Here is a 72,089-nt window from a genome sequence, read left to right as displayed (position 1 = left end):
CTTAAGAGACCTTTGGTCCCTTAAACAATCTCTTTGTATAAGAAGGAAGAAGATGAATTCTCTCTTGAAGAGAAGGATATTACAATTCAAGTCCATGGATGAACTCTTAATGGATTTGCAAGTGTTTGCCCAAGAGTTTCTTTTGAGAGAGCATTTGGCAATGAAGTTCTCTTGGAATATCTCTTTCATTGCTTTTCAAAGTCAGACACACACATATATATAAGCCCTTCGTGCCTTTTCAAAATGGTTTGAAGAAATGTGTCTTTTCAAAAAGCTTTTTCGGAATTTCTTCACTGGTAATCGATTACACAGTTATATTTTGAAGGGTCATGACTTTTGAATTTGAATTTCTAGAGTTTCGTTGCTGGTAATCGATTACAAACATCTGGTAATCGATTACAGGTTCAAAAATCAAATTCAAAACCCTTTTCAACAGCTATTTTTCAAACTTCCCTTCTGGTAATCAATTACCAGAGCCTAGCATGACTTTGAAACCCTTTGTTTTGAGGCAAGGCTCTATCTTGAAGAAATCTTGAAGTAAGGCTTTGTTTGTTAAAGCAATCTTGCATTAATCTCGAAGCAATGCTTATCCTTTGAAGTAGCCTTGTTTGATTCTTCTTTGGCATCATCAAAATCATGTATACATACATTCACATTCTCCTCCTTTTTGATGATGACACTCATTACCAAGCAAATTCTTTTTTACATCATCAAAACCTGCATGATTTACATTCTCCCCCTTTTTTATGATCACAACCACCTGTAGGTTAGGAGCAACAACAACAAAAAATTATCTATTTGTATATAGTTTACTACTCATTGGTTTTGCAATGATTGCTTATATGAGACAGTTGAAGATTTCATAGATTTCATATATAAAAAGTTGTCTCATAAAGAATAGATAATTTCCCTTACTCTCTTATCTTTTATTTATCTCTCCTCCTTTGTCAACATCAAAAACAAATCATGAGCAAAGAGGAGAAAACCACTTGTTGCAATGTATGAGAGTCAAGTGATACCAAAAGACATTAAAACAAACTATTTTGCACCCATAAAAATACATATCCACTATAAAACAATCAAAATATATAATAATAAAAAAATCATCAAAAGTAATCAATAATCAACATAACCTTCAAACACAAACAAATACAATCAATCATCAAACATTTCAAATCAAATTAATTAAATTAACAATCAACTAACTATGCACTATAATTTCTATTTTCAAATTTCAAATTCCAAATTCCAACTTCCAACTTCCAACTTCAACTTCCATTAACTTCCACTTCTAACTTCCAACTTCAATTTTCAACTTTCAACTGCCAATAACTTCCACTTCCAACTTCCAACTTTCACTTCCAATAACTTCCACTTCCAACTTCCATTTTCAACTTTCAACTTCCAATTCCAACTTCCAAATTTTAATTTCAATTTTCAAATTTCAATTTTCAATTTTCAATTTTCAAATTTAACTTTTCAAATTTGAAATTTCAAATTCAAATTTCAAATTTCAATTTCAAATTCAAATTTCAAATTTCAATTTCAAAATTTCCTTTTCTAAATTTGAAATAGTTTTCTTAAAATATGAAACTAATTTGAAAATTTTAATAGATTCTTTATGCAAGTCATTGAATGCATCTTGAAGTTCATCAAAAGAAATAGATAAGTCATCTCATAGTTAGAAGACATTACCTCTTCAAAGACAATCAAAAACTCAAGCAGAAATAATCATAAAAAACAATCATCAAAGACAATCAAAACTCAATCAAGAACAATCATCAAAAACTCAATCATTAAAGACAATCAAAACTCAATCAAGAACAATCATAAAAAAACAATCATTCAATATTAATCAAGCAAAAACAAGCACAATAACACATCAATCAAAAACACAATCAAACACACAATCAAAAGCAATCAACAAAACACAATCAAAAACAATTATCAAAGACAATCAACATAACTATCAATCATAATCATCAAGGACAATCAAAAACTTAAGCAGAAAACAAGCATCAAAACTCAATCAAAAGTTAACAATCATAGACAAAAATCATCAAAAGTAATCAATCAAAGACAAGTGACTTGTTGGTATCATTTGATATCACTTGTTGGGCTTGTTGATCAAGTGGCCTTTGTTTGTTGTCTTCATAAATCACATATTCACTATTTTGGGGAGAAATACGAATAAACTCTGATGCATCTCCCGCCATGTGTTTGGAGAAATTGCTATCAATGTATCAATTTTTCTCTTCTCCGTTTTCATAGTCTTTCAACATGAGACCCAAACTTATGATTTCATTCTCTGAATCACTTGAAGAATTTATGACATTATCTTCCCAAGTGATGTATGTTTTTTTTTCTTTCTTCTCTTTGAAATTCTTCTTGTCGGATTTTTCCATTCTTCTTTTAAAGATAGGACGACAATCGAATCTCATGTGCCCAAGTTGATCGCATTCAGCATTTTGGGGATAAGGAGGAATCTTCTTCTTTCTTCTTTCATCATCATTCCATTCTTTTTTAGTTTTTTTTACATATATAGTTGCATTTCTCTCTACCATTGTAGGAATAAAGGAATCAAATTCAATGGCTTCCCATATCTTTAAATATATGGCTTATATAAAGATCTGCATTCGGGTTTTCCAATAATGATAACCCTCACCATTGAACATAAGAGGCCTATTAATAGAATTTCCCGCAGGAAATGGAAAGTTAGATGAGGCCATATCTATTCTTGAAGTTTTTAAACTTTGTACAAGAATCCTGCTCTGATACCACTTGTCGGACAAATGTGGCCTCAATTATCTTAAGAATGGGTGAATTAATTTCCCACTAACAAACTTTTAACCCTCCTTCTAAGTGATAGGCTCAGAATGTAGAAGAAGAAGCAACAATCAATTTAATAATATTCTTTAAACATGTAAGACAAAATTGATTGCAACAAAATAAATGAGATAAGGAAATAGAGAAACGCAAACTCATATTATACAGGTTCGGCCACTTCCCGTGCCTACGTCCAGTACTCAAGCAACCCACTTGAGATTTTCCACTATCTTTGTAAAACTCCTTTTACAAAGTCTGAACCACACAGGGACAACCCTTCCCTTGTGTTCAAAATTCCTTACAACTTAAGAGACCCTCGATCCCTTAAACAATCTCTTTGTATAAGAAGAAAGAAGAGGAATTCTCTCTTGAAGAGAAGGATATTACAATTGAAGTCCATGGATGAACTCTTAATGGATTTGCAAGTGTTTGCCCAAGAGTTTCTTTTGCGAGAGCATTTGGCAATGAAGTTCTCTTGGAATATCTCTCTCATTTCTTTTTGAAGTCAGACACACACACATATATATAGGCCCTTCGTGCCTTTTCAAAATGATTTGAAGAGATGTGTCTTTTCAAAAAGTTTTTCTGAATTTCTTCACTGGTAATCGATTACAAGTTTCTGGTAATTGATTACACAGTTATATTTTGAAAGATCATGACTTTTGAATTTTGAATTTCCAGAGTTTCATTGCTGGTAATCGATTACAAACATCTGGTAATCGATTACAGGTTCAAAAATCAAATTCAAAACCCTTTTCAATAGCTATTTTTCAAACTTCCCTTCTGGTAATCGATTACAGGTTCAAAAATCAAATTCAAAACCCTTTTTAACAGTTATTTTTCAAACCCTTTTCAACAGCTATTTTTCAAACTTCCCACCATCTTCTTATAGTAGAACACTGGTAATGTGTCTAGTATCATTGTTATCATCTCGCTATCCATCATTGGGGGCGCTACTTGAGCTGCCAGATCCTTCCACCTTTGGACGTATTCTTTGAAAGATTCATGCTCCCTCTTACACATGTTCTGTAGTTGCATTCTTGCCGGAGCCATATCAGAATTGTACGGATACTGCCTAATGAAGGCAACCATTAGGTCCTTCCAAGAATGGACTCGGGAAGGTTCCAAATTAGTATACCAGGAGACGGCTGCCCTAGTAAGACTTTCTTAGGAGAAATGCATCAACAATTTTTCATTTTTCGAGTATGCCCCCATTTTCCTGTTGTACATCTTCAAGTAATTGTTGGGGCAAGTAGTCCCCTTGTACTTATCGAAATCCGACACCTTGAACTTCAGAGGGATAACAACGTCTGGCACTAGGCATAGTTCTGCCATGTCATCAAATGCATAGTTTTGCCTTCAGCCTTTCTTCTATATGATCAAAGTTTTTCCTTTCCACCATGGCAGGAGGTAACCTTTCCTCTGCAATATGTAAGGGTTGTGGATGTGGGCAATACTGAGGGCCCCCCAAAGTGTTTGGCGGGGGTACGCCACTAAATGCTTGCCTCTCAGTGGCACATCCAAGGTGAGGCTCGAAGTCGGCTAGAGTGTGGTCTCAGGGTACTTCATGTGTCTCCCCCATGGGTTGAAGGACCTATGCATGACCAGTTTGGGGTTGTTGGCTCTCAATGGGTATGGGAGCGGAGTTGTCGACATTCTCATCAAGAGCATGTGCAACATTGAGTGTTGTATACTTGGGAGGCAAGCCATATGGGGGGAAGGAATGCTTTTTTTGAACTTGCTCAAAATGAGGGCCACCAATACTTCCTAACGCTTTGCCTCCCTGCCCTACCATATCCGAGATTGGAGGACTTACTTGATTGAGGCCAAATGGGTGAGTCGGGTCCACCTCAATGGCAGTACTTGTGGCAACGACTGTAGCCGTGTTGACCTCCATCATTTTTCTCATACTCATCATGGCTTCCATCATTGTGCTCATCTGCTCTTTCATGGCCTCCATATCGGCCTTCATCTGCTCTTGCACCTCATCTATTTCACTCATCACTCTAGCTCTGGCACGCGTTTGGTAAGGGCGTCGTAAAATGCATTATTTCCTTTTGATTACAATGATTACAATTCTGATTTGAAGGAAAGAATACAATGAACAATGAAACCAATGTGAAAAAGAAAAATAGGCATGGATTCTTGTGAATGATACATTGCTAAAGTATTGCAATTTTTACATAGGACATTCAGTAGAACATAGGGTCAAATCAATTTAGACAACATTGTTCATTACATCTTGTCAGAGTCAAAGTGCAACTGGAAATAAAACATGGACATCAATAGTCTAAAATTTTTGTAATTTATTTAGCTCAATCATGTGTTGGCAGTAGCCAAAGAAGCTATGTAAAACTCGATCCATCTTTTGCCCTAACTTTTGCAAACTAGTTACGTCCATACTTGACCTTAACTTGATGAAAACCTTTTCTTAAAAGCATGTGCTTGGTTCGACCCCATAATCCAAGGAATAGAAATTTTGATTGTCAATACTTCGACAACATATCATAGAGATGAACGACTAGGGCATACTTATGTTATGCATGACAAATGTAATTATGAGATCGACATGAGACGCTCGAAGAACCATCATTTCCTGGTTAACAATGCATTAGGTACCATGTTCACATGATTTTCAATCATTTTTTAAAAGAAATGAGTGCAATCCCAACATGGTTTGTTTATAGCTATCATCATGGTACCCAACACATGTAACTAAGAATGTGGTGTAAACTGTAGAAGCAAGCTTCATGATGAATCAAGATTGATTCAAAGAAGTTTTGATGATGACAAAGGTGATGACAAAAAGCTCAAAGATCAAGAACAATTCATGATAACAAAGATGATGATCTCAAGAATCAAAGAATAAGTTCAAGATTGAATCAAGAACACTTCAAGGTTCACAAGGAAATTTGATTTCAAGAATCAAGAATCAAGTTCCAAGAATCAAAATCAAGATTCAAGACTCAAGATTCAAGAATCAAGAGAAGGTTCAATTAAGATAAGTATTAAAAAGTTTTTTCAAAAACTGAGTAGCACATGAATTTTTCTCAAAACCTTGTACCAAAGAGTTTTTACTCTCTGGTAATCGATTACCAGATTATTGTAATCGATTACCAGTAGCAAAATGGTTTTCAAAAAGCTTTCAACTGAATTTACAACGTTCCAATTGATTTCAAAATGTTGTAATCGATTACAATGATTTGATAATCGATTACCAGTGTGTTTGAACGTTGGAATTCAAATTAAATTGTGAAGAGTCACATCCTTTCACAAAAAAGCTTTGTGTAATCGATTACACTAATTTGGTAATCGATTACCAGTGATAATTTCTGAACAAATCAAAAGATGTAACTCTTCAAATAGTTTTTGACTTTTTCAAATTGGTTTTAAAGTTTTTCTAAAGGTTATAACTCTTCTAATGGTTCTCTTGACCAGACATGAAGAGTCTATAAAAGCAAGGCTTTGTTTTGCATTTCAAGATCTATCTTTTCCAATTCATTCTTTATACAAGCAATTTTTCCACATTGATTTATGAGTCTCTTTGAACTTCTTCTTCTTCTTTCTTTGTCAAAAGCTTTCTAAAGTTTTCTGGTTTTCTAAACCTTGAAAACTTGTGCTATTCATTCTTGTCATCTCTTCTCCCTTTGCCAAAAAAGAATTCGCCAAGGACTAACCGCCTGAATTCTTTTTGTGTCTCTCTTCTCCCTTTTCCAAAAGAACAAAGGACTAACCGCCTGAATTCTTTTGTGTCTCCCTTCTCCCTTGTCAATGAATTCAAAATGACACAGTCTGAGAATTCTTTTGATTCTTCCCTTTCCCATAAACAAAAGATTTCAAAGAACTAATCGCCTGAGAATTCTTTTGTTTCTCCCTTCATAAAGTTTCAAAGGACTAACCGCCTGAGAACTTTGTCTTAACACATTGGAGGGTACATCCTTTGTGGTACAAGTAGAGGGTACATCTACTTGAGTTGTTGACTGAGAACAAGAGAGGGTACATCTCTTGTGGATCAGTTCTAGTGGAGGGTACATCCACTAGGTTGTTCAAAGAGAACAAGGGATGGTACATCCCTTGTGGACCTTTGCTTGTAAAAGGATTTTTAACAGGTTAAAAAGAAATCTCAAGGACCGCAGGTCGCTTGGGGACTGGATGTAGGCACGGGTTGTTGTTGAACCAGTATAAAAACTCTTGTGTGTTTGTCTCCTTTTTCCCTACTCTTTTAATTTTCGTTGTGTACTTTAATTTCCTCTTTTACTTTTGGTTAAGTTTCTTTTCTATTCTTCATTTACATAACAATATAGTAAAAGCCTTAGAAGAGTAATTTTTTAATTAGTAAAGGTTTAGGAATATTTAATTCAACCCTCCCTTCTTAATTATTCTGAGGCCACTTGATCCAACATAAACTTCATTCTTCATTGTGACTTTCCTTTTTGTTCGTTCTTTTGTTTCTGTTTGTTTTTTTTTTTGTTTTTTTTTTGTACAGGAAAATGCAAGGATCATGCATGAGTGAACATAACATGCGAACGAAATAGAATGTATGCAGTTGGCAGAACAAAAGGATGATAAATGAAGATGTATGATAATGCAATGACTCATGCAAATGCAATGCATGAATATGATAAATGATAAATGCAGGAATGATATGTCCATTACAATGCCTTGAAGAGATGCATGATGCGATCAAGGAACAAGCCAGAGTGAGTTTGCTATGTGCCCCCCTAATTTAGGAACCTAATGTAAAAGATCCAAAAGTCCCCTTCTAGTGACAACTCCTAAGGGTGGTTTCATGTAACTTTACTAGCTTCTAAAGATATCATCCTCTTAGGTAATCCATTGTGGCGATAGGGACTATCAGCGACAATGCATCACTAAAATAGAAAAACTCTAGAAGAGGCTTCACTGTTATCAAGTGAGTTGGAGACCCAACATGACCACAGATCGACCTCCACTCTTTATGTCTCACACAAACCCGAGTATAAGGTCTAACATCTCAATGTGTGTGCAAAGGTGTAGGTGCCATGTGTGCATAGAACAAAAATATTTCTAACTATGAATATAATAGATAGACAGACACACACCAAACACAATAACAGCAAAATTTATACACAAATATGGACAAAACAAAAGATAAAAGAGAAGAGGGAAAATAAAGAAGAAGTCACGATAAAACATTGCACATTGATCGAATGGCTTAACTCTCTAACATTCCTAAGTGAAGTCATCATCTGTCGTAACCTACCCCACGACGGGAGTGCGGGCGAAAAGCCAAAGGAGCGTCTTCCAAAAAGGAAAACGCGTGGGAGTCGCCACCAAAGTTTATTCGAGGAAAACGTCAGAAAAACCAAAAGGAGGTTTGCGAATTTTGAAAATAAGGGTTCGGGAGTTGTTTACACATAGGGAAGGTATTAGCACCCCACACGCTCATCACAAGGGACGACAGCCTTTAATCGAGTGTGCATAACGTGACTTCAAAATTATTTATCTTTCCCTTTTTATATTTTTTTATTTTGGGGGGGGGGGGGGGTGGGGGTCGACAAGGGGGTTGCCCTTGCTTCTACGTATCCTCAGGTGCAATAAGGAATTCAGACCTATGTAGTTCTTTAAGTCTGAATGTTTGTGTGTTAAATTGATTTTATGTTTTTGAAAGATTTATTTTAATTGCGAACAAAAATTCATTTAAGGCGTTGGACCTTGAAACAATGTTTTAAAATTTGAAAAACAGAGAGAATCGTTAAGGCATTGGACCTTGAAACGATCTTTTAAATTTTGAAAAGCGGAGAGAATCGTTAAGGCGTTAGACCTTGAAACGATCTCAAGTGATAATTGATAAAAAGAAGTTATTTGTGAGTTGGTTTTATCTTGGTTTTGTTTATTAACTTTCAATCTCTTTAAAGACAACTTTACAACACTAGTGATCAGTTAAGATTGAACTTTACAATGAAAAATGAGATCGCCAATGATAGATGGAGAAGATGGATGTGCACATAATAACAATGGGGACCCCTAAGGGTACATAGATCACATTCAATCCTAAAAAATAAAACTAACCAACGGTTGCACGAAGAACGCAAAACAAGAAACGAAGTAAGGAATGATAGCGGTCACGATTTGGTAGTGCCTCAGCCTCGTTTCCTCTTCTTTCTCTCTTCTCTCAATTCCCTCGCCTTCTAACCCTTGGAACCCTTCCTCATCCTCCCTAGCACGCCTATTTATAGGAAAATGAGCACTTGGGGCAAAGGCAGCTCGCCCAAGCGAGCTGAAGCAATGAGCATGCCCAAGCGAGTTGGTTTCTTCACCATGAAGTTATTTGGTGGCCCAAGCAAGCTAAAGGCTAGCTTCGGTGAGCTAAGGTCCAAGAAAACCAAGGAAAAGACCCTTTTGCCCCCCTTTTTTGGTATTTTTCACATTCTTGATCAAAACATTGAATGATCATCTATTTTACACTATAACTGGCATTCAACACCGTAAGTCGACTAGCAAGGATCGAAAGATCAACGAACGATGGTCCCTAGATGAAATTAGGGTATGACACAGACTTCACCATCAGAGGGATGGCGTAACATGCCTAAAGATCTTCTATTCTCATAGTGCCATGTCATTTGGCTTGCGGTTTGCATTGATGCAAATATTCTCTATAGCCTTGGTATAACAGGCAAATAAAACATTGCCTTCACAGGAACTGGTTTTCTGTTGCTTGTTTCAGGGGTCTTTGCACGATATCTAGGCTTGTTACAAAATTTTCATTTAGTTAACGATCCATCATTGTTATTATATAACATGCAGCCATCCACACAGCAGTCAATCCTCTTAGTCTCCAATCCTAACTTTGATACTAACTTCTTTGCATCATAATTTTTTTTTGGCAAGGTTATCTTTTACAGGCGTTGCATCTAAAAGCATTTTTTGAAATAAACTCTAACCATTGGTCTAGAACATTCCAATTGGACTTGCAAGCTAAAAGCCTCGTGGATATTGATAATTTTGAGTCTGATGCCCCTTCGTACAATGGTTCATTCGCCTCTACCAATAAATTATAAAATCTTTGAGTATCTTCATTTAGAGGTTCTTCTATATTATTTGAGTTTGGAGCTTCAAATGTCAGAGGTTGTCTGAGACCATCACACACCATGTCTTGCATTAACATAAATTGTTCATGTTGAGTCACATATTCTACACTAGTTGAAGCAACCATGTAATGATTGCCCTCATTTAAATCAACATGCGACATGTCTTCACCATGATCAGTCCAAATCCAATAATTAGGCTTGAACCCATTTTTGTATAGGTGGACCTTCACAACTCTATCCTCCAAAATCCTAGTACAATCGCATTTAACACAAGGACATCTGATCCCCCCCATCATTGTTATAACAATCTTGCTGACTAGCTTTGCTTATGAGTTGTTCTACCCCTTCGACAAAAGACTCTTTCAAACCGCTTCTACCACTATAACATCTATCGTACTTCCAACGAAGATTCCAAAGAATATTGTTCATATTCTGTATATTTAAGAAAAAATAAGAACATTCATGCTTAGTCATACATAATCTTAGTGTGATCTCTATTATTATACTCAAGAATTCTAGTAATAAATAATAGAATGTACATGCGAGTAATGAAGTAATCACCCGACACAATCTCAACTACGAAAAGGAAATAAGAAGAAAAAACAAAATAACTTTTTCATAATTAAAATTAATTCTCTATTAGTTAATTTATAAAAAAATATTCATATAATTTCTCTTAAAAAAATGACGCGACATCTATAAATTAACTAATAAAAGACTAATTTCAGCCTATGAAGAAGTTGGTTTTATTTTTTTTCTTAGCCACTTCTAAAGAAACTTATCAAACAAGGTTTTATATCCACGAATCGTTTTAATTTCTTGGTGGTATTTTGTTCCCTACTTCGTTAATAGTCTTTTCATCATATATTTTGGGAAATTTTAATTTCCCAAGGATTTCTATTATGTCGATATAATCCATCGAAAATGTCAACTTAGAAGACGGAATAATTGGTCGTGGGTAAAATCCATTCATTTTTCAATAATTTCCAACGAAAAATTTTCCTTCAGTAAATTCTGTGGGAAAATTCAAAATTTTCGATAGAATATTTTCCGTCGGAAATAAACATTTTTCTTGTAGTGAAATCCTTTAATCAATTTTAGGAATTTATATCCATCTATTTAATTGCTTCTTCTGTTAGATCAAGTGGCCTCAAAATAATTAAGAAAAGGGGGGTTGAATTAATTATTATTGAACCTTTATTAATTAAAAATCTACCCTTCTTAGGCTTTTACTATGTTGTTAAGAAAGTAAACAATAGAAATAAAAACTTAACCAAAAGTAAACGCGATAATTAAAGTGCACAGCGGAAAATAAAGAGTGTAGGGAAGAAGAATACAAACACAAGAGTTTTATACTGGTTCAGCAACAACCCATGCCTACATCTAGTCCCCAAGCGACCTGCGGTCCTTGAGATTTCTTTTCAACCTTGTAAAAGCCTTTACAAGTAAAGATCCACAAGGGATGTACCCTCCCTTGTTCTCTTTGAACAACCTAGTGGATGTACCATCCACTAGAACTGATCCACAAGAGATGTGCCCTCTCTTATTCTCAGTCACAACAACCCAAGTAGATGTACCCTCTACTTGTACCACAAAGAATGTACCCTCCAATGTGTTAAGACAAAGTTCTCAGGCGGTTAGTCCTTCGAAACTTTGTGAAGGGGAAATAAAAGAATTCTCAGGCGGTTAATCCTTTGAAATCTTTTGTTTTAGGGAAAGGGAAGAATCAAAAGAATTCTCAGACTGTGTCGTTTTGAATTCTTTGACAAGGGAGAAGGGAGACTCAAAAGAATTCAGGCGGTTAGTCCTTCGTTCTTTTGGAAAAGGGAGAAGAGAGACACAAAAATAATTCAGGCGGTTAGTCCTTGGCGAATTCTTTTTGGCAAAGGGAGAAGAGAATGAAAAAGATGAATAGCACAAGTTTTTGAACAAAGAACTTTTCTTGAAAGAGAAAGTTTTGAACAAAAACTTTTAGAAAGATGAAGAGAAAATGAAACAAAAAAAAATCTGTTGAAAGAGATGAAAGAAAATATTGAAAGATTGATTGAAAGAGATCAGTAAGATCAATGAATGAATGTTTCATGCCAAGGTCACATATTTATAATTTCTTGATGACTTAAGTCAAAACCTGTAACTCTTGGCAATTCCTTTAAAACTAATTACTTAAAAAGTTATGACTTTTGAAAGAATCTTCAGAAACAAGTCACTTGAATAATTGTGACTTTTGAAAATGAATTTTTCGAAAACAGTCACTGGTAATCGATTACCATCAAGGTGTAATCGATTACGCATCAACAGATGTGACTCTTCATTTTGAATTTTGAAAATCTTAGTGTTTTAAAAACACTGGTAATCGATTACATGATTATGGTAATCGATTACAGCTTTGTAAATCAATTTAAAAAACAATGTTGGCTACTGGTAATCGATTACTACCTTCTGGTAATCAATTACCAGAGAGTAAAACTCTTTGGTAAAAGATTTTGTGAAAACTTCATGTGCTACTCAATGTTTTGAAAAACTTTTTTTTAATACTTATCTTGATTGATTCTTCTCTTGATTCTTGAATCTTGATCTTGATTATTCTTGAATCTCGATTCTTGAAACTTGATTCTTGAAAACTTCATTCTTGAATCTTTGGAATTTGCTTGACTCTTGATTCTTTGGCATCATCAAAATAACCTTGGAAGGCATTGCTTCCACATCTTCTTGTGCTGGTCTAGGTTCCTAAGCCCATTTTCTATAGTTCCTTATGTAACATTTATTGGACTCAATCTTTATCATCTTGGATTGCCAATGGTAAAAAGTTCTACATTAGTCTCTTAATTTTTCAGTCAAATAGGTTGAATGCTTCAATCTTAATTATCAAGTAGTTTTATGCAATTTAGTTAACTATAAGTCTAGGACTTGATAGGTTGGGATTATATTACTGAGTTTTCCTCTATTTTGTAGTTGGCAAGATGTGTTGAAGTAGGGTTTCTAGCACTGATTTTTCTGGTTTTTATCTCACATGCAAGTGGTTAATCTTGCTTGTGTCCTCTAGAATATGTGATAATAATATATATTATGAAGGAACTTAGAATAATGTTGGTTAAGATCAATATTTATGTTATAGTAATATAAAGAAATTATGAAAGGTGCAATAGTTATAATATGATACGGCTAGATTTTAAATTTATGATAAATTCATATATTAAAATATAAAGTATGTAACTTTTTGTTCTATTTCTTTGGAAAAATAATAAAAACAAAATCACGTGTTTTTTTTTTCTTATATTAGTAGTATTTTTTATTTTTTATTTTATTTTCAAGGTTCCACTACATGGACATTTCAACGCAGCAAACAAAGATTTTTAATTTGTATTAGTTTATTTTAATTACTATTTACTACTATATTATTTCTCGTCTTGGTTTTTAGTTCAATTAGAAGAAAATTCAATTATAGCCAATGGTGTAAAAATCACTATTCAGGTATTTCATAGCACGCATTATTGAGGGGTGGATCTGATAATGCAATTTGGGCCTAATGAGTCGTGGAAGAAAGTCTACGGGCCCATATTTATATTAGGAGCAATTCCTCATAGAAAGATAGAACTCGTGACTCTTTTTCATGGTACATTTTTAGTTGTTGTGCATCATGTATATGTCAGTAGAAATCCCAAATTCTAGCAGTGACATAACCGTTCAATTTATCCTTTATTCTTGGAATGTAAAGATTTCAAGATCGGGGAATGATGACACCAAAAGTGAACTACATCAAGATAGGAATGGACAAGCAAATTCTGAATAGTTGGTAGAGCTAGCAGTCCTCATTCACTGCTAGAAACAAATTACCAACATAGAATGATATCTTTTTTTCAATTTGACTAAAGCTTTGTTAGAACTTAGAATTCAATGTGTTTTTTTCTTGTCCTTTTTACCTATTAATCTTTACATCCTTTCAATGCTTGAAACACCAAACTTTGTCAAAATACAGTTCTGTTGAAACTTTCTAGATCAATCTAAGCAGAATCTCCTATAAATTCATATGAGGCTATAACTTCAGATGGGTTCAACACAATCATGATAAGTGCATGCCTCTAGTTCATGCATCACAAGTCACAAATCACAACCTAAGGCAATGCATTCCAAAAGATTTACATGGGATTGTATTAGAAATTGCTTTTATCTTTAATCATTTATTTTTAACCAAACAAATGAACAACTCAATCGTAAAAAAGAAAACTGTACAAATTTCTGGTCTATATAGTCAGCCAATTAAAATCATAGTCCTTTAATATTAAAAAAACATGCAACAAAGGTTGCACACGTACTTGTTATATTTGTAGCCAAATGAGTGAATGAACCAAATTGTTATAAGTTTAAACATTTTTTTGAATCATTGGCCTCAATGTTTTATTTAACTACAACACTTTTTTCAGTGATCAAGATTCAAGGATAGGTTATCGTCCCCCAATAACAAAAAAATAATAATAGGTTGTAAATGCATGCCAGATGTGAAGATGCAATGATGATCCTAAATACCTGTAAAAACTATCTATACACAGTAGATCAAGATCAAATCAAAAAAGAAAAAGCAACTTTTGTTGTCCAACATGATTAACTCTTATAGAAACTTTTATTTATAAAACAAATCAATTAAAAACATAACAGTCTTATTTGATTTCTACTGACATACATGATGCACAACACGCTCAACTTTTTCCTTTTACTTGGATGGAATGTTTCTCTTGAGCAAATTTAGAATCTATATGCAATAGTAACACTCTTGTTCTAAATCAAATGCTTCTTTAAACACAACAGGTAAATAATTGTGCATTTCCTTTTATGGTTTAGTCTTTGTAAATATTTATCTTAGCTTTCTTTATTTGAAGTGTTTTCCTTACATTGGTGCAGGTTAATCGATGAGTATAATGTCTAAGAGGAAAATGCATAAACCGACAGAGGCACTAGACTTTGCTCTCAGGGAGACTTCACCCAACATAGGTGCAGGTGCTGTAATGAGGGACAAGCTTTCTTGTACCTATGACCTGGTTGAAAAAAAGCACTACCTCTATGTTAGAGTGGTGAGAGCCAAGGATTTTCCAGGGAAAGATGTTACTGGTGGTGTGGATCCCTATGTTGAAGAGAAGCTTGGAAACTACATGGGCCTTACCAAGCACTTTGAGAAAAAGTCCAATCCTCACTGGAATCAGGTTTTTGCCTTCTCTAAAGAAAGGATTCAAGCTTTTGTTCTGGAGGTAGTGATCAAAGACAAGGATATTGTTGTGGAAGACTTTGCAAGGAGAGTGATGTTTGATATTAATGAAATCCCAAAACTATATTTCCCTTTTCTTATCTAGTTTTCATTAACAAATTCTTCTATATCTTACTAATCTTAGAGAAGAAAATATGTAGGAAGAGCAAAATTAACCCCTACATATGTAGCAGTATCACATGGAGGAAGCAATTAACTACATTTACTAAACATGAGCTCTTCACAGAACTCATTGTATTGCACTTCAATATTCATATCAACATAACCAAGCTTGCAAAAAAACATAGTGACTCAAATGGCTATGGTTCGCATCATATGTTTTGGGAAATTTAACTTTTCGACAGATACACATTTCGTTCGTATAATCCGTCGGAATTGTCAACTTTCCAACAGAATAATTGACCGTCAAAAACATTCATCGATTTTTTGCTAATTTCCCATGGAAATTATTCCTTCGGTAAATTCCATGCGAAAATTCAGCATTTCCGATGAAATATTTTCCGTGGGAAAAATTTCGTCGGAAATAAACATTTTTCTTGTAGTGGGTCAATTTATCATTATTTCTATGTAAGGTTTAGGCAATGTTAGCAAATAAAACTTCAAAAATTGAGTATGTATTCAACACTCAAAATTTAAATACTCAAACCCATTGTGCCTCATTCCTTGCTTATTTTAAATTTTCTAGCTTTTGTTTTGCTTAGGTTCTGTTCAGCAAAGAGAAGGAGAGAGAGAAAGTTTCAGAATTTAGAGAGAGAATTTTATTTTGTTTTTCCGGTTATCTTTATTAGTTTCTCTTACATCGTTTTTGTAAGTGTTGAGGAAGAAGCTTTGGCAGCATAACTTTGTTGGAGAGCATAACTTTGGCAGCATAACCATGTATGTCAAGCCTTACATGGTTGTAGTTCAGAGTAACAATGTGTCTGCTGACCAAATAGGCCTTGCATAAAAGGTTAGCTGCATTTATTCTTCATGTTGGCTATTTTTCAGTTCAATTATAGGAAACCAGTGGATTATTATTATCTGGAATGTAGATTGAAAAGCATGAGCTTCTTAAGATAAGACGTGTTACTACTTATATTTACAAGAAGGCAGGTAGATGGAAACAGTCCATTGCCTTGTCAAAGAAGGATAACCTTTACAAAGATGCCATGGAGACAGCCTCACAATCTGGTGACCGTGAACTTGCTGAGGAGTTGCTTGTTTATTTCATTGATCAGGTACCAAATTCAATTTCAATGGCATATAATTCATTTTTTAGCAACATTGCCCAACATATATGATTTAGGTTGACTCATTCTCATTTAACATGTTTTATTTGAAGACTAAGATGCTAAGCTATCACGGTTTGTTTGTTGAATATTGTCACTTGTAGTACTCATCATGGCATATGCAGTTCTAAGTTAGAAATTATTGGCAAATAGCATTTTACTGTTTTATTTTTTGAGTTTATATTGACTATTTATTTTGCTAGTTTCATGTTTACTTTTTATTGCCAACACTCACTTGCTAAAGGGTTGTATTTTAATTTTCTTATCTTACAGTCCCATGTATTTAAATTTTCTTATTTGTTAATGTGCATACTATTGAGCAAGGTCAAATATATTCTAATATTTCTTTCCACATGCTTATGTAGGGAAAGAAAGAATGATTTTCCTTGTGTTTATTTGTTTGCTATGATTTGATCCAGGCAGACATTGCTCTTGAGTTGGCCTGGATGAACAATATGATTGGCTTTGCCTTCCCATATCTCCTATAGGTTTGTATTCCTTCTGTGTTGCTGACGTTTATTGCTTAAACATACATCGACTTGTATGTCTTTTTCATCATGTTATCTGGTGCTTTCTTTCACTATCTTCTGTTTTCGTAGTTGTAGTTTATCCATGAGTACACTAGCAAGGTTCTTTCTTTCTTTATATCTTCTGGTCATCTTTAAGTATGCAAGGACTTGTTTGAGGAAATGCATCTTCTATTTTTCACAGACTTTTATTGAACTATCTTTTATGCAAGTTGTCTGGGGATGAAATAAAACTATTACATTTCAAACATAAGTGCTTTGTAACACCTGTGGTATGCTCATGACTTAACCATCATTGATATGCCGAATTGTTAGCTGTCTCTACTATATGTAGCTTAGTTTGTAAGGCCTATGCACCTGGAAGGTCATAAATTCTTTCTCTTTCTTGACTTAGTGAACACTATTTTTAATGAGGAAATTGGGATAAATGTTCAAACAAATTGTTATTTTTATGAGTGGAGAAATCATTAACCAACATTGTATGTTATAATCTACAGGTTGATAATATTGGAACAAATGAAGCAAAAGAAAATGGCAGCAGTAATGAACAAGCTATATGGCTGGTAGCAGCAAGGTAGGCTACATTTTTTGAGACCCTATATTGTAGCCTTGCTGAATTCTTTTTTATGTTGGGAATTATTTAATTTTTTACTTCCCAGTTTCTTGTTTTGATTTGAAAGGAAATTGAATATGATATTTATAGATAAATTGAATATGAAATTGAATATAGTCATGACACTGTTGTGAATCCATTTACATATTTGAACAAGTTTTAAAATGTAAACGCATATTGGCAAAACTCTAAGATATTATTTTCATTATTTTAATTTTAAAAAAAAACACATTCTAAGATGGTTCTTATATAAGAACCGTCTTAGAACTTAAGACGGTCTTATATAAGAACCGTCTTAGAATGGTATCTTCCTAAGATGGTTTTTCAAAGAACCGTCTTAGAAGGGTATCATCATAAGATGATTCTTATATAAGAATCGTCTTAGAAAGGTACTTTTTTCTAAGACAGCTTTTGCTGGAATGGTCGTTGAAAGTCTTAACTTTCAACGATGTTAGCTACAAAAACAGTTCAAAACTGTCTTTGAATGTCTTATACAATCTTTGTTGTATGTGCCTTTTGTAGTAGTGAATGAAGCTTTTTGGAATGTATGCAGTTATCTCATGAACCGTGATGGGTAAACTCTGAACTTTTTTCTTTTGCTTGAGGACAAACAAAGATTTAAATTTGGGGGAGTTTGATATATGCTAATTATTTTATTTTGGGGTTAAATTATATAGGAATTTGTAATTTTTCTCTTCTAATTTTTCTTTTTTGAGCAAATAATTTTTAAATTAACATCATTTAAGTTTTTGTGCAAATAATATTAAAAGTGGTGGATTTATGAAACTTAGTGAGTAAAATAAAGCCCAAAAATGCAGGAATAATTAAGGAAAATAATCTAATTGAGGAAAGAGGAGCTAATTAAGGAAAGAAGACTGATTGAGGAAAGAATGACTAATTAAGGAAAATATGGCTAATTAAGGAAAGAGGAATAATTAAGGAAAACAACATAATTAAGGAAATGAAACTAATTAAAAAAAGAATGACTAATTAAAAAAATCAGACTAATTCAGAAGTTCGTTAATCTGCACCTATAAAAGAAGAAGAAATAAGAAGGAGAAACACATAGAAATTCCAACAGAATACAGTTCATTATAGAAGACAAATGTTAGGAGAAGGAGAAACAAGCAATGAGAGTCATTCCTTCCCTCCATTTCCTTTCTTATATTTTCCCCCCTTTACTAAATATTTTCCTCTTGCAATTGTAAAGCCTCCATGACAATTAGAGGTTAAATCTTTTTTGTTGGGAACTTGACAACCAACTACTCTAGATGTAATTTCTCTTTTTATCTATTTATAATATTACATTTGCATTATCCTTTATTGTGTTTAATATTATTGTTGGTGGCTTGATCACCCATTTGCATAGTAAGTTTTATGGGCAGCATTGGGAAACGTTATTTTCCAATAGAATTGAGAAATGCTATCTAAATAAAGTCATCACTTAAGATAGGTTGATATTTGTTTAGCCTGTTATACATCTCTATTTTTAATTAATGTAATTTACTATTTTAACTCTGCAAAGGGATTTAGAAGAGAAAATAGATAAATTAGACTCTTTCGTGCAGGGGACCAAAGTTAGAGTATCTTAGTAGATGCAGGTGTAAATTGAAATAATTATAAATAGAGAAAAATTATTAATATTACATCAAATAGTAACCCTAGTAGGCTAAGTTCCCAACATTCTCATATTCTGAATTTCCTTTTACAATATTATTGGATTTTCTTATATTTTTTGTCTTTAATTAATTAATTTAAATTCATGTTTAATTCTTTTTCTTGTTTGATTTAATTTTCAACAATTTAATTTACTGTTTTCTACAATCTTTCTAAATTTTCTTCTTAATTAAATATTCATCTACCTAAGATTCGATACTCGGACTTCCATTTTAACTTTACTACTAGGGACGAATTAGTGCACTTGTCAATCTATCAACAAAACCCATGAAGCCTAGGTGCAATGTTAAGATTCATATAAAAAAACTGCAATGTTCACTTGTTCCAAAGAAGGCAGATTACTAAGCATGGTGTTTTCTTATGGGGTAATGAGGCTAGGAGTCACCTCCTCCACCATATCACTATGTTGGATATTGTTATCTGTTGCAAAAAGATTGGTACAAAACTCCAAGACATGGTGCACAATCTAAGTAAGATCTTGAATAATCAAATCATCTTTTTTTCAGCAAGGATATAACATTCTTAGATTTCTAATACGAACCATTCTATGAAAGAAGGTTGTATTTCGGTCAGCATTGAGAGTTTGCTAAAGTTGGTGTTAGGTTTGGGCATTAGCAGCAATGAGGTCCTTTGTAGGTCCTTGAGTAGAAATCTACTGCTGAACAGAAACTACCCAATCTAAGGCTTGATTTGCATTATAGTCAACATTACCTAAGCAGGACTTGTTCCATTACTTCATAGCTTTTTTTAGCAATCTAAGTTTTTGAGCCAAAATAAACATAGCACACCCTGAGACTGATATGTTGCAAACCTTTTTTACCACCCCGAGATAATTATGATCACCAGACTGCATTTTAAGGAACTTAAAAGGAGACACAGGCTTGTTGTCAACTCGCTGCAACACCAAGAGAAGAGGGTGGTGATCGGATTTGCTTTTGGGCAGGGAGCAAACAAATAAAAAAGGCCAACATTGGAAGCATGGATCGTTGCACATAACTCTCTCTAATCTAAGATCGATATGGGCATTGGCCTTTCTGTTGTTGGACCAAGTGAAATCAGCACCCCTAGTGTCAAGATGGGTGAGAAGATTGACATCAGTCCAAGCTTTGAACTTTTCACAAGCAAGATGAAAAGGAATTATTCCCCTCTTATGTTCACGAACCCCATTGATGGAATTGAAATCTCATATGAAACTCCAAGGACCATGGTGTTGCTGTTGCAAAAGGGTTAACTCCCCCCCCCCCCCTAGTTCCTTACATTTAATACAAGCGGTAGAAGCATAAACTGCAGAAAAAAATAAGCTAGTTAATTATCAAAAGATAAAGAGAATGTGACCTGTTGTTCCGAGGAGGATAAGAGAACATGATTTAGGTGAGGAGCACAAAGACACCCAATGTTTGGGGGTTTGTGCAAAGGAATTAGGGAATGAGGATAAATCCACCATGGGTTTAAAAATCATAAGAAGATCTAGCTTATTATCAACACAAAGTTTTTGGAGAGCCTTGAATCAAGGTTTGAAATACCTCTTATATTACAATAGAGGCACTTCATGATGACTGCTTGTTTTTAACAATCACAAAACGAGTTTACATTATTTTCCCTTTGGCAATGGCACTAGATTTTGCCTTATCTTTCTTTTTCTGCGATCTTGAAAGAACTTTAGTGAATTGTTCATCCCTCCAACAAAGGGTCTTGAGGTAGTTCCCTTATGTCTGCTTCAACTCATTAACTCAACTTTTTTAGCGTTTTAAAATCCTGTTGCACCTTTTCATTCCAATTCTTTCATTCTGAACCAGGACTAGTATTTTGCCTTTTAGCGAGGCGAGCTTCTAGAGATACTCCAACTACACTTTATAAATTGGAGTTTGTGGTATCTAAAGATGAGGCCTCTTGAGCAGATGGTTGCTGACCAATTCACACAAATAAATCGTTTTGGCCTTCTTCTACGAGGTTAGAATTCCCAATTTCAGGCCTTAGGGAAGTTGGGCAAGCATGGTCAGGGATCTTCGAGGGAATAATCAGTAAGAGCAACAAACTTCCCTTTTTAGAGGGTGCTAGGCTTTGGTGCTGGTCCTGGTTGTTCCGCAATTGCTTTTCTCTTACAAAGGAAGAGATCATGACCCACAGGCCTGCAAAAATCACAAAACAGGGGTAATTTTTTGCATTCAATCCTCACGAAAAAAAGCGAAGGATTCTCGTTCAACTAAAAATTCAGAAAGAAGTTTCCCTGTCAAGTCCAAATCCACTAAAACACGAGCAAAATGCCCAAAGGATCTGCTCTTCGTAGCCTCATCTAGCACAATCGGAGAATCAATCCCCTTGATGATCTCAAACAAAAGTTTGGGGCTCCAATGTTCTTGTCGTAGGTCGAGAATTCTGACCAACATTGGGTATGGGCCTATTGAATATTATTTAGAGTGAAATCAGGGATCAATTGGAGTAATCTCAACAAGCCTGATTGTAGGTTCCATGTTTCCACGACCTAAACGTTGAGTAGATCCTCCAAGGATGGAAAGGAAAACTAGAAGAAAACCTTTGCAACCAGAATCAATTCCAATTACGGATTGGGCTCTAGAACTTGGCTACTTTTCTTCGAGTTCCAAGGTTTTGATGGGAGAAGCTCCTTTCGGTATGATGATCCTGCCATGTAGATTGTTCTTGTAATCTTTTAGATTCTTTTAATATTTTTCCTCTGATATCTTAATGGACAACGTATCTCCTTTGAGGCAAGGCTTGGGGAGTTGGCTTAAAGGGATAGCACATGTATTTTGGAGTGCATAACCAAAGGATTTTTGCTATGATTGGGGGGTCGAATCCAAGGTCGGGTTTGTGTGTAGAGATGGCGATAACAATACCGGACCTGGCTTCTCTGTTGTCCCTTCTGAAGTTGTCCCATGCTGTCCCTTCAAAATTATTTCATTTTGAGAGTTGTGTTATGTGGAAGTAATGCCTTCCAAGGTTATTTTGATGATGCCAAAGAATCAAGAGTTAAGCAAAGTTTCAAGTAAAGATTCAAGAATCAAGTTTCAAGATTCAAGAATCAAGTTTCAAGAATCAAGAATCAAGAATAATCAAGATCAAGATTCAAGACTCAAGATTCAAGAATCAAGAATCAAGAGAAGACTCAATCAAGATAAGTATTAAAAAGTTTTTCAAAACATTGAGTAGCACATGAAGTTTTCACAAAATCATTACCAAAGAGTTTTACTCTCTGGTAATCGATTACCAGATTATAGTAATCGATTACCAGTGGTTTTAAAACGTTAAGATTTTCAAATTTCAAAATGAAGAATCACATCTGTTGATGTGTAATCAATTACACCTTTATGGTAATCGATTACCAGTGACTATTTTCGAAAAATTCATTTCCAAAAGTCACATTTCTTCAAGTGACTTATTTCTGAAGATTCTTTCAAAAGTCATATCTTTTTAAGTGATTAGTTTTAAAGGAATTGCCAAGAGTTACAAGTTTTGACTTGAGTCATCAAGAAACTATAAATATGTGACCTTGGCATGAAACAATTTAATTCATCTCAATCATTTCTTTCAATCATCTTTCAATATTTTCTTTCATCTCTTTCAACAGTTTTTTGTTTCATCTTCTCTTCATCTTTCTAAAAGTTTTTGTTCAAAACTTTCTCTTCCAAGAAAATTTCTTTGTTCAAAAACTTATGTTATTCATCTTTTTCATTCCCTTCTCCCTTTGCCCAAAAGAATTCGTCAAAGACTAACCGCCTGAATTCTTTTATGTCTCCTTTCTCCCTTTTCAAAGAATTCAAAACGACACAGTCTAAGAATTCTTTTGATTCTTCCCTTTCCCATAAACAAAAGATTTCAAAGGACTAACCGCCTGAGAATTCTTTTGTTTCCCCATTCACAAAGTTTCGAAGGACTAACCGCCTAAGAACTTTGTCTTAACACATTGGAGGGTACACCCTTTGTGGTATAAGTAGAGGGTACATCTACTTGGGTTGTTGACTGAGAACAAGAGAGGGTACATCTCTTGTGGATCAGTTCTAGTGGAGGGTACATCCACTAGAAAGAGAACAAGGGAGGGTACATCCCTTGTGGATCTTTGCTTGTAAAAGGATTTTTACAAGGTTGAAAAGAAATCTCAAGAACCGCAAGTCGCTTGGGGACTGGATGTAGGCACGGGTTGTTGCCGAACTAGTATAAAAACTCTTGTGTGTTTGTCTCCTTCTTCCCTACTCTTTTAATTTCCGCTTTTACTTTTGGTTAAGTTTCTTTTATATTCTTCATTTACTTAACAATATAGTAAAAGCCTTAGAAGAGTAAATTTTTAATTAGTAAAGGTTTAGGAATAATTAATTCAACTCCCCCTTCTTAATTATTCTAAGGCCACTTGATCCAACAAGTGGTATCAGAGCAGGTATCTTGTAGAAAGTTTAACCACTTCAAGATTAATGGCCTCTTTAAATTCTTTGTTTTTCAAAAGTATTTTCAGGAACAGGTCAAATCATTTCAAGATTATGATTAAGACCAAGCCAACTTGTGTCTCATGACAAAATCTCATGAAAACAACAAAGAAGAATTTGTAAGGAAGAAGTGGTACATCGACAGTGGATGTTCCAAGCATATGGCAGGAGATGTATCTAAATTTACAACCATTTCCCTCAAGAAAAGTGGACATGTTACATACGGCGACAACAATATCAGTAAAATCTCAAAAGGGGTAACATCTAAGCCATCTCTATGAATTAATGTATGATTAGTATTTTCAGTTAAGTTATTTTTGTGGCTAATAGAATATAATTGTTGAAATTGTTTGATTGTGTTTGCAATGTTTAAATAACTATATTTAGTTTTAATTTTGAATATGTATGATTAATATAATTTTGTTTGAATTGATTAATGCTTGAATTGCTTATGTTTTGTTTCTAAGATGATTAGATTCTGTTAAAAAATAAAAAATATTTTGACATGTTAGAATAATTAAATTAAGTAAATAAGTACCATGATATGTGTTGATGATTGTTATTTGATACTTAAAATTTAGTGTTTAATTAATCGATTACAGTAGAACAGACTTAGTTCTATAAATTGAAGATAAGTCCAAAATTATTTGATTGTGCTAAAATTTATTATAATTAATTAACTATATTTAGTTTAAATAATTTCAATATACATGATTGATTTTTCGTCTTTGGTAATTGTGTCCAAGTAGTTGGAAGTTTGAAAATTAAAATTTGGAAGTTATTGGAAGTTTGAAAATTAAAATTTGGAAGTTATTGGAAGTTGAAAGTTGAAAATGGAAGTTGGAAGTTGAAAATGGAAGTTATTGGAAGTTGAAAGTTGAAAATAGAAGTTGGAAATTGAAAATGGAAGTTACTGAAAGTTGAAAGTTGAAAATGGAAGTTGAAAGTTGGAAGTAGAAGTTATTGGAAGTTGGAAGTTGAAATTTGAAATTTAAAATTTAAAATTTGAAATTTGAAATTTCAAATTTAAAATTTGATATTTGAAATTGGAAATTTGAAATTGAAATTTAAAATTTTGAATTTTGAATTTTTTTTTGAAATAGAAATTATTGTGCATAGTTAGTTGATTGTTAATTAAATTTAACTAATTTGAAATGTTTGATGATTGATTGTGTTTGAAAGTTATTATGATTTTTTATTATATTTAAAGGTTATGTTGATTAAGATAGTGAATATGTATTTTTTATAGGTGCAAAATAATTTGTTTTAATGTCTTTCTGTTATGTGTTTAAATTTGATTATCTTGTTTACTTATTTGGTACTTAGTAAATTATGTTTTGAAAATTTATTAATACTTTATTTTATAAAAGTTTAAAACTTGTTAGTTGCTTTATATGTTATGGTTCTACTTGGTTACTTTTGATGACTTATGACTTATTTGATACACATGTTTTTATTATGATTTGTGGATGATTTATTATCTTGCCAAGAGTTACAAGTTTTGACTTGAGTCATCAAGAAACTATAGATATGTGACCTTGGCATGAAACAATTTAATTCATCTCAATCATTTCTTTCAATCATCTTTCAATATTTTCTTTCATCTCTTTCAACAGTTTTTTTGTTTCATCTTCTCTTCATCTTTCTAAAAGTTTTTGTTCAAAACTTTCTCTTCCAAGAAAAATTCTTTGTTCAAAAACTTATGCTATTCATCTTTTTCATTCCCTTCTCCCTTTGCCAAAAATAATTCGTCAAGGACTAACCGCCTGAATTCTTTTTGTGTCTCTCTTCTCCCTTTTCCAAAAGAACGAAGGACTAACCGCCTGAATTCTTTTGTGTCTTCCTTCTCCCTTGTCCAAGAATTCAAAATGACACAGTCTGAGAATTCTTTTGATTCTTCCCTTTCCCATAAACAAAAGATTTCAAAGGACTAACCACTAGAGAATTCTTTTGTTTCCCCATTCACAAAGTTTCGAAGGACTAACCGCCTAAGAACTTTGTCTTAATACATTGGAGGGTACATCCTTTGTGGTACAGGTAGAGGGTACATCTACTTGGGTTGTTGACTGAGAACAAGAGAGGATACATCTCTTGTGGATCAGTTCTAGTAGAGGGTACATCCACTAGGTTGTTCAAAGAGAACAAGGGAGGGTACATCCCTTATGGATCTTTGCTTGTAAAAGGATTTTTACAAGGTTGAAAAGAAATCTCAAGGACCGCAGGTCGCTTGGGGATTCGATGTAGGCACGGATTGTTGTCGAACCAGTATAAAAACTCTTGTGTGTTTGTCTCCTTCTTCCCTACTCTTTTAATTTCCGTTGTGCACTTTAATTTCCGCTTTTACTTTTGGTTAAGTTTCTTTTCTATTCTTCATTTACTTAACAATATAGTAAAAGCCTTAGAAGAGTAAACTTTTAATTAGTAAAGGTTTAGGAATAATTAATTCAACTCCCCCTTCTTAATTATTCTGAGGCCACTTGATCCAACAATTTAATATTTTAATAATTAAGAAAATATTAACACAACTCTCAAAATAACGTGATTTTAAAGGGACAACACAGAAACAACTTCAAAAGAATCAATAGAGAAGTCAATTTCTAAAAATACCCATGGGCAGATGAGGACAACTGCCAACAAGGAAGATGGAGGCGAAAGGGTATGCCCATAATCAGTATTTTAATTAATGCATATAAAAATCATTCAATCGCCATTTTCTTTAACCACGTGTTGACACATCCTTTGTCGCAATCTTTTATTGCTATAGTCTTTCTCTTTAAAGCATGACTATGTTTTTTCATTGGGGGTCTTCTAAGAGAAAAAAAATTAATGTTAAAATCATATGAAAATGCAAAAAATATTATAAACCACACAACTTTATGTCTCAATACAAAAATTATATTTTAAGTATTTTAACCACAAGTTAGTATTTGTCATTTTTTTTCTTCATTTGCCTTGCATAGCATAAGTGTTCTAATGTTTAAGACTTAATTTATTTTTTTCTTTGATTTTTTTTATATTTTTTGATAATTTTTACCATTAATAAATTAGTTTAACTTATTTTATTCTCAATTTATTAAAAAAATTATAAATTTTTCTTCCATCATTAACTTGTCGTGACATATTAAAAAGTTATATTTTTTATTTTAATGTGAATTTCATCCTTAATTTTTGTGTGATTATTACCGTAAATTTTTAATTTTAACAAAATTTGATCCTCAATTTTTAGGGTATCACATCAGCTCAATTGTGAAAGACAAAATTTGTAATTTTTTTAAAATTGGGAGTAAAATACGATAAATTTATCAAACATATAATTAATAAAAAAATAAAAATTAAAAAATATAATTAAGCCAATTTTTATTTTTAATCATATAAAATTAAACCTTGCATTCCACATGTTAAAGTATAATATAATAAAGGATAAATAGTCATTTTCGTACATGAATATGTAAATCGCAAACAAATTTATTCATGAAAGATTAAAATTCAAAATTTAGTTCCTAAAAGTATAAAATGTGCGAAAATTTTATCTGCCTTGTTATCATTAATTAAACAGTCTATGTGACATGGAGGGATAAATTTATTACAAAATTGAATGCAAATGTGGTCAATGCTAAATAGATTGGACGAAAATATCAATAAGTTATCATTATTGGACCTAAATGTGAACAATAATTTGTTGAACGAAAATGTGAGTAATTTTTATTTTGGGCCAAAATGTTAGTACATTTCCATTTGACAAAAATGTCTGTAAAATATCATTATTGAACCAAAATATCAATAATTTTTTATTTAAGTTAAATATCAGTATTTTTTATTAGATTAATTTTTAGACCCCAAATTTTGTTTCATTTACAAGGTAAAATATAATTTTAGGGTAAATTTCCCCCAAATTTTGAATTTTAATCTTTCAAGGACGAATTTGTTAGTGATTTACACATTAAGGGACAAAATGACTATTTATCCTTTTTTATTGGTAACTCTAAAGGTGTGACTCATTGAGCTTAATTATGTGGAACTGATATAATAACACTAAACAAACTTGGAAAGGAATGAAAAACCTTAATTATTACTATATTTTAAACTTGATTAAAAGATTATTTTTTAAGGAAAAAGATATACCTACGTATAAAAAAATTACCTATAAAAAACAAAAAAGCAAATAATTTTAAAAAATTCATGTTTATTATCATTTATTTCAATTAAACTAACATGATAGTTTAAAAATTACAAAATTTAAAGATGAATTTAATATATAATTACTTTATAAATCTATTTTATTTTAAGTGTGTTATACTTTCAGTAGGAATAATATATATATATATATATATATATATATAGCTTTATTATAAAAGAGTAATTTTTTAGATATTTAGTTTTAATATTTATGTATATATTAAGTAATTTAAAAAAAATTAAAATAATATAAAATACCCAAAGAAACGTGTTGGATGATATTAATTGGAATTTTATTGGAAGAAGTCTCTTATTTAGTGCTTAATATTGTATCATATTTTAGTTTTGTGTTAATTTTTTGAATGTTTTATATAATCATATTAGTATATTTGTTTTGCTAATAAACATTTGGGGTCTAATTAATTAGTCTAATAGAAAATTGATATTTAGGTTCAACAAAAATTACTAACATTTACGTCCAATAAAAAAAATTATTGACATTTTGATACAATAGAAAATTATTAACATTTTGGTTCAATAATGATAACTTACTGACATCTTTGTTCAATGGAAACGTAATGACATTTTGGTCCAAAATAAAAAATACTGATATTTTCGTCCATAAAAAATGACTGGCATTTAGGTCCAATAATGATAACCTAGTAACATTTTCATCTAATTTATTCCTGACCCATGTTCACAATCAATTTTGTAACAAGTTCGTTCCTTTGTGTCATGTAAGTTATTTTTTTTATTACTGATAATGGACTAAAGTTAACGGTCGAATAAATTTGTCTCATTTCTTACACTTTCAGAAAATAAATTTTAAATTTTAATCTTTCAAAAATAAGTTTATCAATGATTTACATATTTATGGACGAAAATGATTATTTATTCTATAATAAAATAATATAAGTATCCCCAAACTTTAAGTATTAGTGTTAAACAAATAAATAATATAAAAATCTTGAAACATCCATTGCCATCTTATTCTCTTTTCTCACTCCTCACTCTGTCTCCAGTTAAGTATTGTAGAAGCAAAAAATGGAGCCATTATTTTCTTCAGCAGCAGCAATATGTGTGATGACTGTGTTGGTAGCTGTGATTCTCATATGGGCACTGAAGATGCTGAAATCGTCGTGTCTTAGGCCTAAGAGGTTTGAAAGGCTTCTTAGAGCGCAAGGTTTGCATGGTGACCCATACTCACCTTCTCACCACAACTCCAACCAAACCCTTTTGGGTGTTGGTGCACCCAGCAAAATTGTTGGGGCATCCAGCACCTGTGGTGAAATGACAAAATTACCCTTCACCCTAATACTATAAAAACTCCTAGTTTTTTGTCCGTACGCTTCTTCTCCTACGTCGCTTCTTCGTCTTCCTCTTCCTTTGCCATCTTCGTCTTCCTCTTCCGCTTCCTCTGTTGGTGCTTGTTGCTTGTTCCTATTCTTCTCCTACGCCACTTGTTGCTTCCTCTTCCTGTTCCCGTGCTTGTTACTTCTCCTCCTACGCCGCTTCTTCGTCTTCCTCTTCCTCTGTCATCTTCATCTCCTAGTTATACATTTGTGTATTGATAAACCATGAAACAAAATAGATCCCGCCCCGCTGTTCTTCTTCTTCGTCTCCAAATAAAAATGACATTTTTTCTGGAAAAAGTCATATGGATCAACAATCCGTATGAATTATACGGATCGTCTTGTTGATCTATATGGTTTTTTTTTTTGTTTTTTTGTTGAATAATTTAAAATTTAAGATTGGATCGCTAAAATTAAGATATGGTTTTTTTAAATATATATATATATATATATATATATATATATATATATATATATATATATATATATATATATATTAGTTATTACTAAGATTAGATTAGATTGCTAAAATTAAGATTAGATTGGTGAAACAATTAATTTTCAATATTGTATAAAAAAATATGGAAACCAAAATTTAAGATATAATCAGATTGTTAATTTAAGATAATGATTTAGTGGTTATAAAAAATATATTAAAAATATGGAAACCAATATTGTTATATATTTGATTTTATAGTTATAAAAAAATATACTAAAATTTAAAATTTAAAATATGATAATATTGTTAGTTTAAGATAATGATTGAAATCAAATTTAAAAATATATTTGATTTTGTAGTTATAAAAAATATAGAAACCAAAATTTAAAATTTAAAATATAATAAGATTATTAGTTTAAGATAATGATTGAAATCAAATTTAAAAATATATTAAATTTGGTAGTTATAAAAAATATTGAAATCAAAATTTAAAATTTAAAATTTATTTATGAATCCATATGTTTTAATTTTTAAAAATTATTTTTTAGAAATTTTTTATTTATTTAATTTATTTACAAAATTTTATAATTAAAAAATTTTGATATTTAATTGAATGATGTATTTAAATGTTTATTATAATGATTAAAAATTAAATAAATATGATATTTAATTGAATGATGTATTTAGATGTTTTTTATAGCAATTGATAATTAAATAAATTTGATATTTTTTACATATGTAAATACTTATTAAACCTATCATTTTTATTTATAATTTATATATGTAAACAAATTAATTATTATATAAAAAATAATTATTAAAAAATTTATTATGTAAATTTACATATACATTAAATATAAATTAAATATTTTAGTGTTATATATAACGACACTATTTATTTATAACATAAGGTGTCTATTAGTTTATGACATAAGTTTGATTCCTCCTCGGACCATTAATTTTAAGCTAAATCGTAAATTATATTTTTGAAAAAGAAAATAAAAAAATCTTATGGGCCACGTACGGATTGACAATCCGTAGGTTCAATCCATATTGGGCCTACGGATCAACAATCCGTATGACCATACGGATTAGCATATCCGTATGTGCATATCATTTTTTTTTGTTACCTTTTTTTTCCGACGATGAAAACTGATCAAAAATCACTGTATACTCCTAACAAACACACATACACTATCGGAGATGAAATACGCTTCCAAACCACCCTTAATAGAAGCAAATTACACTAAGTGATGGAAATTTTACGGAAAAAAAAATGACACTACACAAATGAAAAAATTCTGCTGCTATTTGTAATGGAAAATATCATATTTTCATCATTTTGAAAAATTGCTGGTGCCCAAGCAATTTCCAACCCTTTTGCAACAACACCAGCCCAATTCCCAACCTTTTCGTCTATCCAATGATGTTGCTCCTCGTGTATCCTCCTTGTTACATCACACTATCGACAAATATGGTACAACTTTTAATTTGTTTTCTCACTCTCCTCCCTCGTAATAGCTACTGTCTAGCACAAACATTTGAGGATGAAATTACTAACAAGTTAACAACTTAAGGCTATGTTTGTTCTTCTGTTTGCGGAGTTCCAAACTTAGTTTGTAGAGTAAACTAATTTTGGTGACATATTTGGTTATCCTTAAAAGTATTTTTTTAGTTTGTAGAGTAAACTCATTTTGGTGACATATTTGATTATCTTTAAAAGTATTTTTTGTTTATGAAAATTTTGTCAGCAAACTCAATTTTGTAAGCGCTTGATTTTCAGGTGAAAAAAGTATTTTTGAGGCTCAAAAGTACTTTTTTCAAAGAATTAAAATCCTTACTTTTGCTTTCATTTTACTAGTATTCATTAGATTTGCGTTAAATTTGAATTGAAACGCGAAACATTACTAGCTAATTTCAATTAAAACATACACTTAGTTGCTTTTGCAAACTTAAGTTTGACTCAAATTAAGTTTGCAAACTTTAATCGAAACCTACACTTAGCAGGCCAAACTAGTTAGCAAGTTGATATCTTTATGATTATCAGATGGTTTTCCAACTAATCTTTATTTGGTGTTATTATTTGTTTTCTCAAATTAAAAGACACGTGTCATGAAAAAACATGATAATTTCTTGTAGAAAAAGGCAATGCTTTAAAATTCGTTACTAGTCTGGTGCCTATCACAGTATCACTGCTTGCTTAACAATTCATTCCTGCTGTATTACTCCTTTAGTCCTTTCATTTCATATTGATTGTCATTTAAAAAAAGTAATTACTCCCAGACAGTAGTAGTACAGAGTATAGATACCAATTTTACTAATATGTTCTTACTTTCTTTCTTAATTTCTATAAATGCATCCTGAAGTAATCCAAGACAATAGTATTTATTAGGAGATAAAATTAGAATATAAGTTTTAATATTTCAATGAAACTGAAAATGTTAGTTGATTTTTTTAAATGTTAAAATTACAATCAATGTGAAATGGAGGGAATATCATTTAATTGATTCCTAACTTTTGACCCATTTTACAAATTAATTTTTATCTTTTTGGAATGTAAAAAATAATCCATATCTTTACATATTTGCAAATTAGTCCTTGCTGTAATGCCATTAAATTTAAAAGTAACGTCGTTAGTGATGTGTATTATTGATAATTTTAGTACTACATAGATTATTCAACATGATAAATTATCCTAAATTATGACAAGTAAATTGGACTTTGATGTATAATTTTAAAAATTATCAAATATTTTCTTGTTCACTTGCTTCTTCTTTCTCAAATTAAGATTTCTAAAAATATAGACTGAATTTTGATGTAAAATTTAAAATGTAGATTGGATTTGCCCACTGCAAAGTCTTTGATTATGATGATTTTGAAGAGGTACTCTTCTCCTCCCTCGTCCTCGGATCCCGACATTTCCACACAAGAGAGAGAGAAAGGAAAGTTTAGGAGTAGTGGAAGCGTGCTTCGCTGTGATGATACCACACAACGCAACCAGTCATGGTTTATCAACAATCTCGTCAATAATAGCACACTTTAAAAAATACTAATGTTTCGACTGGGACAACGTCATTACTTACAACCAAATAACAGATTTTAAATGGTATATTATGTTTTCTTGTTGAAGTTTTTTTCCAACCAAATGAGATTTTTTAATTCTAAATTCGAAGCACCACATGGTTTTTTTTCAAAAAAAAAAAATATTAATCTTTTCGTTGCAAATTTAAGAAAAGGTTCTAGCTAGCAATGAAAGGAAATTGATAAGTTTTCCATTGATAGTCTTTTCATTCCACGGCTATATTAGTATTCGCCTTTCGACTAACTACATTTATCTTCATATACTTAAACCATCCTCCATCAAGGAGGGACTAAATTCACATTTAAAATTTTGAAGGATTAAATTTATTAATTTAAAAGTACAAGGATCAAAACAAAATTTGACCGAATGCATGGAAACTAAAAACATATTTTCTCTGTAAATTTATCATCTTTAAATTTTAATATTTTTTTAGTACAATAAATATAAATATACACTTAAAAAACCAAAAGTAAAATTAACAAGTGCAATAATAGTATATAGAGAACAAGTTGTGACCAAAATGCACAAGAAAGCAACAACTGAAGGATTCAATGGGGAGCGAGAATTGTGGAGAATAGAGAACAAGACGAGGAAACTAAGAAACAATAATCACAAAGACAATTTGACATAAATGGATGTCCGCTTTCATTCGCTGCAGTGCAATTATAAGCTCTTTGTAACCCAATTATACAATTTATACCCGCTTTCCTGAGATTGAAGACAACATTTTGATTTACTATATAGGTGTAACTGATAAACAAGTTTTGAAGGAACAATCCAACCGAGCCCATTTAATTAATAAAGCAAAGAAAAGCAAGAAAAAGGAAATAGCAAGTTGTATAGTACTGTAGGTCATCTGGAACAGCAAGAAAAATAGGGTTGATTTTGCTTAGATGTAGAAGCACCATTGTTGACGAGGCTGACCCTGTTGACAGATAACTCTGCCTTGTATGTTTCGGAGTTGATCACCTTCCTGCTCACGTTGGTGTATATCTCTCAAATTACCATCTCGAATGCCGTCTTCACGTTTGTGGAGTCCAACACAGACGTTTCCATGAAAAACAAGCCTTCCGCTTCCGCAAGGCTTTTCCCTTCGTCAATGTTCACCGCCCTTATATTCTCCAAGTCACATTTGTTCCCCACTAGCATCATTGCCACCGTCTTATCGCAATGAGCTGCATCATATCATACACAGCAACAACAACTTTAATTTTAATTTTATGATCTACTCCATATGTAAGCAATTAATTAATCAATAATTTTACTTGTATCATCTCTTTCCAGTCATTTTACACACATGAAGCTATAAGAAGACAAACCTGGTATCGCCAGGTTGAAGAAGAAGTGAAGAAGAAAATATTTGACAACTTTTTAAATTTCGCATCAAAGTCCAGTCTATGTGTCACAATCTGAGACAATTTGTCACGTTGGATAGTCTATGTGGCACTAAAATTACCAATAATGCACCTCACTAACGGCGTTACTTTTAAATTTAATGGTAAGGACTATTTTGCAAAACTTATGCAAAGATAGGAGCTATTTTTTATATTTTAAAAAGATAGGGACTAATTTGCAAAAGGAGCCAAAAGTTAGGGACCAAAATGTCTATTTACTCGTAAGTATACTTCTTAGTTGTTGAAGCCTTTTTGAGCTGTTGCTGATAAGTAAAGGATGTGCAGGCAAGAAATCCTTCCTTTGGGAAGGTAGAACACCAAAGGTTATCATTATGGACCCAAATCAATTCAAAGAAGTTCATTCCTTCATAATTAACATATGTTTCTAGGCATGTACCTACAACTACCAACAAGAGGATGGAAGCAATTGAAAAAGAGATACTAGATTCAATTGAGGGTATCATAAAAAAAAGAGAGAAAACCATGGAGAATGGTCCTCCAATGAAGATTTATTAAGCATACTTTTGGAATCAAATCACAAGGAAATCCAGGGACATGGAAATAGTAGGGCTGTTGGAATGACCAACCAAGAAGTAATTGAGGAATGAAAGTTGTTTTACTTGGCAGGGAAAGAGACCACTTCCTCTCTGCTGATTTGGACAATGGTCTTGTTGGCTAGGTATCCAGAATGGCAAGCACAAGCAAGGGACAAAGTTTTTCAAGTTTTTGGAAACCAAAATCCAAACATTGATGGGTTAAGTCACCTTAAAACTGTATGTATGACATGCTTTCATTTGATTATTGTTATTATTAAGAGTTTAATGTCTATGCACTGATAGTGTAAAATAATTTTACACTTTTTGAATTGCGTTAAGATAATTATTTTAAATGTTAACAAACTTATGATACATGGTAGGTTGTAACTAGATGACTATGTAAAACTTTTTACACTGCCAGCTCATAATCTGTTTTCTCTATTATTAATTAAAAATATATTTTGTGCTAATTTGTGCCAAAATGTTTTTTGCATAGGTGACCTTGATTTTATATAAAGTTCTCAGGCTATACCCTCCAGCAGTTTATTTTACTCGCACTTTTCTGCAACATTTCTCTTTTGAGCTTTCTTCGACTTATACACATGCTCCAGTGGCTATGCTCACTTTGCAGCCAAAACATAGGGCACACATTGTGTTGCATAAACTATAATAATATCCATCATTATTTTAACCCTTTTCAAATCTCATTGCTTGCGCCGTAAGACTATGCATAGCTAGCCTTCATCGTCACTAGGTTTAAGGTTGTGCATTAGATTGCCATTTTGTAATATCAATCATATCTAGTACTTGGATTGAGAACTCTCTTTTTAAGCATCTTGTAATAGTGTAATGCATGTATGTTTGAATTATCAGGTTGAAGATGATAAATTTAGTTAAAAAGTATTATTGGTTGATGCATAATATGTTATTTTGTGAAGTTGGTTTTCTCTTTATATATATATATATAACTTCTCACTCTCTTTTTATAATGTTGATTTTAACTTGTCTCTAATGATTTATTTAAAGTTTTTTTTTATGATTTTTATTGAAAATTTTAGTTCTACTTAAATTAACTCAACTTTAAGGCTTACGTTTATGGATCTTCTTTTTACTTATATGGTACTTAACTTTTTTCATTCTTACTCGATATGAAACTTTACCTCATACTTGTATTACATCATGCTTTCTACTATCTATTCTAAACTATACCTCTACCCTTTTTCCTAAATAGACTCTAATGTTGTAATTTACTTGGTACAAATAGAAATCTCTCTAATTGCTTTTTATTTGGGACAATTAACTCTAACAACCTCCCAATTAATTGTAGGGTTATTCTTCCTGCACCATTCAATGTTCTTCTATACCCAGTCGATTTTATGAAATTCTCATTTTGCCCTTTTTTGTGTTGCACTGTTCATTTGGAATTTTTGGCACGCCTGTTAGTCTCCTCCTTCTCCTCCATTGAACTGGTATTGGTATTGTTTGTGGTATGTGTTTGTTGTCCATGGCCCTCCTAGTTTCTCCTCCAGTAGTTCTTTGTCATCCTCCACAAGTTTTCTCTCCTCCATAGCACTACTGACGACGGAGGAGAGAAAACTCGTGGAGGACGACAAAGAATTGTCAGAGAAGAAACTAGGGAGGAGTCACGGACAACAAACACACACCATGAACAATACCAATACGAAGGAGGAGGAGGAGATCAATGGATGTACCAAAAATTCTAAATGAACAGTACCACACACAAAAGGGCAAATTGGGAATTTCATAAAATTTGTTGGGTGTAGAAAAAAATTAAATGGTGTAGGAAGAATAACCCTTAACTGTAACTAACTCTCATTCACAATTTCGGGCTGGTTAGTTTTGGGCCCAAACTCTTCCTCTTTGGCTGATGCTAGGTGCACCCAGCACTTAATGGTAAAAGTCTAAAATACCCCTGCCCATTTTTTAAAAACTTTTGTGCACCCAGCCTGTTCTTCTTCCACCAGCCTTTTCTTCTTCCTCGACCCTTAGTGCCCCTTCTTTCGCGGCTGTGAGTGCCTTTTCTTCTTGAGCCCCTTCTTCATCTTCAGCTCGTGCCTAACCTATCTTCTTCTTTCGTTCTTCTTCAGCATTATTGTCGGCTTATTCGTGGTGGTTTTTCCAGTTCTTCTCTTCCGGCAGGACGTGCATTGCGCTGCTCCACTGTCGACCATCGAGGTAAGCCTCTTCTCCCTTTTGTTGTGTCGTTCTACTTCCATTTTTGTTGGTGTAGTGTAGTTTGTAGGGATTTAGATGATCTGCATAGGGATTTAGGTTATCCACAATAGAGATAGGTTAGGATTTAGATGATCCACAATAGGATTTAGATGATCCGTAATGTGTTTCGATCCGCAACAAGCATACAGATCAAGTTGATCCGTATGCCTCTCACGAATCAAGTTGATCCGTAAGAGTCATACGGGTCAACTTGATCTGTATGCTTATTTACATGTAATCCAAAATTTAAATGACTAAAAACTTAGTTAATCCAAAATTTAAATGCCTATTTACATGTAATTTTTTGTATTTGTATGTATTATGAGTAGAGAAAATATTTTGTATGTAATAAAATACATCATTTTTAATTAAATTACAAGTCAATTTTTTAAGCAACATACATTTATATTTTACAACACTTGTACATATAAGGCCCTTATCTATTGTTTTATTCTAGGTTCATAAAATTTCAAGACCAAATTTCTGCAAAAGTGTGAAAATTGAAAAACTTATGACACGAGAGGAAAAAAATATTAGACATTAAGAACTTGTCCATAAAAAAATTCTCCACTATTACAAATGTAATTACAAAATATTTCTCTCAATTACAGGAAGATCCCATAAAACAATATCACAAAAAGTAGTGAATTTCAGGATATGCCTAGTTGCAAAAATTAATATAATATTTTTATGTTTGAAATTTAAGGTAATGAATTTTTTTTATGAAATATGCATGATAAAAGTATCTATGTGAATTTTCATTAAATTTGAGTTGATTTGATATGTTAAATAATTTTTAAGCTGAAATGTCAGCTTATATGTCAGAAGAAAAATGAATTAATATTATTTCCTTTTAATTGTTGTTTGGCTTATTTGGATTTATAAATGAGTGTTCTAACTTGAAAGGAAAACCTTCGCACTTTATCTTTGAATATTGATTAGTTGTGATTTGATATTGTTTATTGTTATAACTAATTGTTATAGTATGTATATGATTTTTGTGTGTAATTGTGTGATGATGCGTTGTTTTGGGAACAAGGATCGTAGGTTATTGTGATGGTACAAATGGACTCTCTTTGAGTGCATTTGTAAGACTAGAACATTGTTCTAGAGATTAATGTCGTTCATTATAGAAAATACTGAACTAATCCTGAATAAGAGTGTAAACTTAATGATCAAATGGATTAGAAATTGTTAAGTGCCCAACAAATATGGATAATGATTAATTTGAACTTAGAAAGAGATTTAGGAGCTTTGCTTGGAGATTAAAAATCGAGGACTAAAAATAACTTAAGACTTGAGAGTGGGCAATGAACTATATAAAACCTATGAAAATGATGAAGCCATGAACTTGGTTCATTACGGGCTTGTGATGCATGATGCACATGTTCTTTTGTGTTAAGAATGATGTTTGTAAGGTTTCTCTTGTTGTGAGATGTGAAGGGAGAAGGATGGATCCTTTTTTGTTTTAGTTGTGGTGAGACTGTTAGAACATAACATGATCATGATGTGGATAACACGTTGTTTAAGAAAGGTGATCTCTTGTGATGACTAACTGGGGAGGCAAGCTTTGGAAAGATTGTGTGGGGAGTTTCATCTAAGATATGTGATTATTGTGTAAAAGATGTGTTTATAATGGAATTACCTAAAAATATCTAATGTAATTGGCCTAAATTTTGCAATTGAATCGACCCCTTGAAACTTGGGAAGTAGCACCACAAGGTTGGAATTTAAGTTTGGCAGCAACGAATCCTACTCAAATAACTGAGTTATAAACATCCAGTCCTACAAAGTTCCAAAAAGCTTGGAAGAAACACCCCCAAACCCACCTAGTCCGCGGGCCTTAACACCATTCAAGCTAAAAACAACCATCTTAACTTCCTCACAAGTTGAGAGGTTCATTGATGGCAAATTTTCATCATTGGTAACCATCATTGGGGTTATAATGCAATGACCACTTGAGATAGTGGGGAAGACGTAGGTCTTCGTGAGAGACATTGGTCTCGTGTGCAATGAGCTCATGTTATTGATTGACTGTCATCTGTTACCATTTGACAAAGGAACTCCACACATACCTGTAAAAGATTATCCTAGAGATGAGAGTCATGTAAGGAGTCAATCCTCAAAAGTAGTGGATGGTCACAAATTGGTACCCGAGGTATGCTTGTAGGTGTGATCATCATTGGGGGTGTAGCTATGAGTTATGACTATGGGTCACACAACTGACATGGCATCCCTAACTAAACGCGAGGCATAACCAAGGTTTGTGAGATCCTTGTTAATGTACCATAGCGAGGGTGTATTCTCAATTGTCATCCAACTTAAAATGTTGTAAGGCCATTGAGTTCGTGGAGTTCCAATGCTAGCGGTCACGAGATGTGATGAATTGAGAATTTAGTTTGGAAATGCGCTTAGGGTTACAAGTGTGACTTATGAGAGTACCACATCAAGGTGGTTGACGTTTGTGTATGTCACTGAAAGGTCGTATGTGTTGGTTTAGAGGAGGAGAGAGACTCACTCTGCACACTTTTACTTTCAGAGAAAGATGAATGATCTAGTATGAACAACAAGATAGAATGGAAAGCTATGACAAGTCCTAAGGATAGGGATGAACTTGTGCGAGTAAAATGAGGATTCTCTCAGGATGTTTCATGAGTTTCAAGTGGTTTTATAAGGGATGAATTTTATTAAATCATTGTTGTGAGTCTCTGTTAAGAATTAATCGAATTGAAGCTATAGCATCATCATTAGTTGGAATTGAAATATCAATGAGAGTTTTTTTTTGGACCAGCCAAGATAAAAATTTATTAAGCCAATGGAAGGTACAAGAAATACCCCTTGGGCGATTATGAAAATTTTACATGAAATAAAACTACGTGCATAACATCATGAAGTCCAACCACAAAAAATTACATAATACCCCTACTAGCACATGCACACTGGCATGAAGAAAATCCTATGTAAAACAAAGACACATTCCAACATAGAACAAGGAAGGTAGTTACCCTGAAGCTTTCAGTTAACTGAACATAACAAAGAATTTTACATTAAAAAGTAGCTCATGGTATTGATTGTAAACATAACATTGGTTGGGTTGACCATTGGAATAAAATTGTCCAATCTAGATCCTTCCCATTCCTACAAAGAGAGCTTTAGGCAGTCCAAAATAGTCTATAAGATATGTTGGGTATCTCTGAAGACCATGTTGTTATGATGCCACCAAATTGACCATATAGTCACCACCACAATGTTGCCAAAATATCTGGACCATGTTACTAGGAAGAACCTTTACAACACCTTCCAACTTGTATACCTCTGCCCATATATTAAAAGCAAACCTGTAGTGCAAGACAAGATGGACAATAGTTTCTCAACTTGTCTGCATAGTGGGTAAAAATAATCATTTCCAGGAAGTTGACAATTCATATTCCTTAGATTATTCCTTATTTTAACTGAATCTAAGAAAACTCTCCATGCAAAGGACACCACTTTTGATGGTGCATTGACAAACCAAACATTCGAAAATATCATAATCCACATTGTAGCTAGGAATGGTATTATTAACTAGTATCAGGTGGTAGACTTCGTTGGCTTTATATCCATCCCTTAAGTTTTCTTTCCACACCCACTTGTCCTCTACCTCCCCCTTTATACATTTTAATCGAATTAAACTCATGAATTTTGTTAGAACCTCCTTTTCCCAAGTGAACCAACACCTGCTCCATCTTAAAATCCATTTTCATAAGTCTTAGTCTCTTTTTCTATAAAAGAGGATATCATTCTCTTGAATGTGACTTAGATGTATTATGCATTCAATTTCAAGGATGTATACATGTATTTATATTTGTAAAGAATAATTGTTTAATGAAGGACTTAGAGGATGTACATTAAAGTTTTATTGTGTTTTAATGTTTTGTTGGGAATCAATTGTTTGATAAATTAAGTCGTTTCTTTATGAATGATATTTCATTAACGAACGCTTCTTTTAAAACGCACTCAGGGCGAGAAGCCCAACCTAGAGGAACACGTGTCAAGCATATGGTGGTTTCTCGATTCAGTTGTACCATGTATGTGTGTTCAGTGCACACATGTAGGCTCAGCGCCTTGTCACTTAAGCCAGTTGCACTATGCATGACACTCAACGTGCACATGCAGGCTTAGCACACAAGGACTTTTTGAAAATGCGACAGTGCAATGTTTCTGAGGTAGTCAAAAGGGGCACTATTCCATTGAACAAAGGGAGATGGCCTAGGGCATTTTTTTGGAGACTAAAGCCACTTTAGAAGCTCTTCTTCTTCCATGTTCTCCATTTTCTTTGTTTCCTCTTCTTGTTTTGGGTTTCTCATGGCCATGAGAGGCTAACTTACCCAATTTTGGGGGATTGGATACCAAAAACTCTATGATGTAATGATCTCTACTATTCATTTAATGTTATTTCAGTATTATTACTTCCTATCTATGTTTATTGCTTTGGAGACTAAAGTCACTTTGGGAGCTCTTCTTCTTCCATGTTCTCCATTTTCTTTGTTTCTTGTTCTTGTTTTTGGTCTCTAATGGCCATGAAAGGCTAACTTACCCATTGTTGGGGGATTGGATACCAAAAAATCTATGATGTAACGATCTATAATATTCATTTAATGTTATTTCATTATTATTGCTTCCTTTCTATGTGTATTGCTTTGTTTATGATTTGATCACTCATATACATGTATGTTATAGTGTTTTAATCATTGGGAAATGTTTTTACTCTAAGAACATGAAGGAATTTCTAAGTAACCCATATCTAGGGATGAAATAGTGTTGGTTAACCTTATTTATGCATCTTTATTCTTAAAGCGAGTTACTTGAATTAGCTTTCTAAGGGATTAGGAGTGAAATCAAGTGACTTAGACTCTTTCACACGAGGAATCATGGTTAGAGTAGATTAGTTGGATAAGGTAATAGTTGGAATAACTTTAAATAGTGAAAAATCCTTAAAATTACATCAAGAGTACTTTTGGTTGGCCAAACACTGAACACTTCTACAAAATCTACACCAAGTTGTCATTTTTACACTCAAAAAGTGTTTGTTTTTCTTGTCTCTTTGAACCTTGCTTTGTTTTTATGTCTTTTATTACTCTCAAAGTTTACATTTATGCACTTTTACCTCAAAGTATATAAGTTTTTCTTCATTCCATTGCTCAAAATTTAGTATATACAAACTTCGAGTCCAAGTAAAGTCCTTGTGGACTTGATACTCGATCTTACCGTTTATTATTACTTGTACAAATTGGTACACTTGCCGATGAGTTAACAGTTATTAAGAATGAATTTGGTTCAGTATCAAGTAATAATGTTTCCAAGCAAAGGCAAAAAATTAAATTCATGATTTTGAAAGGATGTTTAGTAATTTTGAGTTTTTAATCAACTCCATAATTTTGTAAATAAAATAAAAGAAACTAATAATAGTACCTAGGGGCAATGCAAAGACTCTTATGTTGAGTATCTAGATGTGTTCTCATTCCGTTGAGCACACATTTAGTGTGCTTAGTGCGGGTGTGAGATTGGCAACACTCAAGGATCACAAAGTTACACTTCCAAGGGCCATTTAATGGCTTCCAATCATTCCAAACACAATAGTCAAACCAAAAACACTTCTATTACATAATTATACTTCAAAGGGTCCTAGGTCCTTTTTTGTACCCAAAATTAGAGATGTTACATTATTGGTGAAGAGTTTGGAGGCTTTGACGGTGACGACGTATAGATGATTAGACGTTTAGCCAGAGGCTAAAATAGTACTAAGAATTGAAAAAAAATGCAAAATTGAAACCAAGAATTGCAAGTAAACAATCTTAGCCATTAAATATTTAATGAATATAACTAACAATTATATAATGTTTGGGTAGTTGAAATAGAATAAATCTTTTTTTGGATAAATTATCTTTTTAGGTTTTAAACTTTTTAAGATTTGTGTTTTTAGTTCCTTAAATTTTCTTTCCTCTTTATCTTTAGTCCTTAAATTTTTTATCCTTACTTCAAGTCATTTTGAAAAACTAAAAGTAAGGACGAAAAAAAGTTATATGAGACTAAAAGTAAAAACGAAATAAAATTTAAAAGATTAAAAATAAATTAAAAAATTCAAGGACTAAAAACATAAATTATAAAAAGTTTAAAGACTAAAGAGATAATAAACACATCTTTTTTATTCTATTATAGAATATCAAAACAATAAACAATAATTTTATCCATTAATGTTAGAATTTATTTTACTGATTATTAGAAATTTAAACATCCAAAAATCTTTAAATGTTGGTTAATTAAAATAAAATTATTTAATAAAAAAAATTAAAGCTTCAAAACATTAGATAAACTTAAAAAGTTAAAAAAAGCTAACGTGTTAAGAAAATAAAATTTAAAATTATTTAATGTAAAACTATTATATGAAACACATAATTTGTTTAATGTTTATTTTTCAAATAATTTAAAATATTTCATAAAACATTAATTTTTCGTAAATCAGCATATTCGATTTTACTAAAATTCTTATTAGCTAGATCATTTTTTTATTGAAGAAAATCATTTTTTTAAAGGCAAGCAAAAGGTTATTGACAGTAGACACCTAAAAAAAGAAGAAAAAAAAGATGTAAGTGATTGTTTATTTCTACTTGAAAATTTGTTGAAAAATAAATAACGTTTGAAGTATAAAAGTTATAACAATTATTTTTTTTGTTTTAATATGAATTTAGTATTTGTAAGTTCACATTTTTTTAATTTTAGTCTTGTAAGTTTTTTTTTCATGTTTCATTTTGTAAATTTGTATTTTTTTCAATTTTAATCTCTAAAGTGAGAAGTATGGACTAAATATGAAAAGAATTAAAATCTTAAAGAGACTAAAGTTAAAAAAATGCAAACATAAAAAGATTAAAAATAATTTTATTACAAGGACTAAAATAAAAAATATATGAACTTACATACACTAAATTCATATATTAAGTCATTATTTTTTAAATCACATGATTTTATTTCACTGAAAGCTTAGTGATGAAAAGTTTATATAGTATCCATCATGTTTTAGATTTTAAGCTCGCTTACAATCATTGAATAATAATAAACAAAAGTTAATTATATTTTTAGTCCCTTTAACTTTTTCAGATTTCAATTTTTAGTTTTTTTATTTTTTTTTACAACTTCTCAAAATTAATCTCAAACATAAAATAAAATAAAGGAGAGACTAAAAATAACCAAGAACTAATTTAGAGCAATAAAAATCAACAACGGTTTAAAATGTGCAAAGTTGTTTAGAGACTAATACAGATTATTAAGAATTAATGTAGGACTAACAGTTATAAAAAAAAAGGGTTTAAAATTTGGAATCTAAAAAATTAAAAAATTAAAAATTTAATTAACCCTAAAAATATTAGACGATGTTAATGAATAAATCACGACAATATGATGAATACAATATGTTTGTTTAACCATTTAAACCTAAGTAACTTGAATTCCAATGTGTCTGAATAGAGAAGTTATGAAAGGATGTTTTGACAGGAGGGTTTTAGATTTGAAAATTTGTTGAGAAATACAAAATCTGTGAAGTATAAAAGTTATGATTATTATTATTTTCTTAAAATCACATGAAGTTATTTCACTGAAGTCAACTTAGCGATGAAATTATGAAATGTTTAGACAGCATCATGTTCTAGATTTTAAGCTCACTGCACTCATTGAATAAAATAAATCATATGATTATGAAACAAATATCCAGATTTGACCAATGTTAATGAAGTAGCGTATGTTTGTTTAACCATTCAACTGATTGAATAAAATAATCACATGATTATGAAAAGGATCTCCAAATTTGACCAATATTAATGAAGTAGTGTATGTTTGTTTAATTTTTCAAATCTTGATAGCACAAATTTCATGCATCAAAATGGAGACGTTACAAATAGATGCTTTGACTGAAGTACGGTGGGTGTTACTATTGGTTTCTATCATAGCATAAATTGTTTTCACAGGTTGAAAACTTTAAAACTCCTAGAAAAGATAATTTTACATCTCTATTCAAACATTACATCCTTTCTTTTCTCCTTTTCTGATACCCATGTCTTTTTTCTCCTCACGCCCTTAAATGTATAAGAGAAACATGATTTTATTATAATATTCATTGAGATAACAATAAAATCATATTTTTATTGTATATTTTCTTTTTTTTATGATTTTTTTATTAAGTGATCAAAATAATTTTGATATAATTTATCATTTTTAATAATACTCAATATCTTTTTAATTAAAATTAAATTAATTAGATACAAGTTACCATTTATAAAGGTAATCAAATTAATTATTATAAGAATTATCTTTATTAATCATAATCAATTTAATTCATGATATTATTTTGATTACAAATAAAAAGAGTAATTTATGTCATTATTAATTTAAATGTTAATATAAAAGATATTTTATGTAACAATTAATTTAATTACTGTTAAAAGAAGTAATGTGTGTCATCATTAATATAAGTTGTATAAAAAATAATTCAAATAAAAGGTAACCTAATTTTGCAATTAATTTTTTGTAAAAAATCTAATGAAAACACATTTCATTTGTATAAAAAGGGATGTGAAAAAATTATATAAAAATATATTTTCGTTATGTAATTTGTTCCTCCAAAAACATATTTTTGTTATGTGTTTTGTACGCGATTATACAACATAATCATGATTATCGGGAAAGGATATTTCTGAAATAAAATAATTCTCATTCTTGACAGGGACCAGAGTAATTTGCATGAAACGGTAACACCCAAATACGTCGAGTACCCCTCCAACATTAACCCAAACATAAGCTTAATGTGAGAAGATAAAAGAAACAAGAAATGTTAAGGGCATGCTTAGTTAATAGTTAAAAAAATATTTTTGGATGTTGAACGTATTTTTTAATAATAAATTCATTTTGGTGACATGTGTTGATTACTTTTAATGTATGGGTGTAAATGAAATTTTTTCCTGAAAACTTAATTTTCTTAAAGTAAGACTTTGGTTGTATTTTTGCAAACTTAAGTTTAAAAGTTTTCTGGGTGAACATAGTAAAAAAACTGAGCACTGCTTTATTTAATACCCTTTTTTTTATTTAGTAGCTAGTGAGATGCTGAGATGTACAAGTACTCACGCAGTTTCCTTTTCTGTCTTGCACCCGTGCTAAAATTTTCTTCTGCTTTACACTGTTCCTTGATGTGAAATATCTGTTTCTTTTGTTTTCCTCTCAATTCCACCACTTCCTTCTTGGGTTCTGAAAATCATACACTCCTCTGCTTTGAAACAGAGACCCATTTGGCTAAAAAAGTCTGCAAAGGTTAGGTAAAATGCACTATGACTTTCCCATTCCCTTTTTCTTTTATGCCCCTTCAACGCTTTTTTGTGCTTGTTTTCACACTTTTTCTGCCATCTTAACTGACCCAATATTATTTCATTTTTTGCGAAAAGGACTTTCGTGGGTGGCTGAGGTTTCAATTGAATAGTCACTGTTGAGTGATGGAGTTGAGCTACCTGCAATGTTAATGGTAATGGGATCTTTACTTTTTGTTAGGTACCGTACCTCACTGCTTCTACGTGAACTCAATGTTCTTTTTCACTTCCTTTTCTGTGCTTTTTTATTTTCAAATGGCTCCTATTGATTGCTTCGTCCTCACGCTGTTGTCTAATGGTCCCTTTTCTACGTTTGACCATCCTCTCTCTTCAATTGGGTTGTTTTTTTGGATTAGTATTTGCATTCAGATATAGATTTAGTAGTCTTTCCTTGTTATTCTTCTTTTCCCAGTATTTGGTTTTGGTGTGTGTTGGTGATATCAATAGTTTTTTTTTTTTTTTTTTCACTTTGTTAATTGTCTTTATGTATGCAGTTCCAATTTGTCTATTTTGCTGAGTGTTGAAAATTTTGGAGGTTGGGTTCTTCTGTGTTGTGAATAAGCACTGAACTTTATAGTGATGATTTGAACTTTGAAGCTGAACACATACATATATTATCTCTCTTTTGGTTTCTGAAATGGTGCTGCAAAGATGCTACCCTATGGCTTTTGTGCTATGGGGTTTCTTGGCTTGCTTGCTTTGCTTTTCTGTGGGACTTGAAACCCTTGCCAGATCCTGTGACAAGCATGATCTAATGGCCCTGAAGGAATTTGCAGGCAATCTTACAAAAGGGTCTATCATCACAGAATGGTCAGATGATGTTGTCTGCTGCAAATGGACTGGGGTTTATTGTGATGATGTGGTTGATGGAGTAGCTGCTAGTAGAGTGTCCAAGTTGATTCTACCTGGAATGGACCTCAACGGCACGATTTCAAGTTCTTTAGCCTATCTAGATAAGCTAAAGGAGCTCAATCTTTCGTTCAATCGTCTCCAAGGTGAATTGTCTTCTGAGTTCTCTAATCTGAAGCAGTTACAAGTTCTTGACTTGAGCCACAATATGCTATCTGGACCAGTTGGTGGGGCATTTTCCGGTTTGCAATCCATTCAAATACTGAATATTTCTAGCAATTCATTTGTTGGAGACCTCTTCCATTTCGGGGGATTACAACATCTTAGTGCTCTCAACATAAGCAACAATTCATTCACCGGCCAGTTCAATTCACAAATTTGCAGCACCTCCAAGGGTATTCATATTCTTGATATATCCAAAAATCATTTTGCTGGTGGTCTTGAATGGTTGGGCAACTGTAGCACGTCTCTCCAAGAGTTACATTTGGATTCCAATTTATTTTCTGGCCCTCTTCCTGATTCTTTGTATTCAATGTCAGCCTTGGAGCAGCTCTCAGTCTCTGTGAACAACCTCTCTGGTCAATTAAGCAAGGAGCTAAGTAACCTCTCAAGCCTAAAATCTCTAATAATTTCTGGAAACCATTTTTCAGAGGAACTCCCAAATGTTTTTGGGAATCTTTTGAACCTTGAACAACTAATAGGAAACACCAATTCATTTTCTGGATCATTGCCTTCCACCTTGGCTTTATGCTCAAAACTCCGAGTGCTTGATCTTCGAAATAATTCTTTGACAGGTTCTGTTGCTCTTAATTTCTCTGGGTTGTCTAATCTTTTCACTTTGGATCTTGGTAGCAATCATTTTAATGGATCCCTTCCAAATTCCTTGTCCTATTGCCATGAATTGACAATGTTAAGCCTTGCTAAAAATGAATTAACTGGCCAAATCCCCGAGAGCTATGCAAACCTCACTTCCCTTTTGACTCTGTCTTTGTCAAACAATAGCTTTGAGAACTTATCTGGGGCACTTTATGTACTGCAGCAGTGCAAAAATCTCACCACTCTTGTCCTCACAAAGAATTTCCATGGTGAGGAAATTCCAGAAAAATTAACAGCAAGCTTCAAGAGCCTTGTGGTTTTAGCACTTGGAAATTGTGGTCTCAAAGGCCGTATTCCTGCCTGGCTATTGAATTGCCCGAAATTGGAAGTTCTTGATTTGTCTTGGAACCATTTGAAAGGTAGTGTCCCTTCTTGGATTGGTCAGATGGACCGTTTGTTCTACTTGGATTTGTCAAATAATTCTCTTACAGGAGAAATACCAAAAGGTTTGACACAGCTGAGGGGCCTCATATCCTCCAATTATCATATATCAAGTCTCTTTGCATCTGCTGCTATTCCTCTCTATGTCAAGAGAAACAAGAGTGCTAGTGGGCTGCAATATAACCATGCCTCAAGTTTCCCTCCTTCAATATACTTGAGCAATAACAGATTAAGTGGAACAATATGGCCTGAAATTGGTCGTTTAAAAGAACTTCATATCTTGGATTTAAGCAGGAACAACATCACCGGCACCATTCCTAGCTCTATTTCAGAGATGAAGAATTTGGAAACATTAGATTTATCTTATAATAGTCTCGTTGGAACTATTCCTCCATCATTTAACAGCCTCACATTCTTGTCTAAGTTCAGTGTAGCATATAACCACTTATGGGGATTAATTCCAATTGGAGGACAATTTTCAAGTTTCCCAAATTCAAGTTTTGAGGGCAACTGGGGGCTTTGTGGGGAAATATTTCATCATTGTAACGAGAAAGATGTGGGCTTGAGGGCCAACCATGTGGGAAAATTTAGTAAAAGCAATATCCTTGGCATAACAATTGGGTTAGGAGTTGGGCTTGCACTGCTTCTTGCTGTTATTCTGCTAAGAGTGTCAAAGAGGGACGAGGATAAGCCAGTTGATAACATTGATGAGGAGCTTAGCTGTCCAAACAGGAGGCCCGAAGCACTCACTTCTTCAAAATTGGTGTTTTTTAAGAATTCAGATTGCAAGGATCTCACAGTTGAAGATTTGTTAAAATCCACTGGCAATTTTAACCAAGAAAATATAATTGGTTGTGGTGGGTTTGGTCTTGTCTACAAGGGGAATCTTCCAAATGGCACAAAGGTAGCTATCAAGAAACTTTCAGGGTACTGTGGTCAGGTAGAACGTGAATTCCAAGCTGAAGTGGAGGCACTCTCAAGAGCTCAACATAAGAACCTTGTTTCACTTAAAGGTTATTGCCAGCATTTCAGTGACAGATTATTAATTTACTCCTACTTGGAGAATGGAAGCCTTGACTATTGGCTGCATGAGAGTGAAGATGGAAATTCAGCTCTAAAATGGGATGCAAGACTCAAGATTGCCAAAGGTGCAGCTCATGGATTAGCTTATTTGCACAAGGAGTGTGAACCACATATCGTGCATCGTGATATTAAATCCAGCAACATACTTTTGGATGATAAATTCAAAGCTTATTTGGCTGACTTTGGTCTCTCAAGGCTACTTCAACCTTATGATACCCATGTTTCAACAGATTTAGTAGGAACTTTAGGATATATTCCTCCAGAATACAGTCAGGTACTGAAAGCAACTTTCAAGGGTGATATTTATAGCTTTGGTGTTGTTCTTGTTGAGCTTCTTACTGGTCGAAGGCCGGTAGAAGTCATCATCGGGCAACGTAGCAGGAATCTAGTGTCTTGGGTGTTGCAGATAAAATCTGAGAATAGGGAGCAGGAAATTTTTGATTCAGTCATTTGGCACAAGGATAATGAGAAACAGCTCTTAGAGGTACTAGCTATTGCTTGTAAATGTATAGATGAAGATCCAAGGCAGAGACCCCATATTGAATTAGTTGTTTCATGGCTTGATAATGTAGGATTTGATGGCTCTGAGCAGTCATCATTTTAAATCTCTGCATTCATGCCATATACATGGTTTTGGTTGGTGTATCTTTGAGACAGTATATACTTGTAAATCATGCTATTATGGTGGTGGTGGGATATTTTTGATAAGGCTACACTTATTTGGCTTTTAGTCCAAATTAGTTCTATACTGATGGTTTAATCTGTACTACAAAGGGTACTTTTTAACTATCAAATCGTATCCAACACTGGCTTTTAGCAGCCTTGTCAACTGTTATCAAGTAGCATTAATGAAAAAACTGTCTACATAAATTGCCAAAATCTAAACCTAAACCATTTTGGTACTTTCTGCTTGAATATATTGTATCAATATATTTAAGTTTGTGACTCAGTTTCTTTTCTGTGTTTATTTAGTATATGCCTCGTTTTTTTTTTTTTTTGCCATGTGACTAGAATTCACTGCAAGAGAAGGCTATCATAATTTATAAATTTCTGTTGCTTACTCTTCAGATACTTGGGTATTCGATGGTAGGGAATTCTGGTGTCTTATTTGCAGAATGTTTGATTTGCTTTTCTTTCTTCTCTCTCTCTCTCTCTCTCTCTCTCTCTCTCTCTCTCTCTCTCTCTCTATATATATATATATATATATATATATATATATAATAAAAATGATTTGCTGGGCTTTGTGTGTGGAAGATATGGATTGAAAATGATTTGTTGGACTTTGGGGGAAAAATAGTTCATTAGCCGATTTAGTTGTTATATATACAGGGATGGTAACGTACGTTCACTTGGTTTTTCTTTTTTTGGTGTTTTAGTAAATTATGATCTTGATTTTCTTAAAAAGGTATAGTTTTTTTATTTTATTTTAATAGCAGTTGTGGGTTAGTAAATCTGTGTGAGAATTACGTATATATACTATTTTTTAAAAGCATAACTCTATTAAGTCAAAATTTTGATTTTTTTAAATACATTTAACATATTTCTTAATAAAATTTCTTTTTTTTTAAAAAAATAAAGAATAAATTCCGTTGATTCTTCTTAAAGTTTCATCAAATTTTGTCCAATACTTCTGTTTATACCCTTGCACTAACTCTCTTTAATTGTTAGCATTTCTCTTTTAGATTTATTATCTTTTAAGTCCAACAACTTTTTAAAATTAAAAATGCTTAATATTATGAAATTGATTTCATAAATTAAGCAAGATTGTGTTTTCCATTTAATGAGAATTTTGTATCGAATAACATTCCTTTTTTCAACATTTCTATTTTTAGTTCCTAAACTTTCTGATTTTAGTTTTACTCTCTTAACATTTTTTTTTTGAAAAAATTCAAGTAAAATTATTTCACATCATCCAGAATAAAAGAAAGAATGGATTACTTGGTTTACTCGTCTCCTTACAAAACTTACCATTAAGTTTGGAATTACATTTAACAAAGTTGTACATTTATCAAGTATAACATGAAATTCAGATGAGCCTCGTTGGTTGGAGCAAATGCTGTCCACTAGGAGTTTGCAGTCGAATTAAAAAACTACTCTTGAAACATTGATCTGTGTTGCTCAAATTAAAGCTTCTACTTCCCTAGGTTGTGGCAATCGCGACATGAGCACTGTTATATTTTTGACGAACATACCTTGATGATCTCTTATACAGATTCCGAGCCCATGTTGTTGTTGGCTCTCGAAAATAGCTGCATCAATATTAAACTTAAGAGTGTCATGTTGCTGACTTGTTGATGATGATTCGGGACGGTGACGTGCGTGGAGCCATTCAGTTAGGAATTGCATGCTCTCTACATCTTTCCATAATTATTCATTTCTTTTTCTCCAAATGCACCATAGCATCACGGAAAATTTCTACAGTGAGAGACCATGAAGTCCATTCAATAGTTCAAATACAAGGTCATTTGCAGACTTGTCCCTTTTGATAAATCCACTAATTAACGGCCACATTCCAGCAGCTTCCGATAGTAGTTTAACTTGTTCGCAGCCAAAGAAGATATATATGAAATTCATTCTCCAGATTTTTATGGCAATAACAAGTGTTTGGACAATTTACTCCTTTAGATTGTACCTTTAGACGTGTCGGGAGACAGTTTCTCAGTACTCTCCAAATGAGTTTGGCATTGTCCAAAATATTCATGAGATAAGGCATGTTAGAATTTTAGGGATTCTTATAAAATACCAATAATCATCATAAACACATTACGTTAAATCATCAAGAAGAGTTTTAGGAATATTTGAATTTATAATGATTGATCAAATAAAATCAACAGAATCTGAGTCCGTAGGTAACTAGTGGCTTTATGGTTTTTCTTCAACCAAAATATTTGTATTCCTTAATAGGACCTTTGTAACTCTTCAAATGTGTCGACACTGATATCTGCTCATTTAAGTTAGTCTATATAATCTGATTTAACTGTTTAATGAACTCACTTAATTTTGATCACATAAAATAAAATTAACTAATGATAAATAGCTAATATAATTATCTTATAATATTAACGTACATTAATTATTGGAATAAAAAATTCCAACAATCTCTCACTTGGGTTACATATTATAACAATTATATCAAAAATCCTTAAGCATGCATAATGAAATGATAAATTTTAACTTTATTTCTGCAAAAAATCTAAACAACAAAATGTTTGTAAACCGTAAGATATAGAACATAAGTAAGAGTCCTACTAAACTAAGGTACTATCAGGAATTACATCCATATGAGCAGTGCTCATGAAAAATTTTAAGTGTCATACCTTTAGTAAGTGGATCAGTTAGCATGGAATGAATCCTTATATGTTCTATACAAATCTGTATTTTCTAAATTCTTTATTTAACAACCAAATACTTTATGTCAACAAACTTTTACTTGGTTGAATCCTTAATAAGACCGTTAAGATATTGTCCCAATAAACACTCGATGACTACTTAATGTTGGCGACAACAGACAAGTCAGTTACAATAGTTTAACAATCATAAATTCTAGTATGATATCTCATAGCAAAATATTAACTCCACCAACATGGTTAAATGTGGATCCTTATGTAAAGTGATTGCTATTAAGACATTCTAAAAAATCGAAGTGAGAATGCTCAATGATCTCTAAACTTCTAGACTTTCGATATGAAAACATGTAGTTTCTTGTTCTCTTCAATTAATACATAATGCGTTTTACTACTCTCTAGTGTTGCATACCAAGATTACTCATATATCACCTTAGGAATTCCACTAAAAATTATTTTAGGACAATAAAAAAATAAACTTAAGCATACATAATAAATCACAATACAACTGTTTTGTAACAATAAACTGTATAATGATAATAGGATGTCATTAACATATAATATCAAAATAATAAATTTACTCCCACCGAATTTTTAGCATACACAATCATCAACCAAATTTACCTCAACACCATAAGAGATAATTTTGATGAATTTTGTAATACCATAGACGAGAGACTTGTTTAAAAGCATAAATGAATTTCTTTATTTTGCATATCATAGACTTTAGATAATCTTAAACAAGGTTTTTTTATTGCACCGTATAAAGTGTTTCATAAATGTTTATTAGAAACGTAATGTTTACATTCAGTTATGCAAAACAATTATCAAAATGATCTACAGTGTCATTATAGTCCTAAGAAAGTCTTTCTAAGAAATCAGAGAGAATATTTTTGTGATCAATGTCTTTCTTATTGTAAAATTTTTAGCGACAAGATAAAATTTATATATCTCAATATTACCTATTAAATCTGTTTCGACTATTGATAACATCCTGGAAGAGGATGTTGCCCCTTCACCCCCGAGGCTGGCGATCCCAATAGAGGAGCCACAGGTCAAGGAAACCGAGAATGTCGAGTAATGAGAGCAGGCAAGGCCTAGGGATTGAGTTTCTTAGGCTTACATATATGATTTTTTGTGCAACTCTTTTTTTTTTTTGCTTTTTGTATTTTTTGGTCTTTGGCTCTTTTTTGTATATGTCGGTCTTCGACTACCTTTTGTAATTGTCAGTTCTCGACCTATTATCAATGAAATTTCTTTTCCAAGTGTTGGTTTATTAATAGTAGTTTGTTTATTTCTATTTTCAAACTAATGGTGTACTCAGTAAAAAAATGATAAAGAGAAATTGCACAAGTTTTCAACCAAAAACCGCAAGCTGCACTTCTTCAAAAGAACGCAGATTAGTAAGCAAGGTGTTCTCTTTGGGAGTGATGAGGCTAGGAATCACCTTCTCCACCAAATCACTATGTTTTATATTATTATCTGTTGCAAAAAGATTGGTATAAAACTCCAAGACATGTTGCTCGATCTCAATCAGATCTTGAATAATCAATTCATCTTTCATCTTTTTTCAGCAAGGATATAACATTCTTAGATTGTCTAATACGAACTATTCTATGAAAGAAGGTTGATTTTTAGGTCAGCATTGACATGCTGGTCAACCTTGGCTTTTTCTCTCCAATAATCATCTTGGAGTTTGAAAGCTTGCTGAAGTTGGTGTTAGGCTTGGGCATCAGCAGCAATGAGGTCCTTTGTAGGTCCTTGAGTAGAAATTTGTTGTTGAACAAAAGCTACCCAATCTAAGGCTTGATTTGCACTATGCTCAGCATTGCCAAAGCAGGATTTGTTCCATTACTTCATAGATTTTTTTAGCAGTCTAAGTTTTTGAGTACATCACACACCCTGAGACCGATGTGTCCCAAACCTCTTTGACCACCTTGAGACAATCATGATCACCAGATCACATTTTAAGGAACGTAAAAGGAGAGCAACCTTGTTGTCAGCTCACTGCAACACCAAGAGAATAGGGTGGTGATCGGATTTGCTTTTGGGCAGGGTGCAATCAGATAACCAAGGCCAACATTGGAAGCATTCATTGTTGCAAATAACTTTCTTTAATCTAAGATCAATACGGGCATTGGCCTTTATGTTGTTGGACCAAGTGAACTCAACTCCCCTAGTGTCAAGATAGGTGAGAAGATTGACATCAATCCAAGCTTTGAACTCTTCACAAGCAAGATGAAAAGGAATTATGCCCCCCTTCTTTTCATGAGCCTCATTAATGGAATTGAAATTGCCTACGAAACTCCAAGGACCATGGTGCTGCTAGTGCAAAAGGGTTTACTCCCCCCACAGTCCCTTGCGTTTAATATAAGCAATAGAAGCATAAACTGCCAAAAAATAATTCAGTTGATTATCAAAAGATAAAGAGAATGCGACCTGTTGTTTCGAGGAAGATAAGACAATAGGATTTAGGTGAGAAGCACAAAGACACCAAATGTTTGGGGGGTTTGTGCTATCTCTGATTAACTGCAAAGGGCTTCATATTTATGTTACACTAGAAGGAATTAGGGAACGAGGATAAATCCATCATGGGTTCAAAAATCATGAGAAGATATGGCTTATTATCAACACAAAGTTTTTTGAGAACTAACCTTGAATCAAGGTTTGAAATACCTCTTATATTCCAATAGAGAAACTTCATGATGACTGCTTGTTTTTAACAATCGCAAAGTGATTTTTGAGTCTTTTCCCTTTAGTAGAGGCAGTAGATTTTGCCTTATCTTTCTTTTTTTGCGATCTTGAAAGAACTTTAGTGAATTGTCCATCCTCCTCCAACAAAGGGTCTTGAGGTAGTTCCCCAGTGTTTGCTTCAACTTCATCAGCTCACAACTTTTTAAGCGTTTTAAAATCTTATTGCTTCCTTTCATTCCAGTTCTTTGATTTTGAACCAGGACTAGTATTTTGCCTTTTAGCGGGGCGGGATTCTAGAGATACTCCAATTGCACTTTGTAAATTGGAGTCTTTGGTATCTGAAGATGAGGCCTCTTGAGCAGATGGTTGTTGACCAATTCCCACAGATAAACCATTTTGGCCTTCCTCTTTTACAAGGTTAGAATTCCCAATTTGAGGCCTTGGGGAAGTTGGGCGAGCATTGTCAAGTCTCTTCAGGGAATAATCAATAAGAGCAACAAACTTCCCGTTTTGGAGGGTGCTAGGCTTTGGTGTTGGTCTTGGTTGTTCCTCAACCGCTTTTCTCTTACAATGGGAGAGATCATGACCCACAGACCTGCAAAAATCATAGAGCGAGGGTAATTTTTTGTATTCAATCCTCACGAATAAAGCGAAGGATTCTCATTCAACTAAAAATTCAGAATGAAGCTTCCATGTCAAGTCTAAATCCACTAGAACACGAGCAAAATGCCCAAAGGATCTGCCTATGAAACACGGACACTCCAGCCCCTTGCCGTGTCCGGTGTCCGACACGATACCGACACCGACACGACACCGATGTCCGTGTCCGGGTTGAGTTTGATGTGTTTGAAAGATGTCCACGTGTCCATATCTGGATGTTCGTGTCAGTGTTGGTACTTCATAGAGATCTGTTCTTTGTAGCCTCATCTAGCACAATCGGAGAATCAATTCCCCCGACAATCTCAAACAGTAGCTTGGGGCTCCAATTTTCTTGTGGTAGGTCAAGAATTCTAACCAACATTGGGCACGGGTCTGTCGCATATTATTCGAAGTGAAATCAAGGGTCCACTGGAGTAATCTCAACAAGCCCAACTGTAGGTTCCATGTTCCCACAGCCTAAACACTAAGTAGATTCTCCAAGGATGCGAAGAAGAACTCGAAGAAGCCCTTCCCAACCGGAATTAGTTTCCAATTACAGATTTTTCAATGGACAGATGACGCATGGTGAACAAGGAAGATGGAGGCGAAAGGTTGTGCCCATAAGAAGTATTTTAATTAATGCATCTGAAATCATTCAATCACCATTTTCTTTAACCGTGTGGTCAATCATCCTCTGTCCCAATGTTTGATTGTTGTACTCTTTATCTTCAAAGCATGGCTCTGTTTTTTCTTTGGGGTCTTTTAAGAGAAAAAAAATTAATGTTAAAATCATATGAAAATGCAAAAAATATTATAAATCACACAACTTTATGTCTCGGATAAAAAAAAAAAAAAACTCTATTTTAAGTATTTTGACCACAAGTTAGTATTTGTCATTTTTTTTCTTCATTTGCCTTGCATAGCATAAGAGTTCTAATGTTTAAGACTTAATTATATTTTTTTCTTAAATTTTTTATTTTTTGATAAAATTTACCATCAATAAATTAATTTAACTTATTTATTCTGAATTTATTAAAAAACTTATAAACTTTTCTTCAGTCATTAAACTTACGTGACATGTAAAAATAATTATATTTTTTATTTTAATGTGAATTTTATCCTTAGCTTTTATTTTTATTTTTTGGTGAGTATTATCTGTAAATTTTTAATTTTTAACAAGTTTTATTCTCAATTTTTAGACTATCACATCAGCTCAATTATGAAAGATAAAATTTGTGATTTTTTTTTTAAAAGATTGGGAATAAAATATGATAAATTTTATCGAACATAAAATTAATTAAAGAAATTAAAAATTAAAAAAATAGAATTAATCCAATTTTTATTTTTAATAGTATAAAACTAAACCTTGTATTGCACGTGCTACAGTATAATATAATAAAAAAAATAGAAGTATCCCCAAACTTCAAACAGATAAATAATATAAAAATCTTCTCTTTTCTCACTATTCACTCTGTCTCCAATTAAGTATTGCAGAAGCAAAAAATGGAGCCATTATTTTCTTCAGCAGCAGCAATATGTGTGGTGACTGTGTTGGTAGCTGTGATTCCCATATGGGCACTGAAGATGCTGAACTCGCTGTGGCTTAGGCCAAAGAGGTTTGAAAGGCTTCTTAGAGCGCAAGGTTTTCATGGTGACCCATACTCACTTTCTCATCACAACTCCAACCAAACCCTTTTGCAACAACACCAGCTCAATTCCCAACCTTTTCCTCTATCCGATGATGTTGCTCCTCGTGTATCCTCCTTGTTACATCACACTATCGACAAATATGGTACAACTTTTAATTTGTTTTCTCACTCTCCTCCCTCCTAATAGCTACTGTCTAGCACAAACAGTTGAGGATGAAATTACTTACAAGTTAACAGCTTAAGGCTATGTTTGTTTTACTGTTTGCGGAGTTCCAAACTTAGTTTGTAGAGTAAACTAATTTTGGGGACATATTTCGTTATCCTTAAAAGTATTTTTTTTTTAGTTTGGAGAGTAAACTCATTTTGGTGACATATTTGGTTATCTTTAAAAGTATTTTTTGCTTATGAAAATTTTGTCTGCAAACTCAATTTTGTAAGTGCATGTTTGATTTTCAGGTGAAAAAAGTATTTTTGAGGCTCAAAAGTACTTTTTTCAAAGGATTAAAATCCTTACTTTTGCTTTCATTTTAGTTTTATACATTGGATTTGCGTTGGATTTGCATTGAAACGCGAAATATTACTAACTTCAATCAAAACATGCACTTAGTCGCTTTTGCAAACTTAAGTTTTCGACTCAAATTAATCGAAACCTACACTTAGCAGGCCAAACTAGTTAGCAAGTTGACATCTTTATGATTATTAGATGGCTTCCTAACTAATCTTTACATGTAATTTAGTGTTATTATTTGTTTTCTCACATTAAAAAACACGTGTCATGAAAAAACATGATAATTTATTGTGGACAAAGGCAATGCTTAAATATTCGTTACTAGTCTGGTACCTAGCACAGTATCACTGCCTGCTTAAAAATTCATTCCTGCTGTATTAGTCCTTTAGTCCTTTCATTTCATATTGATTGTCATTTAAAAAAAAAGTAATTACTCCCAGACAGTAGTAGTATAGAGTATAGACACCAATTTTACTAAAATGTTCTTTCTTTCTTAATTTCTATAAATGCATCCTGAAGTAATCCAAGACAATAGTATTTATTAAGAGATAAAATTAGAATATAAGTTTTAATATTTCAATTAAACTGAAAATGTTAGTTGATTTTTTTAAATGTTAAAATTACAATCAATATGAAATGGAGGGAATATCATTTAATTAGTAAGTATACTTCTTAAGTTGTTGAAGCCTTTTTGAGCAGTTGCTGATAAGTAAAGGATGTGCAGGCAAGAAATCCTTCTTTTGGGAAGGTAGAACACCAAAGGTGATCATTACGGACCCAAATCAACTCAAAGAAGTCTTCAACAACATTCATGACTTCCAGAAGCCAAAGTTTAGTGACAATGTCAAGTTCTTGTTCGCTGGCCTGTTAAATTATGAGGGTGACAAGTGGGCTAAACATCGAAGAATTATGAACCCAGCATTTCACTCAGAAAAATTGAAAGTAATGTTATTTCTTTGATTTATTAATTTAATCATGTCACAATCAAATTGTTTTTTTTTTTGTATGATATGGTCTAACTGATACTTAATTTACAGAATATGCTACCAGCATTTTCTCAAAGCTGCCATGATATGATTAGCATGTGGAAGGGAATGTTGTCATCAGATGGAAAATGTGAGATTGACATTTGGCCTTTCCTTCAGAATTTAACTCGTGATGTAATTTCTCAAACAGCATTTGGAAGCAGCTATGCAGAAGGAGAAAAATTTTTTCGAAATCTGAGAATGCAGGGGTATCTTTTAATGGCAGGAAAGTACAAGAACATACCAATATTGCGGTAAGAGCATACTGTGATTTAATTTGGTTTAATTGACAACTAAATTAAGCATTTTCTAGTTTTACCAGGACCGAACTCACCATGAAGTTTGTAGAGAAAGCAACTATTTACCGATTATATATGCTAAGGAAATTAATCTCTAATGTAACAGAATGCACAAACTTTTGTTTTCTCTGTTTAAATTTTGTTGTGGACCTAAGCTGAAAGGTTGAAAGCTTCCAACTGTCATTAGTTTGTCAATAAATATTGCATTTTACATGGAAGCGGTTGATGTCTATAAGTCCTTGATAATCTTGGTAGTCTGAAGCCTCTCAAACTAGCCAAAAGAACTAGGATGTGTTTAAGATATAATATACAAACTCTAAACAATTAGAGTTCTCATAATTATGACGAATAATTATTGATTACTTACATATTTTGATTTACTGCATGTCTTATCCCCAAGATATTTTATATCTGGTTTTCAAAATAGTTTTTGAAAATCAAGAGTTATGGCATGCCAAATGACTATACAAGAGTTTCTACCAGAGTTGAACTCTTTTTGTATTGAGAGTATTGTCCTATGTTAGTTTTAGTTAGGAAGAAATGTAACACTGATAAGCTAGTCCATTCCTTCATAATTAACATATATGTTTCTAGGCATCTACGTACAACTACCACCAAGAGGATGGAAGCAATTGAAAGAGAGATACGAGATTCAATTGAGGGTATCATAAAAAAACGAGAGAAAGCCATGGAGAATGGTGAAACCTCTAATGAAGATTTATTAAGCATACTTTTGGAATCAAATCACAAGGAAATCCAGGGACATGGAAACAGTAGGGCTGTTGGAATGACCAAGCAAGAAGTAATTGAGGAATGCAAGCTATTTTACCTGGCAGGGCAAGAGACCACTTCATCTCTGCTGGTTTGGACAATGGTCTTATTGGCTAGGTATCCAGAATGGCAAGCACGAGCAAGGGACGAAGTTTTTCAAGTTTTTGGAAACCAAAATCCAAACATTGATGGGTTAAGTAAGCTTAAAATTGTACGTATCACATGCTTTTATTTGACTATTATTAATGATTATAATAGGTTAATTAAATTAATTGTAGGTTGTTGAACTATTTAATTTTATTTATTTATTTAGGTCTCCAAATTATAAACAAAAAGTAAAATTGTAACTGAGTATTTGATTTTATAAAATATTTGTATCCGAGTTCCTTAGGTTCTTAAAACCTCTACAAATTGTCATTTTTTGACAGTTTCAAGCTGACATTTAAATTATTTTCAGGGACTCAATTATAAAATTTTATATAATTAAGGAACCATTATATGTCAGCTAACTTTAAAATATTTTAAAGATTAATTTAATCTCATCTTAAATCTTTGGTGCTAACTTTTTCCATACCCGTTTCTTCCACAGGTGACCATGATTTTATACGAGGTTCTCAGGCTATATCCTCCAACAACTTTCTTTAGTCGCGCACCTCAAAAGGATGTGAAACTTGGAAATCTATCACTACCTGCAGGAATACGCATTACCATGCCAATATTATTTATTCATCATGATGGTGATATCTGGGGTGATGATGCAAAGGAGTTCAAACCTGAAAGGTTTTCTGAAGGAATTGCTAAGGCAACAAAAGGCCAAATTTCGTTTTATCCATTTGGATGGGGTCCTAGAATATGCATTGGCCAAAACTTTGCCTTAATGGAAGCAAAGATAGTGTTATCATTGCTTCTGCAACATTTCTCATTTGAGCTTTCTCCGGTCTATGAACATGCTCCAACGGTTGTGCTTAGTTTGCAGCCAAAACGTGGGGCACACATCGTTTTGCATAAACTATGATATGATTCATATATTGGAATTAGTCATCGGCTTGCGGGATAAGGCTACGCATATCTCACTTGGTTTAGTGTGTTATACATTATATTTCCTTTATATAGTATCAATCATGTACTTGTGTGTGGAATGAAAACTATCTTTAATTAAGGATCTTGCAAGTTGTAATGCAGGTGTATTTGAATATGTAGTATATGGTATATTGAAAACTATCTTTTGAGTTTGGTCACTGGTTACGGAGGAATAAAAGGGAAGGATTTCTCTCCTCTCTATCTCATCTATATATTTTATAGTGATTTGATAAATTTGCCTTTTTAATAGTTTTTTCATGCCATTCATTGTTTGCCATACCTTCACTATTAATTTTTGCGAAGTTTTTATAGAGTAAGATACATCTAATAGAAGTAGTAGCGTTGTTGGTTCTTGTGTGTTTCAATTGGAATCAACTCATCCTGCCTAAGGGAGCGTGGGTGCAGATTTAACTGTATAATTATTTTGTTTTTTTTAATAATTTTTTTATGGCTGTTGTCTTGACAACAAGATGTTGTTCATGCAATTGATGTACCACAAATTGTGGGTTGACGAAAAATTTCAGTGGAGTGCTATGATGGATTGATCGGAAAAGAACCAAGAGCTCTGGTTACGTAGCTTGCATCAAAGAGTGGAGACCATTGAGAGTAGTTGGTTATTTAGTTTTTGAAAGGAGTGAGTGGGACGTGGCTTGCATCAAAGAGGGGAGACCATTGAGAGTAGTTGTTATTTAGTTTTTGAAAGGACTGAGTGGGACAATAGGATTTTTGTTCTAATGAAATAAAAGGGAGCAAAGCCCAAAACTGCTTATGAGAAGCTAAGGAAGGATTTCAAATGTCAGCTTCTCCAACTCTCTCTTTGGCAAAATTTAATTCAATTTATTTTCTCTGAATCTCTCAATTATTTTATAGCACTGCCTAATATCAGTTTAGGTATCAATGACCATGTTGGAATTGACCATGACTATGGGTTTGGGGTGGACCCACATTCCTAAGTCGGAGCCTATTTCTAAGAATAAAAGGGTGATGTTTTCCTCTTAATCATTTTTTTCTCTCTTTTGGTTTTTTGATTTCTAATATGTGGCAAGTATATTGTACAAAGAGAAGAAAATAAGGGTTGCTAAGTAAAGATTAATGAAAGAGGGTAAAGATTAATGAAAGAGGATGTACCTAGAACTGCTGATGAGTTTGAGAAGCTGATTAGAAGCTCTCCTATTAGCAATTTCATCCGGATAAGATACATGGATTTCATGATTTCTATGGCTGATGTTGAGAAAGCCCACTATATCATATAACTTAGTAATTTTTAGTGCTTGTGCTCATGTCCAACTACTAGTTTAGCTGAGGTTCATCTCACTAATTGATATTCAAGTTGAAGTAATGATTTTGTAGGTACTTGGTTCATTGTATTTTGTAAAACTTGCTCTAATGTGATCATTCCACTTTTGTGCTACGGAAAGTGTTTTTTTCTTTTTCTTTCTGTAAATGGGTTTTTTTTATAACAAAGTAAATCATATTGTTGCAACAAGGTTTCATTTATGACTCAGTTGTATTTGTATCTTACGCTATGTTATGTTGGTGTTTCAAAGGCCGAAATTCATTTGTTTCAAATTAAATCGAAAAGTAACATAATAATAGTAAGTACTTTCTTATATCCTATTTAGCACTTGACTTTTTTTTTCTTCAATACCATTTTTTTTTACACAAGCACAATAGACTTTTATTGCACGAGAGAATAAAAAAAAGTTAAATAAATAAAAAGAGTTGGTTCAATAGATAAAAAGATAAAAACACTATTATCCATTTATTTAACTCTAAAAGCGTATTTGTAAAGAGTACTTTTTTATTTATTTACCAAAACTTATGTTGAAAATAACTCCCATGCTCTTGATCGTGTATTCTGGTAAGTGCTTGTAGGAAATGGTGTTTTCAGACTCTTGTTTCCAATTCACAAATTGATGAGAATCCTAAACCTGTTCAAATACAGGAATCTATGACCAGAAGTATGACTAAACAGTCAATGGATATCCTACAACAAATGGTAGCAGACATACTTAACAAGGCCCAAGTGGAGAAGGATAAAGGCCCAAAAGCAGAGACACTACTAAACATATTAATCGTTGCTAAAGGTCCAAACTAATTTGAAGGCTCATGCCAAATATGTTCTATTTTTTTATTATTTATTTATAATTTTTTTTCGTTGTAATTTTGGCCCAAACTATTTTGAAGGTCCGTGTCTATTTTTATCTTTTTGTTCAGATATACTATATGTATTGGTTTTCGTTTTCAATTAAATGGGAACTTTTTGGCATTTGATATAATTTGGTGAGAGCTTTTCTCTGGGGTTCCTTGTTGAACCAATCTTAGACACGTTATATCCTATTGAATTTTTATTTTTTTTCCTTTGTCATTTGTGTCTCAATTTCATGTTTGCATCTTGTTTGCGTCCTTGTTGCTTTCTTGTTTGCGTCTTGTTGCGTTCTTATTTGTGTTTTTGTTTTCGGTCTTGTTTGTGTTCTTATTCGTGTCTTGTTTTCTTTTCGATTCTCTGTAAAAAAAATCAAATTTTGTTACAAACAAATTCCGTTACAAATTCTGTTTGGGGGCAATTTGGCTTACTGGAAGAATTTTGGGGGTTTAGTAGGCCATTGAATTTCTCATTTGTTTGTTTGACTATTGAACGAATTGCCCAATTGCCTATTAAGTTTGGATCAGTGAAATTGATTGAGTGAAGAGCAGTCTATTATCATAAACAAATCTTGAAAAGAAAGCATTATAAAAAAGAAGTTGCAGAAAGTTTGAAAAAAAAGGAAAGAAAGAAAGAAAGTGGGTGTTATTGAGTAATCTCTTTGTTTCTTTATTTCTTCTATTGAGTCTGTTAGTTTGTTATCTAATCTGTTAGTTTGTTATCCAATCTGTTAGTTATTATTGAGTCTGCTAGTTTGTTATTCAATCTGTTTGTTTGTTATTCAAGTTTGTTATCTAATCTGTTAGTTTGTTATCCAATCTGCTATTCCATAATTAAATTGTCTTTCCTGTTCTATTACCTTGTGCATCCAATTTGATTCATCCAGGAACTTAAGAGGGAGCGAGTGGTAAAAGACAAAAAAAAAACATCACAAAAAAAAACCTATATTGAGAGCATCAAACATGAGTGAACTATTATCAAAGAGAGAAACACATGAGTAGAGTGTGGTGAGGTCCTGTAACCTTTGTTTAAAATCACTGCAGAATTTTCTGTTCCTTAATTATGGCAGGAACTAGTGACGATGGTGGTGAATATCATCAACTTGACAGATCTCAGCGATTGTTATTGAACGTGATGACTACACAAATGCAACGTTTGTTGAACCGTAACAATGAAGAGCTCTATGCACGAATAGAAGGACTAGAACGCCAAATGAATCCGAATGTTGGGAGACCTTATGGTGGGAACATAAGGGTCAATGATGAGCCGAACCGAATGGAGGGGCATAACAGAATTGAGGCTAAACAGGGTGATATGCTAATGATGAGAAGGCTATTGGGAAGTCAAATGCAACCACTAGATGACACCCAAAGAGAAAATATTTTTCACACTAGGTGCACAATTAATGGTAAGCTTTGCTCTTTAATTGTTAATGGAGAAAGTTGTACCAATGTTGCAAGTTCCAGGTTAGTGTCCAAACTCAATTTGGATACTAAGCCTCATCCTAGGCCATACAGACTTTAGTGGCTTAGTGAAAGTGAAGATGAAGAGGTAAAAGTGACTTAGCGGGTTGAGGTGTATTTCACAATTGGAAGATACAATGATAAGGTGTTGTGTGATGTGATTCCAATGGAGGCGACTCATATACTGTTAGGAAGACCATGACAATATGACACCAAAACAGTGCATGATGGCTTCACCAACAAGATTTCTTTCCAACACCATGACCAGAAAATTATTCTTAAACCTCTATCCCCTAGAGAAGTGTGTGATGACCAAATCAGAATGAGAGAAAAGAGAGAACAAGAGAAAGAAAAGAGTGAGGCACCACAGAGGAATAGGAAAAAGAAGAGTGATGCACCTGAGAGAAAGAGTGATACACATGAGAGAAAAAGTGATACACACGAGAGAAAATTTAATTGTTTTGCAAAGGCGGGTGAAGTGAGGAAAGTGTTACTTGCTAATGAACCACTCTATCTATTGTATTGCAAAGACAGTAAAATTTCTACTGTTAATTTTAATGAGTTAACTATTTCTGTTTCTCCTAGTGTTGAACTCTTATTGCAAGAATTTAAAGATGTCTTTCCCAAGGAGATTCCTCATGGAATGCCACCTTCAAGAGGCATAGAACATCAAATTGACCTCCTTCCAGGAGCATCATTGCCTAATAGACCAACTTACAAAAATAATCCCCAAGAGACTAAGGAGATTAAGAAGCAAGTGCAAGACCTCATGCAGAAGGGGTGGGTGCAAGAAAGCTTGAGTCCGTGTGTTGTCCCGATTATTCTAGTGCCAAAGAAAGATGGAACTTGGAGGATATGCACAGACTGCAAGGCCATCAACAACATCACGGTAAACTATAGACATCTCATTCCTAGGCTAGACGATATGTTGGATGAATTGCATGGAGCTTGTGTTTTCTCTAAAATTGATTTGAAAAGTGGGTGCCATCAAATTAGGATTAGAGAGATGGATGAATGGAAACCAACTTTCAAAACTAAGTATAGGTTGTATGAATGGTTGGTTATGTCCTTTGGGTTGACCAATGCTCCTAGCACTTTCATGACATTAATGACCATGTGTTAAGGGAATTTCAAGGAAAATTTGTTGTGGTTTATTTTGATGATATCTTGACTTACAACAAAATCCCATGATGAACATCTTGTTCATCCAAGACAAGTTTTAGAGGCCTTTAGGCGTGAGAGCTTGTATGCTAACATGGATAAATGTGTGATCTATATGGACAATGTAGTTTTCCTTGGTTTTGTTGTTAGTTCATAGGGAGTACAGGTTGATCAAGAAAAGGTGAAAGTCATTCAAGAATGGTCAACCCCCAAAACTGTTGGTGAAGTAAGAAGCTTTCATGATTTGGCAAGTTTCTATAGGATATTTGTTAGGGATTTTAGTACTGTGGCAGCACCTCTTACTGAGATTTCCAAGAAAAATGTAGCATTTAAATAGGGGAAAAAACAAGAACATGTATTCACTGCACTTAAGGAAAAATTGATGCATGCACTAATTCTTCCATTACCTAATTTTGACAAATCCTTTGAAATTGAGTATGATGCGTCTGGGGTTGGGATAAAGGCTATTTTAATGCAAGAGAGACATCCCATTGCCTACTTTAGTGAAAAACTGAATGGGGTTGTCCTTAATCATTCCACATATGACAAGGAGTTGTATACGTTGGTAAGGGCATTACAAAATTGGCAGCATTACCTGTAGAAGCAAGATTCATGATGATGAATCAAGTTGATTCAAGTAGTTTTAATGATGACAAAGATGATGACAAAAAGCCCAAAGAATGATTTCAAGATTAAGTTCAAGATCAAGATTAATTTCAAGATTCATCAAGAAGATTCAAGATTCAAGAATAATCAAGATCAAGATTCAAGACTCAAAGATTCAAGAATCAAGAGAAGACTTAATTAAGATAAGTATTAAAAAGTTTTTTCAAAACATTGAGTAGCACAAGAAGTTTTCACAAAATCATTACCAAAGAGTTTTACTCTCTGGTAATCGATTACCAGAATGTAGTAATCGATTACTAGTGTTTTAAAATGTTAAGATTTTCAAAATTCAAAATGAAGAGTCACATCTGTTGATGAGTAATCGATTACACCTTAATGGTAATCGATTACCAGGGACTGTTTTCGAAAAATTCATTTCCAAAAGTCACAATTCTTCAAGTGACTTATTTCTGAAGATTCTTTCAAAAGTTATAACTTAGTAATTAGTTTTAAAGGAATTGCCAAGAGTTACAAGTTTTGACTTGAGTCATCAAGAAATTATAAATATGTGACCTTGGCATGAAACAAAATTGATTGATCTTACTCATCTCTTTCAATCAATCTTTTAATATTTTCTTTCATCTTTTTCAACAGATTTTTTCTGTTTCATCTTCTCTTCATCTTTCTAAAAGTTTTTGTTAAAAAACTTGTGCTATTCATCTTTTTCATTTTCTTCTCCCTTTGCCAAAAATAATTCGCCAAGGACTAACCGCTTGAATTCTTTTTGTGTCTCTCTTCTCCCTTTTCCAAAAGAACGAAAGACTAACCGCCTGAATTATTTTGTGTCTTCCTTCTTCCTTGTCAAAGAATTCAAAACGACACAGTTTGAAAATTCTTTTGATTCTTTCCTTTCCCTTAAACAAAAGATTTCAAAGGACTAACCGCCTGAGATATCTTTTATTTCCCCTTCACAAAGTTTCAAAGGACTAACCGCTTGAGAACCTTGTCTTAACACATTGGAGGGTACATCCTTTGTGGTACAAGTAGAGGGTACATCTACTTGGGTTGTTGTAACTGAGAACTAGAGAGGGTACATCTCTTGTGGATTAGTTCAAGTGGAGGGTACATCCACTTGGTTGTTCAAAGAGAACAAGGGAGGGTACATCCCTTGTGGATCTTTGTTTGTAAAGGATTTTACAAGGATGAAAGAAATCTCAAGGACCGCAGGTCGCTTGGGGACTGGATGTAGGCACGGGTTGTTGCCGAACCAGTATAAAACTCTTGTATTTGTCTTCTTCTTTCCTACACTCTTTTATTTCTGCTGTGCACTTTAATTATCGCTTTTACTTTTGTTTAAGTTTCAATTATTGTTCTTTACTTTCTTAACTTTGTAGTAAAAGCCTAATTAAATCTAGTAACATTAAGAAGGTTAGATTTTTAATTAGTAAAGGTTCATTAATAATTAATTCAACCCCCCCCCTTCTTAATTATTTCGAGGTCACTTGATCCAACATTACCTTCTACCCAAACAATTTGTCATACATAGTGACCATGAATCCTTAAAGCATCTTAAGGGTTAAAGCAAACTGAGCAAGAGGCATACCAAGTGGGTGGAGTTTCTTGAACAATTCCAATATGTCATCAAGTACAAGAAAGGTAAGTCCAATGTAGTTGTTGATGCACTTTCAAGAAGGCATGCCTTATTCTCTACTCTTGAAACTAAATTCATTGGGTTTAAGCACATTAAAGAATTGTATGACCATGATCCAGATTTTGCTTCTAAATATTCTGCGTGTGTGCATCCTTCTCAAAATGGGTTCTTTCGGCATAATGACTATTTGTTCAAAGAAAAACGATTATGTGTGCCTAAAGGATCCATGAGGAGATTGCTTGTGAAAGAAGCCCATGCGGGGGGATTAATGGGGCATTTTGGGGTTCAAAAGACTTTAGACATGTTGCAAGAGCATTTCTATTGGTCGCATATGAAACATGATGTGCATAAGTTTTGCGAACAGTGCATTGTTTGCAAAGCACTCAAAGTCTAGGGTCATGCCTCACGGTCTTTATTCTCCTTTGCCTGTTCCTGAATATTCTTGGACTAATTTATCTATGGATTTTGTTTTAGGTTTGCCTCGAACAAGGAATGGTAAGGACTCTATTTTTGTTATGGTTGATAGGTTCTCAAAAAGGCATATTTCACACCTTGTAAGAAGAATAATGATGTGTGCCATGTTGTTGATTTATTTTTCTAGGAAGTGGTGTGTCTCCACGAACTACTAAGAAGCATCGTTTCAAACCGAGACACCAAGTTCCTTAGTCATTTTTAGAGAACATTGTGGGGGTAAGATTAGAATCAAGCTACTTTTTTCCACCACATGCCATCCTCAAACCGATGGCCAAACCAAGGCAGTAAACCGAACTTTATCTTTTCTTCTTAGAGCTGTGATTAAAAAGAATATAAAGAGTTGGGAAGAATGTCTGTCTCATGTTGAATTTGCATACAATAGGGTTGTACATAGCACTACACAACACTCTCCATTCGAAGTAGTGTATGGTTTTAATCCATTGACTCCTCTTGATTTGTTTCCATTGCCTAACATTTCTTATTTTAAGCATAAGGATGCACAAGCTAAAGTTGAGTATGTGAAAAGATTGCATGAGTAGGTGAAGGCTCAAATTGCAAATAAGAATGAAGGCTATGCCAAACAAGCCAACAAGAACAGGAAGGAAGTGGTAGTTGAATCAGGCGATTGAGTTTAGGTACACATGAGGAAAGAGAGGTTCCCTAAACAAAGGAAGTCCAAACTTCAACCTAGAAGAGACTTACCTTTCCAAGTACTTGAGAGAATCAATGACAATGCTTACAGGATCGATATTACATGTGAGTATGGAGTAAGTTCTTCATTTAATGTTGTTGACTTGACTCCATTTGTTGCAGGTGATGATTCTGAACATTTGAGGGCAAATGCTTTCCAAGAATAAGGGAATGATGAGAATCCTAAAATTGTCCAAATACAGGGACCTATGACCAGGAGTAGGACCAAACAGTCAGTGGATACCCTCCAACAAATGGTAGTAGGCATACTTAACAAGGCCCAAGTGGAGAAGGATGAAGGCCAAAAGCAGATGCACTACTAAGCATATTAATTGTTGCTGAAGGCCCAAACTAATTTGAAGGCCCATGCCAAATATGTTCTATTTTTTTATTATTTATTTATAATTTTTTTCATTGTAATTTTGGCCTAAACTGTTTTGAAGGCCCATGTCTATTTTTATCCTTTTTTTCATATACACTATATGTATTGGTTTTCGTTTTCAATGAAAGGGGAACTTTTTGGCATTTTGATATAATTTGGTGAAAGCTTCTCTCTCGTATCCTTGTTGAACCAATCTCAGGCTTATCAAGGTAATCCTTGCGGCGTCCACCATAACTTATCTTCCCTCTCTGGAAGTGGCATAATCTAAAACTCTGTAACATGTATCAAGCGATCCGCTCCTAGTAAGGATCACATCACAAATTCAACAATTATTGACAATACACTTTCTAATATAAAAATCTAAAGAAGGATAATGCCTACTACTATACTACAAATTTTGCTGATAAATATTTTTATATATATACATTTGTGCTTACACTAATCAATCAATATTTGAATTTTTTATTACATAAAACACTAATTTGCTAATATAATTTGTCACTAGATAACACTTTACCACAATAGAGTCAACCACAACTGTACATGCAACAAACTATACATTGGCCAATTTTTGTCAATTTGAGTTATAAGTTTCTTTTCAACAGGGTTTATAACAAATGGATTAGGACATCCAAATACAATTATGTTGTTTTGTTATTTTATTGTAATAGACATAGTTATATTTAAGATAGGAGATTTGATTAAACTTCTTTCTTAATATTGTAACTTTGTCTTTTTGACATAGTTTATTGTCGATCCTAGTTATGTTACATACATTCATTTAAAAAAAATCACTATCAATAATTTGCTTTTTAAAAGGTCAATCAATAGTATATTTTTCTCTTAAATATATAGCTTTAATTAATTGCTCATTTCACATATATATTGTTTGTCAATTGATATAAAATTTGCAAGGGATTAAAGAATGTAAGATGATCACTGGAGGAAGAATGCAAAGATTGATTCTGGATGAAATTCTTTTGTGAATTACCATAATTTGAAAGCTGACCAGGAAATTATATTTGAGTTCTCAGATCCAAAATTTATTTATTTTTTTGTTGTGGATTGGTTAGTTGTAATTAAAGTGCATTATACTCTATCAATCTCTCTAAACTTTGTTTAGAACTTTTTTTGGTGTATTTTAACGGAAATGATGTTGTTTTAGTTTTGTGAACTTATGAGCTAAATAAACAACATTATTTTATAAAAATATATTACATATTTTAATCTTTTTAGTTTTGATTCTCACTAAGTTTTGCACAATTACAACTAAACGTATCTAATTTTATTATACATTTAATTTTACAACTTACCCCTATATCCATAGGAGTATACTAGTTAAGATTAAAAAGTTTATATGACTTTTAATCTTTATTATTTATGTATTTTTAGAGCCAATCTTTACCGTTCATGTATAATTGTATGTGCCAAATTTAAAATTTCATATTCTTAAAATTATAATTGCACGAACAAACTTGCATTAACTGTTAAAGTTTAATATTGGGTGTGGGAAAGTATGATGTGGTGATTTCTGAAGAGCTCAAATTAGGCTTAACTTTAATTTGCATAATTTGAATTCTGATGGGACATTTTGGGCGGGTCACTGTATAAATTGTTTTTGCTTGGAAAACTTTTTGGGATGTTTGAATTAGTTAGGCTTAATTACATGCTTTCTTGAATATGAATGTTTCAATTTCTTAACATTGCTTTCTTACTTCAAAAAAATAATAATAACATTGCTTTCAAAATGTTTTTGACACCAAGCACGAATCGAACCATTTGCATGCCTTTCACGTTAAGCATTTATGGCAGAAACTACAAATTAAATTGACGGAAGAATAAAGGTTATTGGTCTCAAAGTCACTACTACAAGGATACTATTCTACAACACTTTTTAACACAGTTCTACAAAATCAACGTCTTTAAAAGCGTAACAGTATTTTTATAAATAATCGAAAGTTTTCAAAGACGACTTTTATAAAATCATCCTTAAAATATCTTTTCAAGACCCATTTTTATTAAATCCATCTTGAAATAAGATATT

The 72,089-nt window shown here is 32.8% G+C and overlaps 2 protein-coding genes across 7 annotated transcripts; both read left to right on the top strand.

The window, feature by feature from the left end:
* Window positions 1–46,002: 46,002 nt before the first annotated feature.
* Window positions 46,003–50,279, top strand: LOC100791334 (phytosulfokine receptor 2-like). Of its 6 annotated transcripts, none has more exons than XM_006580940.4 (3): window positions 46,003–46,226; window positions 46,353–46,455; window positions 46,769–50,279. In XM_006580940.4, exon 3 carries the CDS (start codon window positions 46,912–46,914, stop codon window positions 50,065–50,067), a length of 3,156 nt encoding a protein of 1,051 aa, XP_006581003.1. In that variant the 5' UTR covers window positions 46,003–46,226; window positions 46,353–46,455; window positions 46,769–46,911; the 3' UTR covers window positions 50,068–50,279. The 6 variants fall into 6 exon arrangements, with proteins under 6 accessions (XP_006581003.1, XP_006581005.1, XP_014631638.1 ...); XM_006580942.4 differs by having other exon boundaries at window positions 46,004–46,221; window positions 46,353–46,429; XM_014776152.3 differs by having other exon boundaries at window positions 46,004–46,226; window positions 46,353–46,429.
* Window positions 50,280–57,558: 7,279 nt separating this feature from the next.
* LOC100790445 (11-oxo-beta-amyrin 30-oxidase) lies at window positions 57,559–61,667 on the top strand. The gene is made up of 5 exons (XM_003527188.4): window positions 57,559–57,932; window positions 59,022–59,239; window positions 59,335–59,576; window positions 60,216–60,603; window positions 60,982–61,667. Exons 1-5 carry the CDS (start codon window positions 57,644–57,646, stop codon window positions 61,405–61,407), a joined length of 1,563 nt encoding a protein of 520 aa, XP_003527236.1. The 5' UTR covers window positions 57,559–57,643; the 3' UTR covers window positions 61,408–61,667.
* The last annotated feature ends 10,422 nt before the right edge of the window (window positions 61,668–72,089 follow it).

Source organism: Glycine max, chromosome 6 (assembly GCF_000004515.6).
Source record: "Glycine max cultivar Williams 82 chromosome 6, Glycine_max_v4.0, whole genome shotgun sequence".
In the NCBI taxonomy this organism is placed as follows: domain Eukaryota; kingdom Viridiplantae; phylum Streptophyta; class Magnoliopsida; order Fabales; family Fabaceae; genus Glycine; species Glycine max.
The sequence above is the reverse complement of the archived record's forward strand: the minus strand, read 5'-3'. Positions and strand labels throughout refer to the sequence as shown.

Excerpts from the sequence above, each read along its gene's own strand:
- LOC100791334 (XM_006580940.4), top strand. The coding sequence starts at position 46,912 with ATGGTGCTGCAAAGATGCTACCCTATGGCTTTTGTGCTATGGGGTTTC.
- LOC100790445 (XM_003527188.4), top strand. The coding sequence starts at position 57,644 with ATGGAGCCATTATTTTCTTCAGCAGCAGCAATATGTGTGGTGACTGTG. Across the intron at positions 57,933-59,021 it reads TCACACTATCGACAAATATG|GCAAGAAATCCTTCTTTTGG; the intron begins GTACAACTTTTA and ends AAGGATGTGCAG. Across the intron at positions 60,604-60,981 it reads GGTTAAGTAAGCTTAAAATT|GTGACCATGATTTTATACGA; the intron begins GTACGTATCACA and ends TTTCTTCCACAG.